The 72,089-nt window shown below is 36.7% G+C and overlaps 5 protein-coding genes, 1 long non-coding RNA gene and 1 other non-coding gene across 21 annotated transcripts in view; 2 read left to right on the top strand and 5 right to left on the bottom strand.

Annotated features, from left to right (window-relative positions):
- Positions 1-2,505, bottom strand: part of LOC141596271 (uncharacterized) — a 5,630-nt gene extending 3,125 nt beyond the window's left edge. For both annotated transcript variants that reach the window (XR_012522442.1, XR_012522441.1), the window contains exon 1: positions 1,096-2,505. This is a non-coding gene — a long non-coding RNA (uncharacterized LOC141596271). The remainder of the gene's footprint in view (positions 1-1,095) is intronic.
- A 17,692-nt stretch (positions 2,506-20,197) lies between these two features.
- LOC141594072 (major pollen allergen Ole e 10-like) lies at positions 20,198-21,296 on the bottom strand. The gene is made up of 3 exons (XM_074414271.1): positions 20,960-21,296; positions 20,771-20,801; positions 20,198-20,557 (listed from the first exon to the last, which is right to left on the bottom strand). Exons 1-3 carry the CDS (start codon positions 21,237-21,239, stop codon positions 20,470-20,472), a joined length of 399 nt encoding a protein of 132 aa, XP_074270372.1. The 5' UTR covers positions 21,240-21,296; the 3' UTR covers positions 20,198-20,469.
- Positions 21,297-24,651: 3,355 nt separating this feature from the next.
- On the top strand, positions 24,652-27,025 carry LOC141594602 (protein FAR1-RELATED SEQUENCE 8-like). The gene is made up of 2 exons (XM_074414609.1): positions 24,652-25,739; positions 26,707-27,025. The coding sequence occupies exons 1-2, from the start codon at positions 24,652-24,654 to the stop codon at positions 27,023-27,025; spliced, it is 1,407 nt and encodes a 468-aa protein (XP_074270710.1).
- A 2,905-nt stretch (positions 27,026-29,930) lies between these two features.
- LOC141596270 (uncharacterized) lies at positions 29,931-34,148 on the bottom strand. Of its 14 annotated transcripts, none has more exons than XR_012522437.1 (6): positions 33,913-34,147; positions 33,792-33,824; positions 31,739-31,885; positions 31,246-31,486; positions 30,914-31,030; positions 29,931-30,237 (listed from the first exon to the last, which is right to left on the bottom strand). XR_012522437.1 is itself a non-coding variant. In XM_074416373.1 (5 exons), exons 1-4 carry the CDS (start codon positions 34,108-34,110, stop codon positions 30,992-30,994), a joined length of 333 nt encoding a protein of 110 aa, XP_074272474.1. In that variant the 5' UTR covers positions 34,111-34,130; the 3' UTR covers positions 29,931-30,237; positions 30,914-30,991. The 14 variants fall into 14 exon arrangements, 1 of the variants encoding a protein (XP_074272474.1); XR_012522429.1 differs by having other exon boundaries at positions 31,739-31,965; positions 33,913-34,146; XR_012522430.1 differs by having other exon boundaries at positions 31,246-31,308; positions 31,426-31,486; positions 31,739-31,965; positions 33,792-34,144.
- A 1,517-nt stretch (positions 34,149-35,665) lies between these two features.
- Positions 35,666-36,718, bottom strand: LOC141594601 (cytosolic sulfotransferase 5-like). Its single transcript, XM_074414608.1, has one exon. The coding sequence runs from the start codon at positions 36,716-36,718 to the stop codon at positions 35,666-35,668; it is 1,053 nt and encodes a 350-aa protein (XP_074270709.1).
- Positions 36,719-38,953: 2,235 nt separating this feature from the next.
- Positions 38,954-40,043, bottom strand: LOC141594600 (cytosolic sulfotransferase 13-like). The gene has a single exon (XM_074414607.1). It carries the CDS (start codon positions 39,821-39,823, stop codon positions 38,954-38,956), a length of 870 nt encoding a protein of 289 aa, XP_074270708.1. The 5' UTR covers positions 39,824-40,043.
- A 19,375-nt stretch (positions 40,044-59,418) lies between these two features.
- On the top strand, positions 59,419-59,525 carry LOC141597857 (small nucleolar RNA R71). The gene has a single exon (XR_012523070.1). It is a non-coding gene; the product is annotated as a small nucleolar RNA R71 (small nucleolar RNA).
- The last annotated feature ends 12,564 nt before the right edge of the window (positions 59,526-72,089 follow it).

Raw genomic sequence — 72,089 nt, 5'->3', positions numbered from 1 at the left:
CTATTGCATAAAACTCAACTGAACTAAATGAACCATCTATAACTCTTTAAAACACATCCGATTTCTAAATCATATACAAGTATAACGCGATGTCCATCCAGTAAAAGATGAATTGCAACAATATCGGGTTTTTAAATAAGAACCGAAACAAGAACAACCATTGTAGTTGCTCCCTTGATAAGCTGAAACAGCTGAAGTCCAAAGATTCAACCAATTTTCAAACAAAACCAACGTGCCTAAACAATAGGATGAAACTCCAACTACTCCTATATAATCCTATGGAAATGTTCCGCGAAAAAGAACTGAACTTTATCAACCAGCAACTAAAAAGAATCAAACCCCAGAATATTTTCAACCTTTTTCCTCAATTACAAACTATACATCAACTCAAATTACCTCAAAAGCAACACTTCAACTCTTAAAATGTCACAAAACCGATGAAATATTTAAAAAAAAAAACGTATACAATCAAAAGAACCCGATAAACTTACAAACACTCAAATTATGACACAATCAATCAAGCAAACAAAAGCAAAACAAAAAACAACAATTCCTACTCGTGACGGTGACAAGTTATGATGACCCTCACAAGTGATTTATATAACATTAAAAAGGAAGGGGTTTATGAGACGTCACAAGCTTACGACCGTCACAAGCAAGACTTGCTGAGAGACAAAAGAGGAGAAAATAATTACAAAGGCTATAGCAGAAACAAGTGCATAAGCTCCAGAAAGAGAAAAAGATAACATCAATTGCCACTGAGTTGACTCATTGATCTCCCACCACACTGCCATTAACTCGGACCTTCTAATTCCACTTATCATTAGTGCTAATCTATCCATTTTACCTAGATAATTAGTAACTACTACTCTTAATTACTTAGTAAGAGTTAAAACTATGATTAGTGCCGCTAGTTCTTTGTTATAGCAGCATTTCAGGCACTATGATTCATGACAACATTCACCATACACAAAACAATTAAACACGGCAACCCATAACCCCGTATCTATTATATTCAACACACAAAGACATAGATAAAAAATGTAATTTAAAAATAATTATTTAAATAAATAAATAAAACACAAAGCTTGGTACCTGAGATCAGTTGCAGGCCGGATAATTTGAAGGAATCGAGCAAGCAACGTTAGAGACGTCTCCAATTGAGGCTTTGTCAGAGAAGAAGTGTTTCACCGTGGCTTCGTCTGACGTTTCCAATTACAAATGGGTGCTTCGCCGGCGAGACAACAATGGTCTGGTGTAAAGAGGAATTCGACGAAGGCCTCGACTGGTGTGAAGAGGAGGGCGGCTGGTGAGGATGAATTGATCGACGATAAGGACGATGAAGGAAGAGGGCGTGACGGTAAGGCAGTTGTTAGGGTTTTGCGGAAATTTTTAGTGGTTTAATTTTATTGATAAAAGATCATAGTACGTGTTTTTAATTTGTGGGGGAACTGAAGGGACGTGGTAATTTTTTGCTTATTAGACGAGAAATAGGGTATGTGATTGATAGTCGTGAACATTGTATAATTGTTACATCGGTTGATAAATGAGTAACTAACCGATGTATTGAATATATTATCTAAAAAGTTTAACATCAGTTATGTTGAAATCGATGTAACTCCAAAAAATTAACATCGGTTTTATAACAACCGATGTTAACTACCGATGTAAATAATAAATGTTAAAATAATTAACATCGTTTTTGTTTAAAACCGATGTAATTAAAAATAGTTAGATCGATAACATCGTTTTTAGTAAGAAATGATGTTATAGTGGCGATGTAAATAGGACTTTTTCTACTAGTGTTGTCTCGAAGTTAGGGGAAGACTGATTGATGAAGGACGCGACGATGTCATACTCCGATGGTAGGCCACGTACCAAATGGATAACTAGACGCAGGTCAGTAACAGGAGCGTCAACATCTTTTAGCATACCGGCTATCTCGCGGAGGCGTTGGTAGTAGGCCTCAAGCGAGGGCATATTGACCAATCGAAGAGCATTGAATTCAGATTCGAGGGTCGCGGCACGAGCACCCTTGTTGTTGTTGAAGATATTTTCGACCCGAACCCAAGCCGCACGGGCTGTGGATTCATCTTCAAGAACTCGGGGTAGGATCTCGTCGCTAAGAGTACCGTATATCCATTGGAGGACATGAGCATCGACTTCACACCATGCTTCATAAGAAGCATCCGTCTCCGTCGGGGCAGCCGTCCCATCGATGTGAGACAAAACTTTATACCCTCGAGCGTGAAGTTTGAATAAGCGAACCCACGATGCATACGTCACCTTCGTGCCGTCAAGAACACGAACTTTGTGCTGGATATTGGTCACGGTAAACACAGGATGCAAACCGGTTTTGGGTGGGGGAGTATCGTTTGTCATGGTGATGGAGGTTGTGCGTGAGGCAGATGAATGAAACTCTTTCGAAAAAAAGGAAGGCACATGGCAGGAAACGGAATAGATCGAAATCTATTCAGGCTGATGCCATGTCAACAGTTTATAATCCCTTGAGTTAGGGTTGTTGCTTCTCATTCATATTTATAGGCAGATGCATACAATTAGGGTATTATACAACTATACATAGAGATATTCTAGGAGACTAAATAGTAACAAATATGTACACAATATTTGACTATTGACTAGCATATATACGGTTATTATCTAACATTGACTACTCGCTTTTTTTTGGATACATCAGTTTTACGGTGAGATGAGATTTACTCCGTATTTCTAATAACACAAAGGGGTGAGACTACCGTGAGAGGTTAGAGTCTAGAGGTGGAAGAGGATAATAAATATACTGTACATTATCGTAATATGGTAATGATGTAGTGGGGTTAGATGGTAGTTTATTATTGAATTGGCAGTAATGTACATTTATACGCGTATAAAGACTATAAATTAACCACAGCATGACACGTATGAATTTTTATGTAGACTGGCTTTTGCTTTAATATATTAAACTAGTTTTGTGATCGTGGATCATATCTGTTTAATGTTGAAATCTTTTTACCTCATGTGAAAAAATGTTTAGTATTTTTATTCTCTTCAACTATGGTATACTAACAAATGAGTAGGCTAAAGTTGGCATGTCTATATGACTATATTATTCTAGTATATCCACACAAATGGTTAAGGTTGACGTGTCTTAGCTTGTAATTGTTATACTCCGTATCAATCTAGATGTATATTGTACTCGTATTTGATGAATAACGATTGAGGTCCTCCCTTATTTTTGGTAATTTTAAAAGTACACCCTCCATTTCATTTTATTGTGCTTATTTTTTCCATTTTAATTTTCCTCTTTTTATATTTACTGTGTGAAAAAACGGGAAGACTATCAGTATTACGCCTAATCTTTTAACTACCACATAATATTGTCTCTTATTCTTCATGGTTAAAGGGGTAGACTTGCGATCTTACCCACATTTCTTCAATTCTCCCAATATGAAAAGTGGAACAATAAAAGTGAAATTGCGGGCGTACGATATTTGATATACGCAAACAATTATGTATTAATTCTACCGGGCTCATTAAAAACACTTCACCAATTAGATATTAGATATTGGGTCCTTTATTTGTCGTTTACGAAATAAGTTGTACAATAGAAATGATAAATAATAATTAAAGTTTAAAAAAGAGTGAAGGATGACAAAATATGGCACTTGCTAGTTAGTAACTAAAATTAAAGTCTACAACAATAGATCTTGAATGGACTAGAGAGGAATTAGACTAATATGGAAGAAAGATTATAATTTAATTAATGAAAGATTGATAACATAAATAAATTAATTAGGGTTCTTACATATTTGAGGGAATAATAGAGAGACTAATTATCTAATCTAAAGTAGTGTCTAATATAAGATGGGATAATGTCTAGTGGAATGTAGTAGTTATATATAGCCCTCTAATTACAAGCATAATTGGACAAGTAATAATAATAACATTAATAATTCTAATACTAATATTAATAATAATGCTAATTACATTGATTAGTAATAATTATAATCTTATCTATATTAATGCAAAAGACAATGCTCAACACAGGATGCGCCACGTCATTCCCCCATTTTTTTTTTTTTGGGAAATTCAGGTAATGGTAGGTCCCGTTTACGTGGAAAGAGTTTATTTCTTTAAATCGTCTCTGACAAACATGCGACAAATTATGTCATAGAAAATATTTCATGAAATAAATAGATAATCGGCAGAAGTAAAAGTAATTGCATATAAACGGAATGAATTAAAAATCGAAATAAATGAAAATAATTACATATAATCGGACTGAATTACATAGTTAATGAAATAAATAGATAATCGGCAGAAGTAAAAGAAATTGCATATAAACGGAATGAATTACAAATCGGAATAAATGAAAGTAATTACATATAATCGGACTGAATTACATAGTTAATGAAATAAATAAATAATCGGCAGAAGTAAAAGAAATTGCATATAAACGGAATGAATTACAAATCGGAATAAATAAAAGTAATTACATATAATCGGACTGAATTACATAGTTACTAATAAAATTACATAATTACGTGAATAAATTACATTTACTCACGGGATTGAATAACAAATAATGTGAATATTTTATAGAAATTAATGAAATAATTCGTCTTTGCCTTTATGCTTGACGAATATAGGTGTTCATACCTCCAAGAAACTTGGTGATTACGGAAAATACGTAACAATCAATGTCAAATCCCGAGAACCACTATCATGAAAATTTTCAATTTTTAGAATAATTTGCCTATGTTAAAGTTGATTATTAAATTATATTTCTTTTTTCGGGATGTAAAGTTTGTTATGTATGCAAATTTTATTTACAATAGTATATTACGTTATTTCCTCTTAAACCATTGCATTTGAACACGTATTTGAAACAAGTGTGAACATTAATTATGTAGATCGCTGATTTAGCCCAACTAGATAATTACAATAGAAATGCAAAAAAAAAAAAAATACATCTAAAAACTTTAATACCGGCCCAAATACATACCCGTGCAATTTTGCACGAGTTTAAAACTAGTAATAACTAATACTAATAATACTAACTAAAGTCAACGTTAAAACAAAACATGAACATAGTCATTCAACGTGTTTGAAACAGGGCAAATTAGCAGCCAGGGACTTCTGCCGGTGGACCGGCGGCCGTCGAGGTCACCGGCAGAGAGCATCTTCAACCAAGGGCATAGAATGAGGAAGTGGTGGTGAGGGCCGGCATGCCGGCTGCCGGGGGCCGGTATAGGCAAGCAAATGTTGATGATTCGCGTGAAATTGCAGGGGAGCGAGTTGGTATGCCGGCTGCCGGTGAGTCGGACAGCTTCCGGTGAGTTGTGCCGGCTGCCGGTTAGCCGGCATAGACAACATGGAGGTAATGCGCGTGTTTGTCTAAGGAGGGAGTTGCGGGTCGTAGTTGCTGCTGTTGTGGCTGTCGGCGGTTGGGTGGTGATGGTGGTTGGCTGTGGTGGCCACGGAGGCTGTGGGTGGCTGTATGGCGGTCGAATTTGGGCAGCAAAGACGGTCACAAAACATGGTTATTGTTTGTTGATGTCGATGGACAGGGGTATAGGGGAGGTCGTGGTGACTTCCACGGTGGTCAATGGTGGTTATGTGAGGTTGGGTTGTGAAGTTGGAAGTGGGAGGATGTTAGTGGTTGTGATGGGTGGCTCCCACGGTGGCTGGAGATGACTATGGTGGTGGTTGAAACATGGTCGCATCAAATGGTTGTAATTGTATGTTTGTGGCTAGGGGGAAAAGGTGGGTTCGTGGTGGCTATTGCCGTGGTCCATGGTAGTCGTGGATGGTTGGGATGTGATGTTGGAAGTGGAGGGTGGTCAGTGGTGGATTACACGGTGGCCGGAGGTGGTAGTAAAAGCTCAGCAAAGATCGTCTGAAATTAGCAACTGCTCCTTTACTTAGTTTATTTTTCCATGACTTAGCCTATTTTCACCTCCGCCATTTCTTCTCATAATCCCGTCTTGCTTTTCCGCCTCACTTTTCCGTCTTGCCTGCACATTAATTTAATATAATAATAATAATAATAATAATAATATTATACATAAATACAATTAATTATTAATTATAAACTAATGCGACTAATTGTTATAAATTAGTAATTAAATGAGCTTATTAAACAATTAAGCATACAAAATGAGTCGGAATAAGGTCATTGGACGGGGCTAAACCGTCCTAAGTTAGGACGATATCAATGACTGTAATACTACGGTTTTATGAGTCTCTAGGTACTCTATCGAGTAGGCCTTACTCTGTCGAGTAAGAGTGTGTTGCGTTTTAAAAATAGTTTCTGACCTGTTGGGTACTCGATCGAGTAAGGGGGCACTCGATCGAGTACCTCAGCTACTCGAGTAGCCGGTTTACGGGGGATGATTTGTCGGGTTTTGTTAATAATGCGATTAAGTATATAATTACTTCCGCCACTTTTCTTTAAACACTTTTACAAACCTAATTGCTTCAAAAGAGAAAACAAACTACGTTCTTCGCATCAATCGCATTGTTGGCAAATCCCGGAGCTTGGACGGTCGGAATTTACCTTTCTTTATACCGTTGTGATCCTTGCGTCGAGGGTAAGATCTACCTACCGTTTATATAGTGTTTCGTTAAAGTTGGTTAAACTCTAATATTGGGATTTGGAGGTCTTGTTGTATTTCGTGATTGGTAGTGATTATATGTTTGTATGTTAGGAGGAGGATTCGTAGAAGAAGCCTTTTGATATCAGTTGTGAGACCGTCTGATTGTGTTGCTTTCCAGGTAGCGTTTCCCTACTCAGTATTAGTCCCATAATGCATTGTTGGTGTTTTGTGATGGTTGAATATTATCGTATTCGTATTGTGACGGTTGTTGGTTTGATTGCTGTTTAATGGTTGTGATTGTTTGTCTCTGGTTCTCGAGATGCGTTCTCGGCTGAGTGGAGTCACTTGCGGGAGTGGCTTCACGCCTTAGTTTCGCCCTCCGTGGAACCCGCCACGGGAGGGGATGTGCACATTAATGGGACAGGGTTATCGCTCGGTATGATGAGCGGGGATTTGGTGGGTACGGCTGCGGTCTCCCACTTTGGCGGGCGGTCCAAAGTGGACGATCGGTGACGGAGATTGATTGGAGTTGGTGTGATTGTGTGTGTGACCGTTTGAGCTGTTTGTTTACTGTGTTGTTGGTTTATATAGATTGTGTGATTAGTACTGACTCCGTTTAATGTTTTAAAAACTGTGGTGATCCATTCGGGGATGGTGAGCAGTTATTGAGCGGTATGAGTCGATTCTTTGGGATAGCTGGGATGTACCACCGTCTGATGATAGAAGTCTTCCGCTGTAGCTTTAGTAGTTTAATAAACATTTCAGTTAGCTGAGTAGACAGTTGGTTTTGAGAACTTGTATTCGTATTTTGGTATTTGGTTTGGATTGTAACCTTTCATTAAAGTTATACTATTTAAAGTTGTTTCGTTATTGTCTTATGATTATCATTGCCTCGGGTAACCGAGATGGTAGCATCCTTATACCTGAGTGGTCCTGGTAAGGCACTTGGAGTATGGGGGTGTTACAAAATGGTATCAGAGCGACGATCCTGAAACCTGTAACCAATGATTTTAATGAACATAGGGAGTCAATTAAAATGAACCCGGGGTAAAGGTTGTAGGAGCCAGTGCAAAGGCTTGGGAGACGTCCTAAAGTCGCGAACTCGCACTACAATTTTGAACCGGTCACATGGGGGGTATATGTCAAGGTCGTATGTGATGCTTGTTAGCTTGTATGTGGATGTGATGATGTATGTTGTAATTATTGGATGTTTGGAGTAGAAGGTTGAGATTGTGAATGAAAGGTTGGTGAAGTATATAGAACTGTTGTTTGAACAAGAAGCATGTTGGATGCTTACTATGTGGCGTTTGATAATATGATATAGTTGTTTTGTTGATCATATGAAGAGTTGGTAGAATTGCATCTTAACTATATTATAATGTTGAGTTTATAAAGTTGTATAATATTTTGGGATATGTGAGATAACATGCGGGTAGTGTATACGAGTCAGCATGACTCGATCGAGTAAGGGGGTACTCGATCGAGTAGGTGAGGTACTCGGTCGAGTGGGCCTGACTCGATCGAGTGGGTATTTGACGTTTTTACAACCAGAATCGTGTTTTTGGGCACTCGATCGAGTACATAGGGCACTCGATCGAGTAGGGGGTCACTCGATGTGCTACTCGGTCGAGTATGTTAGAGATCAGAAGGTCTGTTTTGGATATGATGTCGGGGCACTCGATCGAGTATGGTGGACACTCGATCGAGTAGCCTCTACTCGATCGAGTAGGTTTAGGCACTCGATCGAGTGTGTTCTGGGTAGTCCGCTTTCGTGTTTTGAGGTTTTAGTGCGTATGTTTATATCTACCCTTTCTTATATAGTTTCAAGATGCCGCCCAAGAGAAACGCTTTGTATGCGAGAGCTAAGAGCATGAACATAGATGATATCCTTAAGATGTTGGAGCATCAGGATGCTCTTACGGAGGCCTTAAAGAAAGTGGGAAAGGATAAAGAGGTTGATCACTCTAAGATCAGCCTTTATATAGCGAGGTTTAACCCAAAAGAGTACAAGGGAACCGGGGAACCAAACCTTCTTGACAACTGGCATCGTGAGATAAAGAACATACTAGACACAGTTCACTTTGTCACGATGAGATGAGAGTAGAACAAGCTGCGTTCTACCCGAGCGGAAGGCGAGTGGTGGGATAAGGTGAAGGTGAGTGCTAGGGAGATGTATGCGAACCAGGGCTTACCTGCTATACCTTGGGAAGAGTTTCGGAGGGCTATGAGGAAAGAGTTTGTACCGGAGCATGTGAGGAGTAAGCTGAAAGAGGAGTTTGATGGGTTTAAGATGACATCTGACATGTTTGTGGCCGAGTACTACAAGCCGTTTAATGAGAAGTCTAGGTATGCTGAGGATATGGGTTTGAGTGAGGAGAACCTGGCGCTGAGGTTTGAGAGGGGGTTGACCCCTAAGATCATGGATAAGCTACCCGTGGGAGTCCTTACTGATGTTAAAGAAGCTTATGAGAGGGCTGGGAGAGCTGAGAGGTTGGTGGAGATGGCTCAGGAGAGAGTGGGTGAGAAAAGAAAGGCTGAGAGTGTTGGTGGTGGCCAATCTAGTCACAAGAAAGGCAACCGCAATCAAGCTAGAGGGTTTTCCTCTAGGTCAGGGTTCAGTGCTGGGGCTTCCTTTGGGCGTGGCCGTACGAGTAGTAGTGGTAGTTGGGGGATGACCTGCTATGGCTGTGGCGGTGTAGGCCACAAGAGGCATGAGTGCACGAGTATGCCTGGAGCTTTTCATAGACCGGCTCAGGGGAGCTATTCTCAGGGACCGGCACAGAGTTATGCGAGCAATAGACCGTCTGGGTCATGGTCTAACCGGGGAAGTCAGAGCTATCAGGGTGGAGGTAACCGCAATGGCGGTAATTCTTATCAGAAACCAGCTACGAACAACAACAACAATCAGGGGTCGGGTGCTAAGCCGACCACATCAGCCAGTACTGTCCAGGGAGGTGGACAGAAGACCAGTGGAAAGTTGTTCATGATGGACAAGAAAGCAGCTGAGGATGATGCACATGTTATCACTGGTACTTTTCTTGTTAATGGTGTTCATACCTTTGTTTTGTTTGATTCGGGGTCGTCTCAGTCGTTTGTATCTTCGAATCATGTTAAACGGTTGGGTTTGAGGGTATACGAGTCTGTAAGTGAGAAAGTTTTTATACCTTCGGGTGAGTCTGTATCATGTGGGAGGTTGTATAGGGATGTACCTATGATAGTTGGGCAAGTTGATCTACCTGTAGACTTGATAGAGTTTCCTTTTGACAGTTTTGAGATGATAGTCGGGATGGATTGGTTGGGAAAGTATAAAGCTAAGATAGACTGTCATCAAAAGAAAGTGTCTTTGAGAGGTCCTAAGGGTGTTAGTGTGTCTTATCGTGGGTTTGTGGTCAAACCCAAAGTTAAGTTGATTGCATTGTGACCTTGAAGTCTTATCCGAGGAAGGATACCCTTTGATCTTGTACCATGTGAGAGATGACCGGATAGAGAGTCCGACATTGATCGGATACCGATGGTGGATGAGTTTGCGAGATGTCTTTCCGAGGAGATTCCGGGTTGCCACCGAAGAGGGAGATAGATTTCACAGTTGAGTTGAAACCGGGGACGGGGCCAATCTCTAAGGCACCGTACCGGATGGGTCCTAAAGAGATGGAGGAGCTCAGGAAACAGTTAGATGATCTGATAGAGAAGGGATTTATTAGACCTAGTGTATCGCCGTGGGGAGCACCAGTTCTTTTTGTGAAGAAGAAAGATGAGAGTTTAAGGTTGTGCATAGACTACAGAGAGCTGAACCGAGTGATGGTGAAGAACAAGTATCCTTTGCCAAGGATAGATGACCTGTTTGATCAGTTGGGTGGTGCATCAGTCTTTTCCAAGATTGATTTGAGGTCGGGGTACCATCAGGTGAAGATTAGAGAGGTGGACATACCAAAGACAGCTTTCACGTCGAGGTATGACCATTATGAGTATGTGATGATGCCGTTTGGGTTATCTAATGCACCGGCTGTGTTTATGGATTTGATGAACATAATCTTCAGACAGTTTTTGGACAAGTTTGTGGTGGTGTTTATCGATGACATCTTAGTCTACTCCAAAACTAAGGAGGAGCATGAGGAGCATCTGAGGATGGTGTTGCAGACTTTGAGGGAGCATGAGCTATATGCTAAGCTGTCCAAGTGTGAGTTCTGGTTAGAGAAAGTTGCTTTTCTGGGGCATGTGATCTCTAAGGAGGGAGTAGCTGTGGATCCGGCAAAGATTGAGGTAGTGACAAAGTGGAAAGCACCAAAGAATATTGCTGAGATCAGGAGTTTCTTGGGTTTAGCTGGATACTACAGACGTTTCATGAAAGATTTCTCCAAGATAGCTAGACCTATGACAGCTTTGATGAGGAAAGAGAACAGGTTTCGTTGGGATGAGAGTTGTGAGACGGCGTTCTAAACATTAAAGGAGCGTTTGACCACAGCTCCTATCTTAGCATTGCCTGAAGGGGTCGAGAACTTTGAGGTTTATACAGATGCCTCAAAGAATGGGTTGGGATGTGTGTTGATGCAGAATGGTAAAGTGATTTCCTATGCTTCTAGGCAGTTGAAGCATTATGAGGAGAACTACCCTACACATGATCTGGAGTTGGGTGCAGTGGTATTTGCTCTCAAGATTTGGAGACATTACCTTTATGGGGCGACCTTTAAGGTATTTTCGGATCACAAGAGTCTCAAGTACATCTTCACTCAAAAGGAGTTGAACATGAGACAGAGGAGGTGGATGGAGCTGATTGGCGATTATGACATGGATATTATCTACCATGAAGGAAAAGCCAATGTTGTTGCAGATGCTTTGAGTAGGAAGAGTGTACATTCTTTGTGTACAGCTTTATCTTTGATGAGGTTGAGAGATGAGGTGTGGAGGTTTGGGATACATATGATGCAGAGAGGGGATGTTGTGGGAGATTTGACAGTACATCCTGATCTTTATGATGAGATTCGAGGTAAACAGGCGTTGGATCCTAAGATGGTTGAGTGGAGAGCTGGAGTAGAGAAAGGGACAGTGTCTCGATTCTCTATTCATACATATGGTAGTTTGAGGTTTGATGGTAGGTGGTGTGTCCCTAATGATGAGGAGCTGAAAAAGACTATCATGACAGAGGCACATTGTACACCATATTCAGTACATCCAGGTGGTGACAAGCTGTACAAAGATTTAAAGAACACGTTTTGGTGGCCTGGGATGAAGAAAGAAACAGCTGAGTTTGTGGCCCGTTGTTTGACATGCCAGAGAGTTAAAGGGGAACAACGACGACCACAAGGTAAGATTCAGTCTTTAGAGGTACCTGAGTGGAAGTGGGAATCCATTTCTATGGATTTTATCGTGGGTTTGCCAAAGAGTCAACAGGGTAGCAACATGATATGGGTAATAGTGGATCGACTGACCAAGTCAGCTCATTTTGTGCCAATGAAAGATACATGGACTAAAGCACAATTAGCTATGGCTTATATGAAGAATGTGCTAAAGTTACATGGAGTCCCTAAGGACATAGTGTCTGACAGAGATGCGAGATTTATCTCAAGGTTTTGGAAAGAGTTGTAGGAATCTTTGGGAACAACTTTGAAGATGAGTACAACATTTCATCCTGCGACAGACGGTCAGACTGAGAGAAAGATTAAGACTCTTGAGGATATGTTACGAACTTGTGTGATGGACTTTGGTGGTAGCTGGGAACAGAGGTTGGATTTGATAGAGTTTTCTTACAACAACAGCTATCACACTAGTATTGGCATGGCACCGTTTGAGGCTTTATATGGGAGGAGATGTAGGACTCCGATTTGTTGGGACGATAGTGCTGAGGCAGTGGTTCTAGGACCAGAGATAGTGCATGAGATGGTCGAACAGATTAAGATGATCAAGGAACGGATGAGAGCAGTTCAGGATAGGCAAAAGAGTTATGCAAATCTACATCGCCGGGATATAGAGTTTCAGGTTGGGGATAAGGTTCTTCTAAAAGTGTCTCCTATATGAGATTTGGGAAGAAAGGCAAGCTGAGTCAGAAGTTCATCGGGCCTTATGAGATCTTAGAGCGGGTTGGAGAGGTTGCATATCGTCTGGCTTTACCAGCTGCGTTAGAGAGAGTGCATAATGTGTTTCATGTATCTCAGCTGCGGAAGTATGTGAGTGACCCGTCACATGTGTTAGAGACAGAGAGCTTAGAGGTAGATGAGTCCTTATCATATCTTGAGGTACCTAAGCAGATTCTTGACCGGAAGGTTAGGAAGACTAGGAGTGGTGAGACAGTGTTGCTTAAGATCCTTGGTCTAACCACAAGACTGAGGAAGCTACATGGGAGGCAGAGGAGGCCATGAGAGAGCGTTAACCTTTCCTTTGTGATCAGGTATGTATGGTTACAGGGACGTAACCTTGTTTCTTTTAGGAGGGTAGGAGATGATCGCGAAGAGTTTTTAAGAGTTTTATACCCTTTTTGTGTTGTGTCGGTATGTTTGTTGTGGTTGAGTCGGGTTGAGTTTGGGTTAGTAACATGTTTTATGTTGAGTTTTGTTTTGGTTGTTGAGTCGGGAGTGTTGTAGTGTGTGTCTTTGTTTTGTTGTGGTTTGAACTTCGGGGACGAAGTTCTTTTTAAGGAGGGAAGACTGTAATACTACGGTTTTATGAGTTTCTGGGTACTCTATCGAGTAGGCCTTACTCTGTCGAGTAAGGGTGTGTTGCGTTTTAAAAATAGTTTCTGACCTGTTGGGTACTCGATCGAGTAAGGGGGCACTCGATCGAGTACCTCAGCTACTCGATCGAGTAGCCGGTTTACGGGGGATGATTTGTCGGGTTTTGTTAATAATGCGATTAAGTATATAATTACTTCCGCCACTTTTCTTTAAACACTTTTACAAACCTAATTGCTTCAAAAGAGAAAACAAACTACGTTCTTCGCATCAATCGCATTGTTGGCAAATCCCGGAGCTTGAAAGGTCGGATTTTACCTTTCTTTATACCGTTGTGATCCTTGCGTCGAGGGTAAGATCTACGTACCGTTTTTATAGTGTTTCGTTAAAGTTGGTTAAACCCTAATATTGGGATTTGGGGGTCTTGTTGTACTTCGTGATTGGTAGTGATTATATGTTTGTATGTTAGGAGGAGGATTCGTAGAAGAAGCCTTTTGATATCAGCTGTGAGACCGTCTGATTGTGTTGCTTTCCGGTAGGGTTTCCTACTCGCATTAGTCCCATAATGCATTGTTGGTGTTTTGTGATGGTTGAATATTATCGTATTCGTATTGTGACGGTTGTTGGTTTGATTGCTGTTTAATGGTTGTGATTGTTTGTCTCTGGTTCTCGAGATGCGTTCTCGGCTGAGTGGAGTCACTTGCGGGAGTGGCTTCACGCCCTAGTTTCGCCCTCCGTGGAACCCGCCACGGGAGGGGATGTGCACATTAATGGGACAGGGTTATCGCTCGGTATGATGAGCGGGGATTTGGTGGGTACGGCTGCGGTCCCCCACTGGCAGGGCTGGTCCAGCGGACAGTCGGTGACGGAGATTGATTGGAGTGGGTGTGATTCTGTGTGTGACCGTTTAAGCTGTTTGTTTACTGTGTTGTTGGTTTATATAGATTGTGTGATTAGTACTGACTCCGTTTAATGTTTTAAAAACTGTGGTGATCCATTCGGGGATGGTGAACAGTTATTGAGCAGGTATGAGTCGAGTTACTGGGATAGCTGGGTTGTGCCACCGTCTGATGATAGAAGTCTTCCGCTGTAGCTTTAGTAGTTTAATAAACATTTCAGTTAGCTGAGTAGATAGTTGGTTTTGAGAACTTGTATTCGTATTTTGGTATTTGGTTTGGATTGTAACTTTTCATTAAAGTTATACTATTTAAATGTTGTTTCGTTATTGTCTTATGATTATCATTGCCTCGGGTAACCGAGATGGTAGCATCCTTATACCTGAGTGGTCCTGGTAAGGCACTTGGAGTATGGGGGTGTTACAATGACGATCATTCACAGCTGGCCAACCATAAAAGCCTCTAACTCTCCACCCCTTCCGTTCTCCTAACCGTGAAGTCCATGTGATAAACTGGAGCCGACATAAAAGTACAATCGATATCCTTCTTACAAAGAAAATTCAACCCGCCCAAACGGCCTACACTATCAACTTCGACACCAAAGTAACCATCCAAACTCTCCCTCACTCTCCTCATTGGTGTGGTATGGAGAGAGTATTATATGGAGTAGCTTATTTCATTTGTGAACGCAAAATATAGAATTTATATATTTAGAATAAGTAAATAGATTATGTCTCTCTGTTTATTATTATTTATCGTTTTATAGTAATTGAATTTAAAAAGTAAACCTGTGCATTTTTTTTTTGCACGGGTATAAAACTAGTACGTCCTCCATTTAACTTCACTCTACCATTTTCTATTTTTTACACTATTCATAATTGAACATTCAATTTCAATTTTCTGTCAATACATAACTGAAATATATTAACATGTGATCTAGTTTGATTTGTCTTTACGGGTAAATTAAAAATATCTAACTTTTATATTTTTTTGCAAATTCGTATCTAACTAAATTACCGCTTAAAACACGCGTTGACAAACATGAAAAAGCAAAATGATAGAGTAGAGTTGAATAAAGGCATAATATAAACACTAAAACTTTGAAGAGACGGTTTCTCATAAATTATTGAGAGACCACTTTTATCATACCGCTTTACAACCTTTTCGTACCCCTTTTATTATTGATCGTGGCTCAAAATGCCTCTTTTGTTTGGTACATGTTTTCATAACAATCGTACATATTTTATCATATATTGTAACCTTATTTATTATAGCATTCGTACCTATTTTATTACTTTTTGTATCACTTCCCCCGTGAAGTTGTAATAGGTATCTCAATCAGTTTAATGAGAAAGTGGAATTTAAGAAAGTGTAAAAACAAATTCATCAATCTTTCATGCTAATTATTACTCTCTTACCTCCCTCTTTTTTTTTGTAGAAAAAATTACAAATAAACAACATATATTTGCTTATTTTTACAAATTACCACCCCCGAACTACAATGTATATTTCTCATTCACCACCATATTTTATTCTGAGTATTATTTTTCTTATTTTACATCTTATTAAGTAACAATTAACGCTAAATACCAAAATTGCCCTCATTTAAGTATTAATCGAAGGAAAATGTGAATTAATTCCGTCTTAATTTTATTCCAATGGAAATTATCAATTCCGATTAGAAATTTCCCATCTCAATTTTATTTCCGTCTTAATTTTATTTCTTTCCCATAATTAAAACTCCCATCTGGATATTTCTTTCCCAAATGTTTTCCACCTAGAAAATTCCGTTGATCTCTCTCCCAATTTTTATTTCCCAACTAAATTTTTATTTCCCAACTTAATCGAATCATCCATGCTTATTTTTCATTTCCCTAACATCATCGAATCATCCATGTTTAATTTCCCACCGATCTTCATCATCTTTTCTATTTCTTGAACACCTTCGGTCCTCACATTTTCCATCGATCTTCATCATAAACTCATCACCGAGCATCTCCATCGAACTTCATCACGATCTCATCACCAAGCAACCTGACCATACCACCACTTCCGATCTTTTTCGTTCATCATTACTAAGCCCAACAGAATTTCAAATTTCGATTTTCTGCTTACAACTTTCACCCACACTATTTAATGAATTAAAGTGGAACAAAATATTTCAAAGTGGAGTTCATTTTGTAGAGAATTAAGAAATAGAACACTTTAATTATGCTCGTATTTTTATAAATTTCAATCGAGTCTTTTATTTTCAATTACTCAAATTGTAAAATCAGTTATGAAGTCCACTTAATTTCAGCAAAAATGGCAGAGAAAAATCAACTTTGCATAGGGCTGCGCTTTCATGTGTAAGGTCACCAACAATCTTGCTTTCCAACGTACGTGCAACAAGTAAATCAACAACAGAAGCAACTGAAGATAAACATGCAACAAGGGAGATAACATCCAACAAGAAAATTAAACATGTCTCGAAAACTAATCACAAAGCATTGCTCGAGATAACTAATAGCCCATAATCACTTCGCGAGCATTGCTCGAGATAACTTTCAGTATGAGGCATTGGTGCTCCACAGTTGGATCAACAACTGTAACCACAAGGACACAATTCTGCTTTGGGCAGATGTAGAGATCCTTCTCGTTAAAGGCATGAGACTGCAAAACAAGCAACTGTCAGAACAAGAAACAAGAGATATTTGTTATTATTAGAAGACCCTGAAATATACATTTCTAAACTCACCGTGAATGTTTTGGCAGGTGACTCTGCTCCATTATGAGTCTCAAAAGTCTTGGCTTGAGGAGTGCAGGCAAAGCAGAAAAACAGTTATGACAAAATACTAATAAATCGTGGCAAAGTTTTAGTAAATTGTGGTAAATGTATATATATTGTGGCAATATACATAAAATATTGCATTATACAACTACACAACAACTAATCAAGGAAGAGAGAAAAGGTCAAAAACAGCCGTTAACACGAATAACACTTGATCGTGAACATATATATACGAGTCAACCATGTATGTAATAATCTTATGATCGTAACTTTCACATAATCAGAAACTACGGAGTTAAAACTAATATGAAATTTAACTATTTAATCAAATAAGTTGAGATATTAGGGAAATCTAATCGAAATTCGGCAAAAGATGAAAATGATGATGTATTTTAGGGAAAGAAACCTAAAAAAAATCGAATTCAAACAATTGCATATGAATTACTTGATTGGAGAAACAAAAGAGTTAAAATTAACGTGAAATTTAAATACTTAATCAAAATAAGTTGAGATAAGGGAAACCTGATTGAAATTCAGCAAACTATGAAAACGATGATTATTTTTAGGGAAAGGATCTACAAAAAGAATCGAATTCTAAAATGATTATACAAATGTAAACAACAATTAAGATGGAGAGAAAGGGGAAGAAATAGGGAGAAACCTCAAATTGTTAGGGTTTATGAAAAAGGGGAAGGGGATTAGGTGTATATATAGATTTCAAAATATTTGCTAAGATTGTAGGGTAAATATTTGTTTTGACACGATTATTACAATTTTTATTTTCACTTTCACATGTACAAAAAAGTGAGGTGATACAAGAAATAGAAAAGGTAAAGTATACCATAGCTAGGGGTGTTTAACGGTCCAAAACCAGACCGGACCGGACCGGATGAACCCGCGAATCGGATAAGAACATACCCCAAGACCGCGGACCGGACGGGTTAGGAGGGGACCCGGACCACCGGGCCGAAACCCTTTAGGTTCGGTTTTTTTCGGATTTGGACCAGGCCGGTACTAGTTTACAATGTTAATTATATTTTATTTTTTAATGCGAACCGGACTGGAGACCGGTCACCTAATTTTTTTGGACCCGAAGGCCGGACCGATGTGTATCCGGTCTGGACCGGACCAGCCGGTCCGGGTCGGTCCAGTTTAGCGGTCCAGACCAAGTTTTGTTCACCCTAATTATAGCTTCTGGTGTGCTTTCTGGTACCATAGTTGAATAACTTATCAAGGAGGTGACTTAAAAATCCGATCTTTCCTCAATTTCAAAAAGATCAAAAATTGTTAACCAACCCCAAATATTCATAACAAATAATCATATTCTAGGTGTGGTAGAAGCATAATTCATAATCTTTGTTTTTGTTATAAATTAGATTAGATTTGGTTATAATTGTTAATATTAATATTATTATCATTTTATATCAAAAACAAAGGTAAGATGTATTTCTGTATATTTACTACTTTAATATTCTTTGTTAAGCAATAAAAATGATGATAATAATAATAATGATAATAAAAAGATTATGAATTATACTTTTGCCACACCTATAATATGATTATTTGTTAGGAAAATTTGGGGGTTATTTATTTATTTGAGTTGAGAAAACCACAATTACTTGGCCATTTAAGCATTTGAAGTCCAAAAAACAAGTCCAAGTCCAATAAACATGCAAACTAACGGAGGATTTTAACGAAATAAAAGTTGAGGGTCACGGAGATCTTTTTTTGATAAGTTCAGGATTACCATGTGGATAGTTGAAAAACGAAGAGTTACCAGTTAGAATTTTAAAAAACATAGGGTTACTACGTAGAATAACCCTAAATGAAAACTTATGGCTGACATGAATTCCGATAGTCATTAGTCAATAATATCAAAATTGAAGATAGTACATCGGATGTACTACATTCATCAACTGATTCAAGTACTTTTTACTCGTATATTTAACAAACGACTAACATTTATATACAACCACCAACATTATTTCGGTGGATTAGTGAACAACCTAGACCCACCATCTCCGATAATCGATCAGTCAACGACCATCACACATACTTTTTAATCTCTACCCCCAAACAGTGGCGAATCTAGGATTTATGAAATGGGTGTGTTTAGTAAAATTTATAACATAAAAAACGCCAAAATATAATTACTCGATCAAACCCGCCCCGACATTTAACAAATAATTTGAATGTCAATATGTTTATGGTTAGACTGTATTACAATAACTTATGGTATATTATTTTACAAACAAAAATGAAAAATACTCACATTTGTAAAGATTTCACTGCTCCCTGAATAAAAAAATTGCTTACACAATCATAATAATAAATAAAAGAATCATTTTAAACTAAGGAAAAAAATTTCAAGAACGAAATTATTGAGAAAAGGTTGAAATTTTAGAAAAAAAGAAAGTAATACCACCTTGCGAAATACACTATATGCTTCTCATTTAGAAATTTATTTAATTACCGTATATTCGGAACTTTTTTTAATTACTCTTTCCCGGGTCATGGTTCAGATCTTTTTTTTTAAAAGTAAAAAAAATTAAATGCAGTTGTAGGGGCTCAATCCCTGATTGTTTCGTTGGTGGATGAGAGTTTCTACCAGTGAGCCACTAAGGTTTTGTATAACATTAGCACACAAACAAATCTGTTATTTCTCAAATTAATGGGGGTGAGGGTTCACCCCCTATAAATCCGCGCATGCCCCCAAAAGGGTTTGCTAATTTCATGGTAGGGTATCTTTTGGTTCGGTCTAGCGAAGCCGCTGGAGCAACCTGGAAAAGGGTTTAGGGCACATTTTCTTGCGTCGCGTAAGGATAATTGTATCTTACCAAATGTTATCAGATGTATGGTCTAAGTATTGCCAATAATATCATGGCTTAAGCCCAACGTTGTTTTTGATTGAAATTGTCTAAATTGAACTAAATCTAAATAAAATTGAACATAGCTGAAATTAACTACCAAAAAAGGGCCTAGTAACTCCCAAGTTCTAAAGAAAAAACCAATATATCGAAAACCAATAAGTTTATTGAGAGACTATTTTACAATTTTAAGAAAAAGTGGTACTAAAGATAATAAAATAGGTATAAATCATGATTAGAGATTAAATGGGTACATTCATATTATGTCACGATCAACCTAAAAAAGTTCACGGAATACAAATAAAAGGGTATAAAAGACTGGTCTCTCAATAACTTTTTGAGAGACCGTCTCTCTCCCAAGTTTTAGGGGTAATGAAAATTATGAAATAAGGTAAATCCAAAATGAATATCGAAAATTTAACCTACTCCAAAAGTATTAACATTCATGCTAAAACAAGTGTGTTTCTTAGCCTAGGAGACAAAAAGTTCAATACCATGAACATGAGTATTCTTAATAAACCTACTCCAAAAGTAAGGTATATCGACTGACGAATAAACTTACAATCACAAAAATAATGTTTCTTAATTCACTAATTTAATAAAATAAAATAAAGCATTTTTCATGCATTCATTTTTCTACCTCAAAATCTTGCTTAATTCACTGTCAATTAATCACTAGAACAACCAACTTCCTAAGCATAATATTACCAAACTTCTGATGAAAAATTTTGCATCCAATTTCACAGATTCTGATTTTGTTGGCCTGAAAATCATACAACATAAAAATTAATAAATCGATAATTTCATAGATTATTAGATTTAGAAGTAATTCTTATGGTTGACGTAAATGCGTGTTTAATAATCATCTACTCTTTCATGTGTTTAATTAATTATCTGTTATATTCATTGTGAGAGTTATTTTAATAAGGTAAAGTAAGAATATTAATTTTCATATACAGTACATTATATTTTGTACCTTGATGCAGCGTAGACACACTTTCCGTAACCTGAAATGAATAATTAAATTGACTTAACGTTATTTTTGTTTTAAATACTACAAAATGTAGTACTATATTGAACAAACGTATAGAATATACAGTAATTAGTTAAAAAGAGTGCAATTCTTCTAATGACAGTTAATTTTAGAGACGAGATAAAGAATTACTTGGATCGTGCTGGGTTAAAGTGGCGGTCCCACCAAAATGACAAGCAACCTCATTGTTACCATTTTGTTGATAGTAACTATTGAAGGCATAGGATGCATGGGAAACCAATGTGTTAGGCTCAAAACACGGGCCTCCGGCTTGAATGGGTCCACAATCGGCATTTCCTGAGCCACAAGCCCAGTCAAGGGCGATTTGGAGATCGGTTTGAGAGGCGTCGGGAAGTGCAATGCACCAAGCTGTGCCACCCATGAAGGTGGTGTTACCTTCTGGTGGTGACATTGTTGTTAATGGAATTGTTGCTTCATTCTTTTCTTGTACGGGTGCTTCCTCATTTGCATAGGCTAAAACCAAATAAAGTAACAAAATTACAGTATATGTTAGGTAATTAATCCTCTTTTTTACGAGTATATACTAAAAGATTAAGGTTCCGTTTAGCAAAGACATTTTAGATACATGATTTGATCAAAGTAGCTTATTTGACCAAAATTCCAGGTAGTTTATTTTTTCGTAAGCGTTTGACAAATAGCTTATTTAAGCAAATCAATTAGCTTTTTAGGTACCTAGAGTAACATTTGAGATTTCAGGTACCTAATTCTGTTTGATTTTCCGTTTTTACCTCTTAAATTTATACTGTTAAATAATTATCATATCTTTTTAGCTCATTTCATCAAAATGAGTTACTTTTTCAGTTAGTTTGCCAAACACTTTTTTATATAATCAGCTACCTTATCAGTTCCTAATTTCCAGCTACCTAATCAGTTAGATTTCATCAAAATGAGTTACCTTTTCAATTAGTTTGCCAAACACTTTTTTATATAAATCAGCTACCTTATCAGTTCCTAATTTCCAGCTACCTAATCAGTTAACTTTTTAATTTTCAGCTACATTTTCAGGTTTAAGCTACATTTTCAGCTAATTTTAGCAAACACAGCCTAACACATCTCCAAATTCTCCCGCTTAAATTTTCCGCCTAAATGATATTCTAATTCTTTCCGATTATTTGTAATTAATTTCATTTATTCCGATTTTTAATGCATTCCGCTTATATGCAATTAATTTCATTTATTCCAGTTGTATAAAATTATTTCATAGAATTTTTTCTAAGACGGAAATTGTCGCATATTTGTATTGCCGGACAATTTAAAGAACTAATTTCTTTGCACACCAACGGGACCCACCATAACCTGAATTTCCAAAAAAAAAAAGAAAAAAAAGTTGTACAAATGACGTGGCGCAGCATCCTGCATTTAGTATTGTCTTCTGAATTAATGAAGATAAGATTAGGTTTTTGTTTAGTTTTTTTTTCTCCCTTTCTCTTTATATTGGTTCTGTTTTTTTTTTTTTTTTTTTTTTTCAATTTTTGTCGTTAATACTTACTTTTTCTTTAGTTAATTGTATATATTCACTTATCTTATTCTAGATTAAAGGTCTGGAATTCAGTCGATAATGAATTATGTGGTGGTGCCTCGATAATCTGAGTGACTTCTTAGGCTATGTTTGGAAAGGCATTTTAGGTACCTGATTTGACCAAGCAACCTGATTTGACTAATATTTCAGGTAGTTGTTTTATCTAGTGCTGTTTGGTAAAGTCATTTCAGGTACCTGAAATGACTTTTCAGGTACCTGAAATGAAAAACTACTCCAGGTAGCTTTTTAAAGTATTAGGTAGCTGAAATGTTCTACTTTACACATTTACCCTTTATTTAAATTAATTTATTATAATTATTAATGTCGTTTCATGTCATTTTACAAAAAATCAGTTATCTTTACAGATAGTTTTACCAAACATTATACAATTAATCAACTACCTTATCAGTTTCCAATTTTCAGCTAGCTTTTCAGGTACCTTTTTAATTTCAGTCACCTTATCAGGTTTCAGGTACCTTTTCAGTCAGTTTTACCAAACAGAACCTTAGTTTTTTTTTTCTTTCTCAATTGCTCATTTGTTAATTGTATATATTCACTGATTTTTTTTACATCCTCTGTAATATCGATGTTTTTTCATATAACCATATACGTGAGAATCTATAGATCTGATATAGTTATGAAAGAGATCAATCTTACCTTGTCTAACAAATTGTACGCAATGACCCAACATTTGCTGCACATTAATGAATGATATACTACCATATTACCATAATACCACCCGATGGTATTTACAAATTAAATAACAAGGAACAAGTTAAAATATAACATAAAAAGGTAGATTGCATTTACATCATTCAACACTTAATACATACTCTCGTAAAACGATAACCCATATATGCAACGCTAATTGACAAACATCGCCATAAAAACTGAAAAACACTTGATATGTATATAAACCGTAAATAGAATTATACCACCGATAATATCTAAACAGTAGAACTTAACCACATACTTTATTTATGGAAAGGAGCCATAAAATGAGGCTATCTCATTTTTCTTATGGAATTAATTTAAAGGTTAATCCCGTTCCTTCGGAAGATGATAGAGATACACATGGTGTATGGGATTTCCATACACAAACCAATAGGAAGATTACACGTGTCAAACCCAAGTAAAACTAGGTTAGTTAATTTAGGGTTAATTTTGTAATTTAACATGTTAGGTTAACTAGTTAACTACATGTAGTTAAGTTTATTTTTGTAATTTTTTTAATTTGTTCTGATTTTCGTTAATTTCATTAATTATTTTCATTAATATAATTAAATCTATTAACCCGGTTTTTTTAGCCTAATTGAATCAATCAAAATCGATGATAAATGAACCCTAATTATTTCGTGTAATTTTTTTCCCCTAATTAAATCGTCATAAACCCTAATTCGTGCAATTGTGTGAACCCTAATCCAAATAATCAAAATTGTTCAATCATGATAAACCGTAAGTGAAAATCAATCCCTAATTGAATTATTAATTCGTGCAATTATTTAACCCTAATCCAATTAATCGATTTTTTTCAATGATGCTAAACCCTAAGTCAAAATTGATCCCTAATTAAAATATTAATTCGGGATTTTGTATGAACCATAATCCAATTAATCTAAAATGTTCAATCATGATAAACCCTAAGTTTAAATCGATGATCCCTAATTCAGTTAAGTGATGAACCTTAATTGCTTGAATGATTATGAGTTTTAATTATTTTACGTATTATTATTATTATTATTATTATTATTATTATTATTATTATTATTATTATTATTATTATTATTATTATTATTATTATTATTATTATTATTATTATTATTATTATTATTATTATTATTATTATTATTATTATTATTATTATTATTATTATTATTATTATTATTATTATTATTATTTTTATTTTTATTATTATTATTATTATTATTATTATTATTATTATTATTATTATTATTATTATTATTATTATTATTATTATTATTTATGGATTAAGGGTATTTTGAGAAACTATTTTATAAAGTTTTGATCCTTCCTTTTTTGAGAAATTTCATTTCCTTAGTTGAAAAGATTGTTAGCTTCAATTTAGGTAGGATAATAATATTTAATTTTTAAATTGTACATTAGGTTTCAAATATAATATTTTAAAAGATTTTAGGCATGGTTTTAGGAAATATGATTTTCGAAAATCTTATCTTTTTGTTGAGAGTTTAGGTGGGGAAAAAAAAGATTTTAATTTTCAGAAAAACGGTTACAAAAAAAAAAAAAAAAAAAAAAAACCAAAAAGATGGATTTCGATCTTAATTTACCTTGGGAAGACGATGGTCTTGATGATATTAGGGTAGATGATGTTGATGGTAATATTGTACATGATGCTGATGGTAATATTATACAAGGGGAAGATGAAATTGTTAGCTTTAACAACTTTAGTTTAGACGATTACTTATATGACGATGGTTGCAATGACGATGTTGTTGGAGCTATCGGTGACGATGAGACTATTCACCATGAGGCTGTTGTCAATGACGATGTTAACATTGATCTCCATGAACCTCCCATTATTGAAGGGGGGTATGTGCAAAAGGTAGCTAATATGCTAAACATGGCGAACACTGACGTTGAGGTAGTTGATCCTCCGACAAAAGGAATGACCTTTGCTAATGGTGATGAGTATGGTGCATATTGTTACTTATATGCCTATCAACGTGGCTTTCAATTTTTTATTAGGACTAATAAAATTTTGGATTGCTATACGGAAAAAGGGGTAAAGCGCCATGGTAGTGGGGATAGCGAACCTCGTTTCTACATGATGAGCCGAATCAGACTATGTTGCACAAGGGGGGCGGATGCGAACAAAAAGAATGGGTATATAAACGATCCCACATATAAGAAATGCGAGTGTTTCGTAGACGCATCCTTAAAAGACGATTTTATTGTCATAAAAAAAACTAGTCTGGAGCACAATCATGATGATGTCGATCCCGCTAATAGTCGTCATATGGTAGGATACAGGTTATGGCATGAATATTTTAGAAGACGGTCTATAATGAATGATGAAGCCGGTATCTCAATTGCTAAAAATTTCAACACTTTGGTCAGAGAAGTTGGTGGCCATGCTAATTTACCCGTAAAAGAGCGGGATTTGAGGAACATGCTCAATCAAGAACGACGTCGTAGTAGAATTAACGGTGATGCAAATGCTCTTGAAGAAAGATTTATCAAGCTTAGAGAAATCGATCCTGGCTTTTATTATTCCATCGAAACAGATAAAGAAGGCAAGCTCCTTAATGTGTTTTGGGCTGATGGACGTTGCAGGGGTATGACCAAGGTATTTGCTGACGCGGTTTCTTATGACGCTACCTTCCTCTGTAACAGGTAACAAGAAAATTTTAAACTCGTATTTTCATTCAACATTTCAATCGGTTTTTAAATTAATTGTTGGTTAAATTAATCTGCCATGCGTTTTTCAGGAAACGCATTTGTTTACGTTTGATTGGAACGATTACTTATTAGTTAATTTTAATCAGTGCAAACTCTTCCTCTTACTACTCGTATAATCAAATCATTAGCTTAATCAGTTAATTTTTTTACCATTAATTAAGATCACATTAATCAAATTAGGGCAATGAAATTGATTAATTTGTGATGGTTATATTTTGTTGGAAGGATGACACATTATAGATCACATTAATCAAATTAGGGCAACGAGGTTATGCATGTTCATAAACTGATGGTTTCCGACACATTATAGCTATCTTCTGTGATTTGTTCGTAAATTGGTGCTTTGAACTGTTAAATGAGAGTATAAAGGCACAAACTTAGGTTAAATAGCATTACCAAATGCTTGCAGGAAGGTTTCAGTTTGTGATGAATGTCAATATTGACATTCATGTCTCACTTTAAGCTTATTAGGAATGAATGGATGGATTAGTATAAGAACAATTACAATAAATCTTATTTTTAAGTTTTTATTCAATTGGTTAAATTATTCTGCCGTAATTCGCTTAAAACCATCAAACAGACGGAGTAAACAGTCACGGACATTTGTTTACTCAATTTGTCTCGGTCTCAATTTGTTCTGTTTTACTCAATTTGTCTCGGTCTTATGCTAATTTACCCAAAATGTCGAGTGTAATTAATTATACTTGTATTTTGCTGTTAATAAGAAATTCTTATTAATAATATAACGAGAATTGATTTACGATTAATCTGTTTTATGGAAATTCAATTAGTATGTTATGCTCAATTTTATTTTGTAAGTTTTTATTCAATTGCCAGTAAAGATAACCGATAATTGATTTAGTTTACGATTAATTGTAGTTTACGACTCAACATTTTACAGGTACAAAATGCCGTTTACTCCATTTGTTGGTGTAAATCATCACGGTAGCACTATTGTACTAGCATCAACTTTGATTTCGCATGAGGATGCCATTAGCTTTACTTGGGTGTTTAAGAGATGGTTAGATTGTATGGGAAGAGCTTCGTCAGTTATAATCACGGATCAATGCAGGGGGATTGGAAAGGCTGTGAAGGACGTATTTCCTAATACGCCCCACCGCTTGTGTCTTTGGCACATGATGCATAATGGAGCAAAAAATTTGGGATCGAATCCGAGGTACAATGAAATTAAGGCTGACCTTAATGATAATTACCTATGATGGGTATACGCTTAGTACATTTTTTCATGAAATAGTTAAGCTAATGTACGATTATATAATCGGTATCGCTATGTACATTATTAACATTACGTAGTTATAATGATCGGAACTCCAAATCCTAAACCCTAGAAACCCTAACCCCTAAACCAGAACCCTAGAAACCCTAACCCCTAAAAATGAACCCTAAACCCTAATCCCTAAAAATCCAAACCCTATACACTCGTATCTTACGTTGTCGTGACATTTTTAAAAATTTGCGCACATTGTGTTAGACTAAGTACATTACAAAACCAATTACATAAAATGTCAAAAACATATATGATCGTTATCGGTAACTACATATTTAAATGAAATTGTTATACTAACAAAGTGATGATCACTATAGCTACGTAATTAGGTCTTAACATGAAATAGTTAAAATAATCTATGATCGGTATATTTTTATACTTTTTAACATGAAAAACATATATTAAGCTATAATCGGAACTAGTTAGTACCTAATTACATAAAATGTCGATAGTAAGCTACAATCGGAACTAGTTAGTTGCTAATTACATAAAATAGCGATAGTAAGCTACAATCGGAACTAGTTAGTTGCTAATTACATAAAATAGCGATAGTAAGCTATAATCAGAACTAGTTAGTACCTAATTACATAAAATGTCGATAGTAAGCTACAATCGGAACTAGTTAGTTGCTAATTACATAAAATAGCGATAGTAAGCTATAATCGGACCTAGTTAGTACCTAATTACATAAAATGTCGATAGTAAGCTACAATCGGAACTAGTTAGTTGCTAATTACATAAAATAACGATAGTAAGTTATAATCGGAACTAGTTAGTACCTAATTACATAAAATAGCGATAGTAAGCTACAATCGGAACTAGTTAGTTGCTAATTACATACAATCAAACTTAGAAACCCTAAACACTATAATCTAAACCCCAAACCCTATATTCTATACCCAAAACCCTATATTCTAAACCCTAAACCCTATATTCTAAACCCTAAACCCTATATTCTAAACCCAAACCAGTAAATTCAGTTTTGCGCCAATTCAAAATTTATAACTTAGTTTAAATTTAAATTATTCAAATTTGCGCCAATGGTGTCAAATTAGGTCAAAATAAAATCAAAACCAGTTTAATTTTATTGAATTAGCTATATATATTTCTTATATACAAATATTCAATTGTAATTATTTCTTATTTAAATACATTTTTACCTAAATATATTAACACTTAAAATCCCAATTATATACATAATTGACAATCGATAAGATATAAGATTAATAAACTTTAGAATTTAGGGTACTTGCACTTTCAATTAGGGTCAATTCAGTTTATGGCTTAAGAGTGTTTAAAATTTAGGTTACAATTTTCTTATTATGTTATATTTTTAAATTCACAATCAATTACGGAAACAATTAGGCCGAATATTTTGATGCATAAAATCAGTTACACATACAATATTTTAGGAAACAAAATAATAATCACATAAGGATTTACCATTAACACGATAATAATTCAGGCAATTTACAATTTGCCGTTTTTAAAACCCTAATTAGAACCAAACACTACTAATTTCCAATTTTACGCCATATATTAAAACCTAATTAAAACAACTGATAAAATGAAATGAAATGAAAACATAAACGTGCTGATACCCCTGCTTAATTGGTTACTTGTATAATTCGTCTAATCTGTCTAATCTAGTTACCCCGTGTTCGAACTTCACAAACAACAACTTTTACAACTTTTTTTTTTATGCTTCCCCTACTTCCGCTAACTACCCTTTCGTCATCAGGATTCAATAATTGAATTAGGGTATCTAATTATTCAATCTTGAATCAACAATTTTTTATCTTCTTGAATTAGGGTTCGTAATTCTTGAATTAGGGTTCATCATTAGGCTTCTACAATTCAATTAGGGCTCATCAATTATCACAAATTGAATTAGGGTTCATACTCTTAAACTTTGGTTAACTTTTTAAAATCCAACGAAACAAATAAACCAATTACGACAAAAATAATAAGAACTTTATTTTAATTAAATCAAACGATTACAACTTAAATTGTGACCAAAATAAAAACGTGGGAAAACGACTAAAGGACTAAACATGCTAAAACAAAATACTAAAATCAAACTAAAATTGGAGGCGTCTTGCAGGCAAACGATAGCGATATCGATCCCTAGTCCTCCATTCTGGATGCGTAGGTGGAGGAGGTGTAGGATGATCAAAGTTATTTCCAAATTCATCCCGAACAAGGCAATCGTCTGCCTTTGGCATTGGTAGATACTCCAAATCACCAACTTGACGCCATTTAAGATGGTCATCAGGTAGAATTGCTATATTCTTAGCATTATACTCCTCTTCATAAATATACTCTATATTTTGGCAAGGTACACCATATAGAGCTTTTTCGAAATCCTTCTTTGGAACAGCTTCCATCATTGCTTGCACGAACCTTCGTGTCTCCAGAAGCTCCCGTTCGCGTGCTTTCATCTCACGTTCTGAGCGACTCCTCATCTACTACAAAAACAAACAAAGAGGATGGTTAAAAACCGTCCTTAAATCCAAAAACAACCGTCTTTAATTGAGCCGTCCTCGTTGCCTAAGAGGACGGTTGACATAAAGTCAAACCGTCCTCTTTTGCTTTTCAAAAGAGGACGGTTGTGGTTTTGAACCGTCTTCTTTGCATTTACAAAGAGGACGGTTGTTTGTCTCAACCGTCTTCTTTTGGACACATGGCGGATATAATTTTTGCGCCAACTTCATCACGCTTGGTCAAGGAACCGTCTTCTATACATTTTTTTTTCAAATATCAATCTAGCGCGAAATTATCAATACAGCCCGCCCATTTTTTTTGGGCACAAATCCATGCTTTTTGACAAATAGATCTTTGAAATAAAAATCGTTTCATTCATAGCCTATACAACAATAGTCGTATAGCTTAAATTTAATCCAGGAAATCTTACATTTATACACTAAATCCAACCAAACAAAACCGAATCGATTTAATACAAGCACTAACACAAGTTTTTCCATCCACACACCATTACTTAAGCCATCTAGATAACATCCAAGCGTTCAGCCGCCTAAATACTTTAAGCGTTGTACTTGTGCCTTAAACTGCAATGCATATGTTGCCCAAATGTCCCGCACCTCATTGCTCAACTGAGTATATCTCTGGGGCTTTAATCATGAACTAAATACAAAGTAACCAAAAAACACAATTACAATTATTTACATATCAACAGGTGTAATTTATATAAATGAAGTAAATATTGAAACCAAAGAAACAAGTTAAAGGACGTAAACTTGGAACAATATTAGTATATCGTCCTCGGCAGACATAATATCTACATAAGACGCTCCCAAAGGGATGCGTAGGACACTAAAATTGAAATCATGTCAACTACAACTTATAAAAAACGAACCCACAACAATAAAACATAGACTATATAATTTAGGAGATGAAAATACTATTAGTTGAAGCGGTAACTTCATATTTTCCATTCAAGCTGTTCAACAAACTTTATTAGTTTGGTTTGATACAGGGGTGGTGGTGGGAGGGCAGCTTAAGTAGTTAGTACTGACCGTTTTACAAGAAGGGGCATAGCAACAGTTTAAGGCTTTAAGCAACATAAAAAAGATTTAAGTAGTTAAGCATGAAAAAAGTCATGAAACTTTGTGCAAGCACAAAAAACTACGATAACGAACGAAAACAAGTAAGGTTACTGCTTTCCACTTGAGGGAAATACGCTCACAAATTGAAACAATAGCATACATAAGAGGACACAACAACAGTCAAATTGAGCAATCATTGTAATGGAAGTACTAATAGATTAACTATGCTGGAGCAGGAAAAAAATGAATTATACCTCTGGTGCTGCTAAGAGCGAAGGAGCAGCACACGGTGGTTGCGGCAGCAATAGAGACAGTTTTGTGAATTCCATCGCCTATCGTGATCGATGGCTCTCACCCACAATCTGGGTCTCCTGCAATTTCCCAAAAAGATATCATCTCATTAACACAAATTGCAAAAGATAGCACAAAGTTAAATACCAAACATAAAAACTGATGACAATAATAACTTAAAGATAAAAGAGAACATTTAATCAATCTCAATTATATACAAATGAGACATATAAAAATCAAGGATACGCATTCTAACATGAATATTTTTCCTATGAACATTCAGTCATCGACATACCTTCAAGGTCAAAATTATATCTGCAAGACCATTTTGGGTAGAAGATTTCACAACAGCAACAACCTGGAAAACCAACTCACCGTGAAAACATTGTAGTCAAAGCAGTCAATAATCTACCACAACCATAATATAATTGATGATATCATCATCAGGTGAACAATAAATCTAGTTAAAACTCACCTGATATGGTATGGCATCATAGTATTTATCTCTTATCAGTGAGATTGTGAGAACATGGCACCTATTCAGCAAATTAATTCAACAAAATAGAAAAGCATAAGACAACTATCGCATTGTTGGTTAAAAATTAAGTACTTCTTGAGCAACATACGGTTTACTAGCTTAGGATCAGTGCAAAATTGCACGGGCATGCATAATGGATATATAGATAATCTTTTACAATTCTCTAGCTACAACATTATATTAATTTGAATGAATAACATCTAACGGGCCGTTTAGAGTACATATGCTATAACAATTAACACTCACCAACCTTGCAGGATCAAATAGAAACTTTCATGGGCAATTAACACTTTCATGGACTATTTCCATAACTTTTAACAACATCATGGCAGTACCCGACCCCTATTTACTCTTGGTCAAGTTTGTTCCTCGATTCCTCGCCTTCATAGATCATTCTCTACATTGGCATCGAGTAAAAACTTTTCACTTGTAATGCCTTCCCAATTTCCATTAATAAAGACTTCCACAGTTCTATTGCTACAAATAACCAAACTTATCAAAATAAAAAGAAAATGAGTTGGTATGTGCCAAAGACAATTCAAAACCAAAGGTATTTGACAATACAATCGTAAAGGAAATATATTACTTATAGAGTTACAATAAACTTATACTCCGTAGTACATGATTTATACGCAATACTTTCAGGTAGGACACATAATCAAATAAACATTTAACAATATCAAGGATAAAAGTTTGCGGGCATGGCGTTATTTACTCGAAATTCTGAGTACACAGCAATTGGTACAAACACTGTTACAATTGTCTAATAGAAAAAAAAAGGAAATGAAGAGCATTTATACTCTTCACACATTGATTGGAGCTCGTCTAGTAATAGATAGCTTTTAACTCCCTTCATTTCCACTACTTTAATATGGACCTCACAGCCTATAATAATCATATATATTTCGTACAAATCATACGTAAATAATGATGTATTTAAATCACATTCAAATGGGATAAATATAGCATAATGCCAACTTCATTCTATGCATAAATTTTCAGTAGAAAACCCAATGGAGACACTAAAAGAAAACTTTGTATATTCACCATTATTTGAAAATGTTACATAGAAAGTAAGGAGTAACTTTTTAGTGTGATGAAAATGAAATATTTTAATTAAATTAGCAAAAAGTTCACACTACTTGGTGCCTGTACCATCACACAACATTTGGAGTAAAATCTAATCAATTAATCTCTCTTAAGATGGGTAAATATGTCTTTAAGAATAAAATAGGTTAAATACTAACATTTGCAACTCCATTGATAAGATGATAATTAAAAAACTCAGTAAATAATACTAAAACCATTAAAATTACATAAAACTATTATCTGCAGGGAACTGAAAAAAATGTATAAACATGGCAAAGGTCAATACTTGTAAAACATTATTTGCAATCTGTAACTTTACTTGGTGGAGTATAATGCCATCACTTTATTTACATGTATAGTGATAGGAAATTCTGCCCAAAGCCTCTAATCGTGTGATGAATTATAGATAAAAGGCACACGTTTAAAACCAGCCGCGCAATCACACCTTAATAATATTAAAATTTTGAGAATTTTGAGAGATTAGAGGGAGAAGAAAGGCATGGAATACGAATAAAAATTTCAAACAATTAATGGATCTTAATAAGAAAATAGAAATTTGACAATTTTGATTGAGTCTTAAATGACGATTTAACATATGTAATGTAGTAAGTCAACTAAGTAGTCCAAAATCATCAAGAAACCTTGCAGAAGATTATAATGAATATCATCCTAACCTCAACAACTCAATGCTTAACTGTAAAAAAATCAAAGACTGAATTAGGTCATCATTCTCCACTTATATAGAGTTGTGACTAATCCCTTAAAATGGCTCAAGACCATCATCAAAGTAAAGAAATAATGTTCACAAAAAAGGGTGATTTATCATCGGCAATTTATTTATTCACAAACAACATACTCCTAGACAAAATCACCTCAAAATGTCTATATCCAGAAAATCATCCATTGACAAACTAATCAACTACTTATCTCTAAATTGCAACTTCCATTGTAATTGTTGAAAGCTAGACATTATTCTAAAACTGATTGTGCATGCAATAAAAGAACAAAGGGCCAAAGTTAATTGTTAGCGTACATTATGTAAAAGAAATCAGGGATATTAAAAAAAAATCAGGAATAACATGGATTGAAGTGAATAATGAATTGATTGCGATTAGGGGCAAATGTCATAGATCAATGATAAACATACTTGATTTATGAAAAAACTAATTGAAGAAATTATGCAATTAGGGATTGAGAAAAGGGGAAAAACTTACAGTTTCGTCGCGATCGATATCTAAAGTGACGATCTGTTCACATGCAGAATTGATTTGATTGTTCAATTAAGGTGTTCACGAAATCAATTTGAACTAAACAATATATGGGCGCGCACAATACCTCAGTAAGTAGATGAAAGAAGGCGATCGTTGGTGTTGCGTTAGAGCAACGATGAAGGAGAACGACAGAACGTGGTGGTGGTGGTTTGCGAGGTGCGGTGGTGGTGGTAACGAAAGGTGGTGATGGTGTTTGAATAAGAGGGGAAGGCAAACGGAGTAAGGAATACTGGAGTAGTGGGAATATGAGAGTTTTTATCATCGCTATTAAAAATTAAGAGGACGGTTCTAGTAAAAAACCGCCTTGTACATTAATAAGAGGACGGTTTTATTGACTAACCGTCCTTGTTACTTTTGCAAAGAGGACGGGTTTCTTTCTTAACCGTCCTGTTTATATGATCAATTGTGCCGCCAAAATTATTAGGCTGGTAGAAGACGGTCATGTCTCCAACCGTACTCTAAGGGGCGTCCTCTTAGCCTAAAATTGTAGTAGTGCACCCAATTGTAGTTTTAGAGCAATCATTTTTGAATCGTGACTAGCCATTTTTTTTATCGAAATTGATTTTCTTATGAATGAATTGTGTATTGTGTGAGTTAATTTCTAAAATGATCAATGAGGGGATACTTATATACACAATCCCTTTACAAATTTCCCTCCCTTTTTTCCCTCCAATTTTTCCCTCCAAAAACAAATATGCAAAAGACTTTCAACTACTCTACACCTCTAAAAAAACGGCAACAATATATACAAAATCTTTAAATTAGGAATAATTAAATAAATTAAAGATATGACAAAATATTCTACAAACAACTTTGTTTTATATTTCCTTGAATTAAGCACATTTACATAAATATGAAAATAAAATCTTCATCCATTAAGGAAATAATAATGACCGTAAATAACCTTTGACTGATTAATAAGAATGACTTATATTTGCGTGAGCTATATTATGAAATGAATATGAATAATGTTCGTGCTGATACCCCTTGCTCAATTGGTCACTAGACTAGCTGCAAAAACTAACCCCCCTTCTAATGCTTCGCGGGTTCGACCCTTACTAACAACATTTTTTTTGCTTTCCTTTTTGCCTTTTTCCCCTTTTTGTTACCTTTTCCCCTAATTCTACACTAAATATGCAGATTACAACAAAATAATCCACAGTGATCATCATTTTCAATCATATAATTGAATTAAGTTTTAAACAATCTAATTAATTTTGGGGTTATTGAATTTTGACAAGAACAATTAGGGTTCAGCATATTAATTGATTCATTTTAATTAATTTCATTACGATTCCTAAACTTGATTTCTTTGTAATATTTACGTTTTCAAATTAGGGTTCATCCATGATTGATCGATTTTGACATGGGGATTATCATGATTGAACAATTTTGATTAATTGGATTAGGGTTCAGACAATTGCGGAATTAGGGTTTATGATGCAAAATCGATTTTGAATTAGGGTTCAACCATGATTCAGCAATTACTTAATCAATTTTGCTTAATTCGATTCATGCATTTGAATAAGGATAAGGAAACTATATTTAAATTTGGGGGAAAAAAATACACGAATTAATTAGGGTTCATTAGTCATCAATTTTGATTGATTCAATTAGGCTAAAAAACCGGGTTTTGTTTAACTAAATTAATATAATTCATTTAACTATATTAATGAAAATAATTACAGAAATTAATGAAAATCAATGCAAATTAAAAAACTTCCAAAATTAAAGTTAACTACATGTAGTTAACTAGTTAACCTAATAAGTTAAATTACAGAATTAACCCTAAACTAACTCATCTAACTACACTTAGGTTAGACACGTGGCAGCATATCATTGGTTGTGTATGAATTTCCCATACACATAGTGTATCCGTAGCCTTTTCCCGTTCCTTCGAGTTTTTCTTCCATAAGTTTAGTCATTTTCGCAACCATGAGTGGTGTGAAATAATTTCTCCACTCTCCTACCTCTCCTTTCCTAAAATAACTTTTCTTCTCAAAAAACTTATTGATGACTCCACTCTTGTTAACTTCCAACTCCTCCAAAATTCCAAAGCTACAAAACTCTACTATTTGGTCAATAACACTTTGACTTTCCTCAAATGGAGTAAAAGGCATACCTATAAATTTGGCCACTCTTTTCAAATGGTGTTTCGGGTCATCCTTAAGATCCTCGTACTTAAGAAACAACACTTTTCCGAGTTGTTCTAAGCTCATTTTCCAATACGTAGTCATGTGCTCGAAAAATGGGCCGAAAATAGACTTGCCTGCACAAAAATCATCAAAAAGATCCTCGAAACGAAATATCACTTTGCTATTTATATTTTTATGGAAGCTCATTCCAAAGTGAAAAAGCGAGGTGGACGTGTCTAAGGGATTCCGACAAATATATAAAAGTCGACAATTGGATGTCCTGATCGATTCAGGGAGGGAGGCATAGGGCAAGTGGGTGCTGAGAAGTCTAGGAGAGGGAAGCTCAACAAGATGTTGAGGCCGCGGATACGCAAAAGCCTCTCCGTAAATATCACTCTCTAGGTTGTATACAAGCTCTTGTGGGTGGTTTTTTAGTAGCGGGTTTTGATTAATGGGGTAAATTGCACGGTTGACAATTGTGAAAAGTAAAGATTTTAACCATGTAGTGCCTGTTTTTGGTAGACCGGTAATAATGAGATCACTATCTCGAGATAGGAAATCTCTTTGAATCAAGAGAATTCGAGTTAGAAACGATTCAGGAATCCAAAAACCTTGGTAGTTTATTAATTCAAATTTGTTGTTGCTCGAAGGAACTTGTGGAAGGCCTTGTTTGAGGCCTTCAAGTTCTTTTTGGGAGGTTATTGGTATCTCTTTTTGTGTTTCCTTCTTATTCATTGTGAATATGGAGATGATATACACTTGTGACTTCTTGGTGTGTCATACGAGTTATATAGTTGATCACTATTACCGACTGACGAAAATATCGGTCGGTAATTTACCTGGAGTCGGTCGAGTAGCGATTGAGTTTTACATATTACCGATTCAAAATGACCCGTTATTTTAAGGTCTATAACCGACCCGAATTGGTCAACCCGTTGGGTCAAAGGTAAATCAAGGATTTTATTAAAATATTAATATTTTTATATTATATTTGAAAAAATAGTTAAAAAAATTATTTTTTTATTACTTAAAATATAAACACAATTAATAAGTCAATTTTATAAATATTTTATAATATTTAATATTAAAATAACTATTAAAAAAACTTTAATCCAATAATTTTGTCAATGACTCAATATAATCAATGTAAATTAAACATTGAATATGATTAAATATTGATTTTAAATATGTTTTACATTTTTAAAAGAATATTTTTCTGATCAAAAAAATCGTTAAAAAAAGGCGTTGTAAATTATTTCTTGACTCGTATTCTGACCCTAACCCGACCCGTGACGCGTATAACCCGATCTGTATTTTGACTCGACCCGCCCAACCTATTTGACAGGTCTAGCTTGTAAAGAATATTACTTCTATATTCTAGATATTTCTATTATTCTCTTGGAACCTTAATATATATTGTATTTATATCTTTTGCCATAAATCTTGTAAAGTTGTAATCGTACTGTATATTTTTAGTTTAGGAAAATTGTTATCATTGCCTTGCTTATCAAGGTATTACACGGCTGTACCCTAGCTTAAGTATCTCTTATTTATTTGTGTATAAATACCTTTTAACACTTGTAATTATAATTTATACAATTCTTAATATAATTCAATCTTTTCCATAATTCTCTCTGTTATAACATAGCTCACACCCACCTGTTTTGGATTTGGCGACACGGCAATGGAAATACTACTTACCATTTTGATGAGTTGAAGGGACACTGAACATCTGTTGGGTAACACCCAATTAATAATCCAACACAAGTTACACAAGGTTTTAATTAGAAATGTTATATGCGTTCAAAATGCACAATTAACATTTTGGAGTTAAATGAATATGAATTCATTTGTTTTTTACAATTACGTAAAAACATATGAATGTGATTAATTTATTCATGGGTAACGTGAGAAGTGATTTTATTATTATAAAATCTAACGTCTTTTCACATGCTATATAAAGGATGGGAAATCCTTTGGAAAAGCATCTCACAAATTATAATCAAACAAGGTGACTAGTAAATAAAATTACAGTCGGGGTTTGAGGGTGAGAGACAGTATAACGGGTGTTATAATACAATAATTTAGGAGGTTACTCTAGGGGTGATATTAGTGGCATTGACTAATATTACTGGAGGGTTAGAGGTTGTTATCTTATTTTATTGTGGGTTTCGAATTGGTATTAATTCGGAACGGTTACGTTGTACTGGTACTATATTATTATAGTGGATTCTAGTCGATTTGGCTAGTGGGTTTTACTTCCGGTTTGGAAGGTTTTGCCCTGGGTTTGACCCTAAAATATTGTCTCATCTTAATATTGCTTACATTTATTTACTTTTACGGTTTACTTGTTGATTGGTTGCTTCCGTTGCGCGTGGGAGATTGGCGTTAATTTCCCATGTACACCATTTTACGCTTTGGTACTACATACAACCAAAGTTCACGGATTACGTGTTCATATATGTTCCGACAAACGCCAACATTTAGATTACATTTTTGTTGTACATTGTGACTAATGAAAACGGTTCGAAAGCGAAATCAATTGAATACAAGTCTTAAAAGATCAAACGAAATGCAATTTTTTAAAACAAAGATCACCACTCCGTATTAGATAAAATCGTTTCTGTAATATCAATGTTTCTTCATATAACCATCTACGTGGAAATCTATTAATCTGGTATAGTTAGTTATGAAAGAGATAAACCTTGTCTGGTCTAACAAATTGTACAAATTGTACACAATGACGCAATATTCGCTGCACTTCAATGAATGATATAGTACCATATTACCATCCGATGGTATTTACAAATTAAATCACAAAGAACAAGTTAAAATATAACATAAAAAAGAAGTAGATTACATTTATATCATTCAACACTTCATACATACTTAATACCTGAACCGCAGAACTTAACCACTTACTTTATTTATAGAATGGAGCCATAAAATAATGACGCTAACTCATTTTTCTTATGAAATTAATTTAACACCATTCTTGTTAACTTCTAATTCCTTCATATTTCCAATGCTACAAAACTCTATTATTTGGTCAATAAAATTTTGACTTTCCTCAAATGGAGTAAAAGGCATACCTATAAATTCCGCCACCCTTTTCAAATGGTGTTTTGGGTCATCCTTAAGATCCTCGTACTTAAGAAACAACACCTTTTCAGGTTGTTCTAAGCTCATTTTCCAATATGTAACCACGTGCTCAAAAAATGGTCCGAAAATGGACCTGCTTGCACAAAAATCATCAAATAGATCCTCGACACGAAATACCTCTTTGCTATTTGCATACTTAAGGTAGCTCATTCCAAAGTGAAAAAGCGAGGTGAGTGCGTCTAAGGGATTCCGACATATATATAAAAGTCGACAATTAGATGTCCTCATCGATTCAGGGAGCGACGTGTAGGGCAAGTGGGTGCTAAGAAGTCTTGGAGAGGGAAGCTCAACAAGATGCTGAGGCCGGGGGTATTCAAAAGCCTCTCCGTAAATGTCACTCTCTAGGTTGTATACAAGCTCTTGCGGGTGATTTTTTAGTAAAGGGTTTTGATTAACGGGGTATATTGCACGGTTGACAATTGTGAAAAGTAAAGATTTTAACCATGTGGTGCCGGTTTTTGGTAGGCCGGTAATAATGAGATCGCTATCTCGAGCTAGGAAATGTCTTTGAAGCTGGAGAATCCGAGCCAAAAGTGATTCAGGGATCCAGAAGCCTTGGTAGTTTATTAGTTCCATTTTATTGTTGGTGGAAGAAACATGTGGAAGGCTTTGTTTGAGGCTTTCAAGTTCTTCTTGGGAGATTATTGGTATCTCGTTTTGTGTTTCGTTCTTATTCATTGTGAATATGAAGATGGCATACACATGTTAGTGTCAAGTATACCATTATATAGTCGACAAAATTTATGTACTCGGAGTATGGCCTGCGCATAGTCCCATAATATATAAATACGTTTGGGCGGTTTGCAAGTGTGTACTATGGGCGGTTTGCGAGTAGATCTGCCGAATAAGTTAATCGGGTCGGGTCAGTTTTGGTGGAGTCATTTCGAATTCGAGTCATTTCGAATTTACTTGTAGGATAAATTGATAAACACTACCAACTTAAGTCTTCTTTTTCACAATTACTACCAAAATAAAAAAAAAATCATAATTACTACCAACTAGGTAGTATCCCGCGCTTCGCGCGGCCTGTTTTAAAATTTTATTATTATAATTGTAGGAAAATAAAATAATTCATGTATGACCTTAATATATTTACTTATAAATAAAAATAAATTAATTTTTCTCAAATTAAATTTTTTAGGTTTAATTTCAATGTTTTAAAATAAAATATATACAATTTTAATTCAAACTAATAAGTGATAATTAATTATGTATGATCAACATTTTATAAATAAATTTTTGACTTATCAAATATTATATTAATTAAAATAAAATTTATTCGAATAATGCAACAATCAACATTATATTCTCAAATTATATCATTTCATGATATGTTATATTCCAAATCAATTAATATTTGTTCAAAATTATGTGAATATAATTTTATGTAATTATTAATTTTTTATATTTATGTATCAAACATACAGGGGCCAAACTCAACTTATTCAAATGTTTTGATTGTGTGTTTCATGTGCTATGTATCAAACATATCTATAAGAAATTTGTGTCATTTGTACTTTTAAATAACTATATATAATGGTGTTTTCTCAAATATTATTTTTTGAGGTTTAACTTCAAAATATTTATAAGGTAAAATATAAAATATTTAACTAAAAGTAATATTTAGTTGGTCATAATCAATATTTTATACTTAACGTATACATATTTAATTGAGGATATTAAAAAAATTTTAACGTATTTTCTACTTTTACATGTCGTTTATAATATTATATTACTTAATAATCATTTCTTTTGTTTTGATTATTCAAATGCACTCGCAATCATTGTGTACATACATACTATTTAAACCTATCAAAATCTCATATGTATTCAATATCTTGCAATATATTTTTTTTTCATTCTCCCACTATAAAAACTTATCTCTTAGTAGTTTTCTTTAAGTTCTATTTTAATAAATACAATGACTCTTCCAAATATATTTTTCTTAATGGATTTAATGGTCTAAGTTTTTTGTTCACGGAAATGTAAATCATTAGGAGACACTCACTTTAATCATCTCTACCTATCAAAATATTTCAATAAACATAATGAAAATTATACTCAATGTAAAGCATTTTTCGCAATGAACATAATTATTTACATTTTAGAATTTTTATCAAATTTTTTTTTTAATAAATTTACAATCAAATCACTGTAGTTATTTAATATAATTTTATAATAAAATTTATTGAACTATAATTAATATTTTGCTGAGATATATACAACATTTATTATGTTCATATTAAATGATTAGCTGTAATTAATACTTGTCATTAAGGCTGTATGGACACGTGGCGCATCCACAGCGTTTCAACCCAGTTTTATATATATATAAGATAAGATATAGTGACTCTGACCTCATCAGCAAATTCCATTTTCCGTCCAAATTATGAATTATATGACCAGAATACCCCTACCACCTCAAACATCTTATCCCACCATCTTCCTCCACCACCCAATTCAACCAAAAACAACCCCAAAAAAGGACCCATCACTGCCACCTCGACGCCGGCCATTTGCCACTCCCCTCAAACACCGAAGCAGCTACAGGAAAGGAGAAAGGAGGAGGTCGACAGGTAAGGAGAGACAAAGGAGGAGGACGTGGTGAGTGTGGTGCGTTAGTTGTGGTTGTCGAGGTAAGAGGTTGTACATCAGCGGTGGAATTTGTTTCGGCGGTAGGTGGTGTTCCAGATCTGGACGAAGATGGTCGTGGTGAGTATGGTGTTAGTCGTAGTTGATGTGGTAGTGGTGGTGGTGGTGGTGGTGAAAGGAGAGAGAGAGAGAGAGAGTGTGTGTGTGTGAGAAAGAGAGAGTAAAAGGAGAAGGGTGGCTGGTGGTGGTGAGTGGTGACGTTGTGTGGATGGCAACGAGGTTGGTGGTGGTTAGTTGAGGTGGTTGGAGGAGATGGTGGTTATGCGTGAGGGTTGGTGGTTATTGATGGGAATCGTAGTTTGAGGATGAAAAAGAAGATTTTTGTAGGGCAGTTTGAATTTGCGGACTTTATTGAGGTTTTTCGGGCAAATAGTAGTGTTTTTCATGTTGGAATTACTTTTGTGGTAGTAATTTTGAAAATTTGTTTATGTAGGTAGTGATTGTGTTAAAGAGGACTTATGTTGGGAGTGTTTATCAATTACCTCTTACTTTTATCTAGTTTTTTGTGGATAATAATCAGTGTGTAGTGATAAATATTATTGTCGGGTTATATTGGGTCGAGTTAATTCAGGTTCAGTTAAAGCTCAGGTCTTGAGTTCGGGTGTCGCCGTGTCGAGTACAGATGCAGAACGGGTTGATCGGGTAATACCATTCGGGCGAGGTTAGTTTTAGCAGGTCTATTTGGATACAACTTTTCATCATATATAGATGGGATAAATGTATGTAGATTTGGCAAGTCTGACCCGATCCCGATAGAACTCGAAATATTCCAACTCGAAATCAACCTGACTCGACCCGATGACGCCCCGTAATTCGCCATGACCAAATGATTAGTGACCCGAACCCGACCCGAAAGAGACTCGATTAAATTGATGATCCCATAATTATTAAGCTTAATATTGATCAAAATGAAAGTAATTTTGTGTTTAGGCGTGGCAGCTGATTACTAACATAGAGTGCCTTATGGCACGAATGTTACTGGGCAAATATTGTGGGAATGGGTCTTTTATTACGCACCGATTGTGTTTAGTTGCATTTTAGTCTGAAATAAACATCATACTATTCTCTGATCAAAGCGTCTTGCTTATGACGGGATTTGTGACGGGTTAATCCCGTTACAAGCTGAAGACCTCTCACAAAAAGGGAGAGGGGACAAGGTGGGGCATTCCTCATGTGCTCCCCACTCACCTCTTATGGGTATTTTGTGAGAGGAAATGGTATCCGTCACAAGCTTGTGACGGATATCGCCGTCTTCAATGAGATTTTGTGTTCTCTGATAAAGCAGGCAGCAAGTAGGAAATTGAATAGTGGCGTGTTTCTTACATCGAAGAATACTTTCAAAGTGGTGTCTATCTACCTTGCTCCAAGATTCCGAGTATAATAAGGGTGTATATCAGTACTGCATAATATCTCTTTGGTAAAGAAACTGTGTCTATATATTACGCGCTTCTACGTCATCTAAGGCGTTTGTTTCCTATTACGACTCGGTGCACTAGCAGTTTCAAACTCTTTATGTCACTAAATTTGAACCAGTCACAAATGTACACAAAGAAGACAAAGAATCGTAACTAAAATATTTAAGGTATCGCGCGCAGCGCGCGATACAACAACTAATAATAAACAAACATTGCTTATCAAAAAGCATACTTCGTTAAAATATATCACCTCAGTTAACAAACAAAATTCAGAGACCGAAACACACAATCAGCAATCAACAATATTATACAACTACACAATTATTTTAAGGTCTCGACCCGACCCGACCGAAATGACCCGTTAGTTTAAGGTCTAGACCCGAACCGAACGGATTGACCCGCTAGGTCAAAGGTAAATCAAGAATTTTATTAAAATATTAATATTTTTATATTATAATTGAAAAAATAGTTAAATTATTTTTTTTATTACTTAAAATATAAACACAATTAAAAAGTCAATTTTGTAAAACTTTTATACTCCCTCTTATTCATTTTAACTCTCCCCTTTTAAAAGGGCACGTAAATTAAGGGGGAAGATTATTTTATTGTAAAGTATTGTGGTGGTGTAAGGTAATTAGAGAGAGGAAATGTATTATTGTGGGGGTAAGATGATTAAAATAAGTATTGTTGTGAGGTATGATGATTAAAATAAGATAAAATATGAGTATTGTGGGGTATTGTTGTGGGGTAAGGTGATTAAAATAAGTATAAAACTTTACTAAATAAGGAAAGATGGAGAGTTATATGAATAGATGAAAAGGGAAAGAAGGAGAGTTAAAATGAATAGGAAGGAATAATATTTAATATTAAAATAACTATTAAAATAACTTTAATCTAATAATTTTGTCAATGACTCAATATGATCAATGTAAACATTGAATATGATTAAATATTGACTTTAAATATGTTACATTTTAAAAAAAAAATTGATAAAAAAAGGTGTTATAAATTATTTCTTGACCCTTATTCTGACCTTAATCCGACCCGTGACGCGTATGACCCGATTTGTATTTTGACTTGACCTGAGACCCGACCCGCCCAACCCGTTTGACAGGTCTAGTTCACACCCACCCGTTTGGGATTTGGATTGATGTTCGAAAGTGCGACACGGTAATGGAGATACTACTTCTTACCATTTTGATGAGTTGAAGGGACACTGAATATCTTAGATGTACACCGTTTTACGCTTTGGTACTACCATACTACATGTTGTAATGGAGGCGTTCCGTTACTCAATAGTTTATCGATTAGGGTGATAAGAATAAATATAGCGAATAACAAATAAAATGACACACAGATATACGTGGTTCACCAGTAAAATAACTGGCTACGTCCACCCTGAAGGAGAGCAAATTCACTATTGTGGAGATAATAGTACAATGGTAGAGACAAACGATCTTGTGGCCACCAAGATCCGAACGGACTCCTTCGATCTCCAAATTCAGACGAACGCCAATCTACTCGAGCCCGGAACAAACTGAAGCTTCCTCCTGGAGGGAACCTCACAAATCGACTCTCATTAGACTGTGATCACAAATACTATCTCCACCTCCTTAATTAACCTAGACTAATACAAGGGTCTTTATATAGATTTATTCCACCCTAAATAAAAGATCTAGTCTAATTAGGAAACAAAGACAATTAGGAAATTAATTAATTAATTTCCTAAACAACCCGTATTAGGAAACTAGCTCAAAGACTAAACAAACTAGAAAAGTGCATGGGACCCACCCACTTTCCACAAGCTCACGTATAGCAAAGTGAGCCATAGTATACTCACTCACGAAAGTCGGTCATGGGCAACATATAGCCATGCGACTCGCGAGACTTACGGATCATTGCTTCGTCTTTTAATCCTTAGCTTATTTCCTGCTTCTTGTCTTTACTTAATTCGTATTCGACACTAATTCAAGGCACAAATTCCTAACAATCTCCACCTTGACTTGAATTATACAAACACGAACTAAACCAAGAAGAATACGAACCCAAATCAGCTTCACCAGGATCGCTTCTAAAGTCACTTCCTGCCTCGGTAGTCTCCACTCTGACTTGAACACAACCCACAAAATGGACAAACGAACCAAGTGTGCAACAAACGTGACCAAATATACAAAGTACCCAATGTAGTAAGCTGCGACTACCAAATGTAGTAAGTACCCAATATATCTTCATACCAACAGGAAGGCCTGATGGTATCAAGTTATACCTCGCAAGTGAACGATGCGTTGCACTAGTAAGGGTCGAACACGAGGAGTTTGGGAGACTACTAATTGTTGTTATTCTTAGTTTAGCTAAGTCAAAGGAAAAGGATAGATTGGTGAAATAACTATGTAAGCTACACTAAATGACTAACAATTTAAACTAAATAAGCAACAACTAAATTCAAAGAGAAAATTAAAAGGAAAGATGTGTTACTCAAGATATAAAAAGACTAGGGCACGATTAGGCTACAAACATTCATGATTATCATGCTAATTCCGGCAATAAGTCATCTTGGGTACACAAGGCGGGGGAAAACGCCTCTAACTCGCCTATTGACTCCCTCCCGGGCTCACAATAGGACACTAGACCTACCGACTCAACTCCCTCCCGGGCTCATGACTCGGAATCTCCTATACAACATTCTAGGACCCTAGGAACGCGCGCCATTCCCAAGGTTGTAATACTACGGATTTTATTAGGCTAAGTACTCGACCGAGTAGAGCCTACTCGGCCGAGTAGTGCTAAGTGCATGTTATGTTTGGCTTCTGCCGAGGAATACTCGGCCGAGTATGATGAATACTCGACCGAGTAGAGGATACTCGGCCGAGTATGCTCTATACTCGACCGAGTATCCGGTTCGTCGAGTGTTATTTCAGCGGTTTGATGCGGGAGTAGTTAGGGGTTATTTATTCGATAAACAGTTTCTAAAACATCATTTTACAAAATCTAATCAAACGTACGACGCTCTAATCACTCCCAATCTCTCCTTTGTGTATGTATGGACAATCTTAGCAATCGCATTCAATCATTCATCCTTTCGTTGGTGACGATGTGGTATTTGTTATGCATTTGTATGGTTGATTGCAGCGTAAGCGGATTGCGAAAAGGTAGGGTTTCCCTACTCAGTTTACTGTTCTTTGTAAGACATGTTTGTTGTGATTATTGTTATCTGTTGATCATCGGAGTATGGAGATTTTTGTGACGATGTTGGTGTGAGGGGATTGAGATGGCTGTGATGTCATGTGATTGTGATTGTGGTGGAGTCACTTGCGGGAGTGGCTTCACACCCTAGTTCGCCCTCCGTGGAACCCGCCACGGGAGGGGATGTGCACATTAAGGGACAGGGATTGTTAGTCGCTCGTTGATGAGCTGGACTAGGTGGGGATGGGCTGCGGTCACCCACTGGCGGCGAGGATTACCTGTTGCGATGGGTAATCTGGCAGGGCTACACACTTCGGTGTGTAGTCGGTTACTGTGTGAGATCGATGGTCAGCTGGTTGTCTTGTTGTTGTCTTATATTGATTGAGTAGAACTGACCCCGTGTTGTTGTTTTGTAAAACCTGCGGTGATCCATTCGGGGATGGTGAGCAGATTGTGACAGGTAATGCAGATGTTTAGCTATGGGACAGTCATGGGGAGTCATCACGTCAAGTCTAGCTTCCGTTGTTATGAGTTTAGATGTCTTGGATTTCATTTGTATTGAGACATTGTACGTTTATTTTGAGTTGGTCTGAGATAATGTAATCTTTAACTTTTATACTTTAATAAATGTTGTTTGGAATTTGTAACTTTGATATACTAACCTCGGGAAACCGAGATGGTAACAGCCTTTCATGCTAGGGTAGTCCTTGGCAAGGTACCTTGGTATGAGGGGGTGTTACAAAGTGGTATCAGAGCCGACGATTCCGGCACCTAAAACTAATGAACTCAATGAACTTAGAGAGTCAAAATAAAATGAACCCGGGGAGAGTTGTTTGGAGCTACCGCAAAGACTTGGGAGACGTCCCGAAGTCGCACTATGGCCCTCACAATCTCAAGCCGGTCACCAGGGGGAATTTGTTGCGAGTCTTTTCGATGCGTGTGTGTGGCATGTGGAACTTGAATGGTTGAATCATGTGAAAGGAAGTGAGATGTGTGGAAACATGTGTAAGACATGGTGAAACGGATTTGGTATGAAATATGTTGGCATGTTAAATGTTTATTATGTGGCTTTCAAAAGGGTAGTGATACATGCGTATATAATCATGATGATGTTAATGTTGGTTGTTGGTAGTAGCATGTGATTAAGGTCTTCCGTCTATGCATATGAATATTGTGTTTAATTTTGATGTGAGTATGGTAAACGTTCACCTATGTACTGGTTTTTAGAAGTATTTGGTCGTTATTATTTGTTTTATGCATGTTCAAGTTGTTTTGTTAAGGAATTTTAAGTTGTATACAAACCGATGTTTGGAAGGGTTGTCTTAAAACTGTCATAAGTCGAGTTCTAGAAATGATATTGCTGTGATTCTAAGTTGAGGTGATAGCTTGTCCACTTACGATTCTAACGATAGGTCACACGCCCAGATTGACCAAGTAACGAGTGAGATATGACTGTTTTACGAAAACTGGACGGTGCTGAGAACTGCGCCGATACTCGACCGAGTAGTCCCTACTCGGCCGAGTATCTTTTATACTCGACCGAGTGTTCCATATTCGGCCGAGTAATCTCTCTGTGATAATACTGTTTAGCGTCTGGAGTCGTGAACTCGGCCGAGTAGTCTCATACTCGACCGAGTAAGGTCTACTCGGCCGAGTATTCCCAATACTCGACCGAGTAATCCTTCTGCGACAATTGAGTTTGCTTCTGGAGTCGAAACTCGACCGAGTAATATAGTTACTCGACCGAGTACCTTGTACTCGACCTAGTATGTTATGTACTCGACCGAGTACCTCTTTGGGCGGCCATTTTGAGTCGGTGGCTATATTCTTACTTTTGTTTTGAGTCGGTGGCTATGTTCTTACTTTTGTTTTGAGCCGGTGGCTATGTTTTTACATTGTTTTGAGTCGTAGGGTATATACACATGTATGTTTTGAGCCTTCACGCCTTCTTTTATATGTGAGACGGTCTTGATACGTAAGTTACCTAAGTTATGACATGGAGAATGACGGCTTATGAGGGACATGTGTTGGGTAAGGAAGACATATGTTAATGTGGTTGTGAAGGATAGTGGAAAAAGAAAAGGGAAGAATGATGAGCTAGTCGAGGTAAAGAGCATGTTTTGTGAGATATGATGAGTGATATAGTCGTGTGTTGAGTAGTATAAAAGTAAGTGTATATGGGCAAGGGTGATGTAAGTGTAAAGAAGCATGAGAATGATAGATTGAGATAAGGGATACGAATAGTGGCATATTTGGATGTGTAAGGATTTATGGAGGAAGACAGTTAGGATAGAGTTGCTTAAGGATATATGTAATGGAAGGTTGTTGTAAGAAGATAGGAAAGAGAGGTATATAGTGAACTTAAAGGAAGTTATGTCGCGATGTAGATTTGTAGATAGTGGCTAATTTGGGAAGTTGGAATATCAAGGGGTGAGCCTAGTGTGTAATTCTTTAGACAAACGGTATGAAGTGAATTTTGGTTTCTAGAAATGCGAAAAGGAGATACGACTAATTGAAGAGTAACTGTTAGTGCGTGGACTTGATGGTGACAAGGGTGAGTGTGAAGCAAGATGAGGGATGATAAATGCTAAGAAGAATGATAGGATATTGATATGAATTAATGGAATTAGAGTTGTGGAGCTATGGAAAATAAACAAATTACTACAGAGATAGGTAGAAAAAGAAAGGAGAAGAATTATTAACTGGTATTATTGAGTAAAAAGGTAGAAAGAAGGATGGAAGTAAGTTGAGAGAACGTTGACCGAAGCTAATGAGCATGAAAGTAGGAAATTATGAAATGTACGATATCCCCACTAGAGGGTGTGAGTTAATGGTTATATAGGAGAGCAGGACGACGTGTTAGCCGTGAGTTTCGAGGTATTAAGGGAAATAGGAAGCTTGTGAAGTGTTGCAAGATCTGAGATTTTGGTGGAGAGTTAGGTAGCGATATGATAAAGGATGGAATTGGAAATAGTGTTGGGGTGATTTTGTTGATATATTTGATGTTCGTTGTTTGGGATGATAACTAAAGGGAGGAAACGGATTGTTATATTAAGAAGTGATAGTAAGAGAGTAGTCACATGAAAGATGTTGGTGTCATAGTATTGTCACTAGTGGTTGAGGACGATGTTATTTTAGGGAAGTTAGTTGTTCTAATGAGGTTGATTTTGTGGAGGTGATTAATGTTTGGTTGTGAGGGAGTTTAAGGTATGGATATGTGAGGTGTTCGCTGATAGTTGGGTACATATGATATGGCTACGTTCGCCGGGTGGTGATAATTGTGTGTAAGAGAAGATATGTTATGAAGGGCACCTGAGTTAAGTCTGGAAAAGAGATATTCATTGTCAATTGGTAACTTACGTGATCAGGATTAACTAGTTGGATGTGATTATGGGTCTAAGATGTATATAAATGTTTGTGTGAGGTTGTGATCTCACGAGAAGCGGTATGGTGTGATAGTTATAATGTTGTTATCTGAATGTTCGGTAATATATGTTGGATATGGTAACTTAATGGAATGATGATCAAAAGTGATAGTTTGGGTGGTCTGACATAACTGGTTATACTTGCATGTGTATTCATAATATATGTTTATTCCATGAAAAAGTATGGATGGTATGCATGAGATTCTTGTCTATTTATTTCGTATGATATATGGTGTTGTGATCTAGTAAAGCAGTCTTGAGTAAGTTTTTCTTGTCCGAGATGTTATATTGAGTCAGTGTTTATGGGATTGTGTATGTTGTGATGTCTATCGGTGTAGTTGTGGTGCCTCGGGTGGTGATCCGGGCACGGTACTTAATGTTGTGATGCGGGTATTTTCGCACTGCGGTGCGGCTGTTGGTGGCGGTGTTGTGATGCCGTCACCGGTTGTGGTGGAGTAGGTGAGATGATTATGATACGAGTTTTCGAAAGTGCATAGCAGTTAAACATAGATTGTTGTTTTGTTTGCTGTTGTTCCTTGTGAGTTTTGGTTGAACATAAAGACTGTTGTTTTGTTCGTTGATGTTTCTTACCAGTTTCAGTTTGGGAATGAGGGTAGAGTATGATATGAAAGAGAGTTGTATATGTTTTCGTTGTTGTCATGGTATAGTGATATTCTGTTGATGGGACACTGTTGTGAGAAGTTGTTACAGTAATGTTGATCTTGTTTTAAGATGAGGCATCGGTAGTCATAGTCATGGCAAGTGATTCGTGGAATATGTGTTGTAATGATCTGAAAGCGGCAGGTGGTTCATAACCTTTTGTTGAGATAGTGAGTGTAGGATATTGGGAATTGATGTCATGTTAAGTTATGTATGAGTTTTGCGGTAATGAAAGAAAAGAACTTGAGGATCTAGTGTGAGTGTACGTAACAAGTGTGGAGTGTGAGTTATGCTTTTGGTGATATGAGTTTTATATAGTTTATATAGAGAGGTGTGTCATGTTGCGGTAATGTGGAAGATTTGAAGTTTTGGGTTAAATTAAAGATTTTGAGGTATAGGTTAGGGAGTGTGACGAGTGAATTGAAGGATGAGAGTTGTTTAAGTAAGAGAGCCTAAGATATATGCATGGCGACTGTTCAGATTATAAGTGGTCATCTTTGACATGCGGTGGTGATGGGGATAATGAGAATATATAGCTAGGATTTAGTATTAGCGAGTTACGAGGACGTAACATTTTTCTTAAGAGGAGTAGGATGCGATAAAAGAGATTTTGATTGTTGTGCATATGGTAGTATAATTGGAAGTAGAGTGTTGGTGTAGCATAAAGGACGGATATTTGTTTTGATTTTATTAAAGGTCATGACCGTGCTTGTAGTAGTTCGATGTTTAGGAATGAGAGAATATTTCAATAGTGTTGACAGTTGAATGATGATGATTATGAGTCCGATAGTTTTGACAGTTGGAAGATGATGTTTATGGGTTTGAGTAAACTTCGAGGACGAAGTTCGTTTTAAGGATGGTAGAATGTAACATTCCGTTTTGACGGTTGATCTTCTTTTGTGGATTGAGTGCTATTGAGTGTTATGGAAGTGAGACAAGGTTGGCAACATTATATTGTGGTTATTTGGTAATGTTATGGAGTCAGTATTGGGAGCCTATGCTATAGTTGAGACGATATCCTGAGCCATGTTGTGGAAGGAAGAGTGGTTTGTGGAGTTAGTGTTAAATGTCCACGTTTTATAGGTTGGGTTGGAACTTCGGGGACGAAGTTCTTTTAAGGGGGGAAGATTGTAATACTACGGATTTTATTAGGCTAAGTACTCGACCGAGTAGAGCCTACTCGGCCGAGTAGTGCTAAGTGCATGTTATGTTTGGCTTCTGCCGAGGAATACTCGGCCGAGTATGATGAATACTCGACCGAGTAGAGGATACTCGGCCGAGTATGCTCTATACTCGACCGAGTATCCGGTTCGTCGAGTGTTATTTCAGCGGTTTGATGCGGGAGTAGTTAGGGGTTATTTATTCGATAAACAGTTTCTAAAACATCATTTTACAAAATCTAATCAAACGTACGACGCTCTAATCACTCCCAATCTCTCCTTTGTGTATGTATGGACAATCTTAGCAATCGCATTCAATCATTCATCCTTTCGTTGGTGACGATGTGGTATTTGTTATGCATTTGTATGGTTGATTGCAGCGTAAGCGGATTGCGAAAAGGTAGGGTTTCCCTACTCAGTTTACTGTTCTTTGTAAGACATGTTTGTTGTGATTATTGTTATCTGTTGATCATCGGAGTATGGAGATTTTTGTGACGATGTTGGTGTGAGGGGATTGAGATGGCTGTGATGTCATGTGATTGTGATTGTGGTGGAGTCACTTGCGGGAGTGGCTTCACACCCTAGTTCGCCCTCCGTGGAACCCGCCACGGGAGGGGATGTGCACATTAAGGGACAGGGATTGTTAGTCGCTCGTTGATGAGTTGGACTAGGTGGGGATGGGCTGCGGTCACCCATTGGCGGCGAGGATTACCTGTTGCGATGGGTAATCTGGCGGGCTACACACTTCGGTGTGTAGTCGGTTCTTGTGTGAGATCGATGGTCACCGGTTGTCTTGTTGTTGTCTTATATTGATTGAGTAGAACTGACCCCGTGTTGTTGTTTTGTAAACCTGCGGTGATCCATTCGGGATGGTGAGCGATTGTGACAGATGTAATGCGATGTTTAGCTATGGGACAGTCATGGGGAGTCATCACGTCAAGTCTAGCTTCCGTTGTTATGAGTTTAGATGTCTTGGATTTCATTTGTATTGAGACATTGTACGTTTATTTTGAGTTGGTCTGAGATAATGTAATCTTTAACTTTTATACTTTAATAAATGTTGTTTGGAATTTGTAACTTTGATATACTAACCTCGGGAAACCGAGATGGTAACAGCCTTTCATGCTAGGGTAGTCCTTGGCAAGGTACCTTGGTATGAGGGGTGTTACAAAGGTAGTCTATTTATGCTAGGAGTCACTAAGTATACGATAAATTCCCGGCCTTCCCAACCCTTTTCCCAAAGGTGATGGTCAAACCGGTCCCCAAAGGCACCCTCTTTAGGCTCTCCCTCCCGGGTTCAACCCAAATAGGCAAAGGATGTAAAAAGGTGGGTCAACTTAGGACCTAACCAATTCCCATTGGTGGACAAGGGTCATCAATCAACCAAAATCCCAAATCACAACATTAACAAAATAAATCCTAAGGTAAACCCCACCAATTTCCCCTTAATGACTATTTAAATGGAATCAAGCATTTTAATCACTCATGTAAGTGCCCAATCGCACCCTAGTAAGGGTACTACTCACTAATCATGGTCACTTTAGCAAGACAAGCAATAAAGGAGGATACTTTAACAACAAACATGGTGATATTATGAATTTTATGATAGAGTATGTAATGGTGATAAGAGATGATGGAAATCAACTAATAAGGCTAAGAGTAAATGAATCAACTCAAAAAGACCCAAGCTTTATCAAGTCTATCAAAGTCTCAAGCTTTATATGAACAATTCCAATCAAAAGCATGAACAACAAACAAGAGAGGGAGAGATTTTGACTAAACTATCAACAAACAACAAGTCTCAACAAATTCCAACAAAAAGAAATCTAACAACAACAAACAACAATGGAAAACAATTGAAGAACAAGGGAGAAAAGAGAAAAAGGAAAGAAGCAATACCAACTATTGAAAGGATGAACAATAAGGAAGAACAAGGTAAGAACAATAATAATAATAATCTTTGATTGATGAAGAATAATTGCCAAGTTACAAAGGATTTGAGTTTCTCCTCTCTAAACCTCACAAATTTCCTCCCCAAACTAGGATTAGATCCCTAATTTTCTGAGAAATCAAGTATTTATATCCCTTACAAAAAGTTAGGTGAGAATACAAGAGAAGACAAAAACAAGTGCAACCGAGGGAGTAAATTGTACCCGGGAGGGTACAATTGTGCCCGGGAGGGTACAATTGTGCCCGGGAGGGTACAATTATGCCCGGGCGGGTATAATTGTACCCTCCCGGGTAAAATGTCAAAATGGGCTAAAAAACGCTAAAAACGCCAAACGGGTGAGAGATACCCGGTCGGGTAAAGTTGTGCCCGGTCGGGTAAAGTTGTGCCCGGCCGGGTGTAGTTTACTCCCTCGATTGCGATTCTTCATTATTGCTTCCTTTCTTCAAGTAAATTCCGCTCCAAGTCCCGTTCTTATATTTTCGAGCACGGTACCTACAAAAGGGTTCATAAGTACGGGAAAAAATGCTCAAAACATGTCCTACGCTAAGAGTGAAGGGAAAGAACTCGGGCAAAGCTAATACTAACTTAAATGAGTTCATAATGCTTGATTTATTATGACAAAAATGGGTCCGGGACATCAAATATGGGGGTTAAAATGGTGTTATCAAATCTCCCAACACTTGACCCTTACTCGTCCCCGAGTAAGCAAAATCATAATTTATGCAAGGTAAAAGATGGACCCATAATTTAAAAGTGTATGCACAATATAAGCATCACTTAGTTATTCTACTAATAATAGCCGAACGAGTATTAGCGCACTCAACGCCCCTTCAACTCACAATTTAACACTCATGAGGGAAAAGTGCCCTATTGCATGGCAAGTTGGGTCTTGCTACAAAATTGCGATGCATTCATCTAGAAAGCACAAAATAAAGCAATAGAATGCATCTAACAAAAAGTCAAACCGCTTTCCTCATCTAAGCGGCCGTTTTGCTTTGAATAATTAAAGGTTTTGGTCGGGAGATACCGTCTCATAGTCTTGGCGGGGTGTCAATGCCCTAGTTGTGGCTCAAGCAACCTCAATATGACAACCAAATGCCTAGGAAACAAATTCAAAGGCGGGAAAAGGGGGAAATCAAGCCTAACTTTCAAGATTTACACAACACACACAAGATTCAACCATACCGACCCATGACTAAGGGGACCTAGACTACCGACTTCCTCACGGTTTTCACTAATCTCTCATTTTGTTTTTAGAACGGGTGATTTTTGTGCAAAAAGTAACCAAAATCACTCTACTACTCGACTCGTGAGACATGCCCGCAATCTAACATGGAATCCTCTCCTACAAGACCATTTATGAGATGCAAAAAAAAAAAGAAAATATGCATAAAGAGAAACAAGGTTGTAATGGGGCTAGGTGACGGGACGAAACGGGGTTGGTGCAAGCACCATTTTGGGAAAAATGTGGAGGTACATATCAAGAAGTTGCCAAAATTCCATTTCTTCCACTTTTATTTCAACAAATGAGTAACGTCTACACACTTTTACAAAAATTGGTTTCCCGAATTAATGCAAACATTGTGCAAACCCGACTCACTTTGGAAAAACACAAAAATTATCACCTTATTGCAACCAATGAATAACGTTTACACCCTAACAAGAGATTTGATTGCCAAAATCAAGCAAAAATTGTGTAAACCCGATTCACTTAGGAAAAACATCAAGTGCCCCTTTATTCTTGCAACGCCTTTTTCTACTCCAATGATGAAAGGAGTGTTGTTTGGCTTTTTCTCATCAAACAAATTATAAATGAATTTTTTTTCTTTCTCTATTTTTTTTTTCTTCTTACACATTTTTTTTTCTTTTCTATTTTTTTTTCTTTTCTTTTTCAAAACCTCTTTATTCAAACCAACCAAATGAAGGTAATTATTCCGACTCAAATCATCAACTAGGACTCAAAACTCCCTTCTTCATACAACCAACAACATGTAAGCAACTTTCTTGATAAGGGAAGGTTGTTTATGGTATGTAGCTAGTTTTGTAGGTGTCAAGAAAAAGGTTCAAGCTCAAAAGGGGTTATCAAAATAAAACCTAGTCTAATGGGTCGAAAAATTAGGCTTATTTGGCAATGTGAGGCTTATCAATGAAATGCAACTAGTTGTTTCAAAATATGCATATAAATGAACATCTCATGGTCTAAAAGGAAAGGACGCCATGCCTGTGCGTCGTGATGTGACATGCCACGCAAGGAGCCTACTCACAGCTATGGGAGACCGGGTATGGATGTACCGGTCCCAAGGAGGCTCTAAATCTCACATGTAAGTGGCTATGTCGAAATCTAGGCCTAGTCTACGGTCTATGGTCTCACAAGGTGGTCGACACTCTCCGGTCTAGCCTCATTTCCCCGGGTATTTGCAAGCAAACACCCTAACAAGGAAGTCTCTAAGGTACAAGCCACTAAGAGGGGAAAGACACGACCTAGACAATATCATCATAGAGGGTATCATACTCCCTTCCTAGACCAAATTTTGTTCAAAAATTTTATATACAAACTCGATGCAATGAGAAGGAAACACAACACATATATACATGTGACAAAATGTAAGCGGAAATCAAAAGAACATGAAAATAAACATGCAACCAATATCTAATCCTAGCAGCACGCATCAACACCAACAATCCATATGGTCTCCCAAGGAGACACACAAGGCAACAAAATTCTCATTCTCCTTCAAAATATCCAAGATACCAAAAAGAAAGAATAGTAAAAAGGAGTAAGAGATAGGAAGGATTATACCAAGCGGTCTTCTAGCTCCTTTTTGCCTCAAATGTTCAATGCGCTATGCCAAAGGTTAGATAAGACATATATATATACAATGCAAATGATTTTGTAAATTTTTCTAATTTTTCAATTTTTATGGATTTTTTTGAAATTTTATCAAATTTAAAAGTATTTACAAATATAAACAAATATTCACAAGAGTGGATATTTCCCTCCTCACACTTGAAATATACATTGTCCTCAATGGACAAAAGCATAGGGAGTGAATAAGAAAAAGAAAAGAACATATTTTTGTATTTTTATTTTTTGAAAATAAAAAGAACATATTTTTGGTATTTTTCTCAATATTTGAATTTCCTCCCCACACTTATTTATTTACATTACTTCCAAATGGAAATAAATGTGTGGAGGAAAATAAAAATGAAAATGCATGTTTTTGGTGTTTTTTTTAGACCCTCCCCACACTTATTTATAGACATGGGAGGGCATTTAGAGAAATAAAAGAACATGTTTTTGTTGGTTTTTGTCATTTTTCAATTTTTTTGTGATTTTAAAAATAAGAATGAAATGCATGCTCTATACTATATGCAATAATTGAAAGGACAATACAAACTATACTACATGAATGCATAGAGAGCTAATTTAGATTAACTCCTATTTGGGTCATGTCACTAAATGCAAAATGCGATAAAAACTTAATTAAAGAGAAGGAGAATATATACATTGTGGTGGTTGTTAAGTAACTCCACCAAACCTCTTCATCAAAGAGTCTTCAATCAACCGGGATCCCCCTCTTGGAATCCCGCTATCCCTTTAACAACTTCAAATTTTCCCATGGAGTAAGAGCTTCCAAGTTTTGACAACATTTAATGTACACCGCTTATGGCGTGGTGCACTTCCGACCATTTCCGGGCAATTTCTTCTTCAAGCTTCTTCTTGTCATGGACAAGAACTTCTTCATTTTCGAGGCTTGGTTCACATTTCCCTTTTCTTTTCACTTTCTTTCTCCGTTTTTTTGGTTTCTTCTTCTCAACCCTTGGCTTCATTTTTGAAGGGGTATTAGTGCTAGAATCAAATTTGGGAGGGATCACATTGGGGTGATCCCCTCCACACTCAAGCTTCAACTCTTCTTTTCCTTTTTCATTTTTTGGGAAAGCTTCTAATGGATCCAAAAATGAAGGCCCTAAATTAGGTTCATCCAAGTTATCTTCCACCATATACACCCTACAACAAGAGTTGCTTAGAGATGGAGCTTCCATAGACTTGGCAAGTTCAAATTCAACTTTGTCTTCACCCACTTGCAAAGATAACTTCCCACTCTTCACATCAATCATTGCTCCACCGGTGGCTAGATAAGGTCGCCCCAAGATAATAGGCACATTGTAGTACTCGGGCATATCCATGACAAAGAAATCACATGGTATGATTAGCTTCCCAACAACCAAGGGTACATCTTCAATCACACCAATGGGAAATTTAACCGACCGATCGGCTAGTTGAAGTGAAACTCTAGTTGGCTTCAAATCTCCCAAATCAAGCCTCTTGAAGATTGAAAGTGGCATGAGGCTCACACTAGCCCCCAAGTCACACAATGCTCTTTTAATAGCCACTCCTTGGATAGAACACGGAATTGAGAAGCTACCCGGGTCTTCTAGCTTATTTGGAAGCTTGTTGGTGTGAGTAAGAATAGCACTACACTCCTTAGAGAGGTTGATGGTTTGCACCTCTCCATTCTTATTTTTCAAAGTGACAAGATCCTTAAGAAACTTACCATATGATGGAATTTCGGTAATCATATCAAGGAAAGGAATCGTGACATTCATTCCCTTCAAGATCTCAACAAACTTCTCATATTTCTTTTCAAGCCTAGGCCTTGCAAGCCTTTGGGGGAAGGGTACCGGTACAACATACTCCCTTGGTGGTGGAGTACATTCTTTGGTTTTAGTTGCAATAGGTTCATCTTGCTTTGGAGGATCAACCATCTCCACCTCCTTTGACTTCTCCACCCCAATTTCACCTTCTTCCACAACTTCAACCGGGTGCTCTTTCACTACTTCACTAGACACCCTTTTCCTCTTCCACTTAGGAGATTTCTCAACCTCCTCCAATTGCCTTCCATTTCTCAAAAATACCGCATTCATCTCCCTTGGGTTAACCGTATTACCCGGAAACTTCCCCGGATTTTGAGCCAATTGACTCAATTGTTGTGAAATTTGGGCTACATGAGTTTCCGTTGCTTTTTGGGATGCTCTTATTTCATCATTAACCCGGCTTTGTGAGGCAATGTGGTTGTCAAGCTTTGAGTCAACTTTTTGGTTGGCAATCACTAATTGCTCAAAGGCTTGCTCCCAAGAAGGTTTTTGAGGAGTTTGAAAGTTTTGGTTTTGAGGTTGGTTGAAATTTTGTCCCTTGAAACCCCCAAATGGTTGTTGGTTTTGAGTGACAAATTGTTTTCTTTGGAAACCGGGTGGGATTTGTCTTTGGAATTGAGAGTTTTGATTGAAACTTTGTTGTTGTGGTGAGGAAGTGGTTGGGTTTTGAATGTTTTGTGAAGCATAAGACAAGAAAGGATGAGTTATTTTTCCATTACCAAATTTGTGGTTGTTATTATTGAACCCTTGCCTTGCACTTGTGGATTCCCAAACTCCATTTGCTTGCTCATATCACACCTCTTGGAGGGGTGAAATCAAGGGACACCCAATTGTAGTGTGCCCTTGTTCCCCACACAACTCACAAGACAAGACTTGCCTCATATCGGAGCTTGAAGGTTTTGAATTTAGCAAAGCAACTTGTTGGGTGAGTTCATCTAGCATTCCCTTAACCTCCACATTCAAAACCGCATTAGAATCCTTGTTCTTGCCCTTTCTTGATTGCCTATCACTTCCCCATTCCATAGTTCGTGAGGCCATCTCCTCAATTAGCTCCTTTGCCGCTTTATGCCCCAAAATGTCTAAGGCACCTTTTCCCGACCCCGCATCTAATGAAAGCCGAAGGTCTTGGGTCAACCCTTTGTAGAAATTGTTCACTAGCTCGGCCTCGGAGATGCCATGGTGGGGGCATAACCGTTAGAGTCTCTTATACCGCTCCCATGCCTCATATAAGGTCTCATCCTCTTCTTGAGTAAAGCTTTGTAGTTCACTCTTTACTTTGGCCGTTCTTGAGGGTGGGAAATACTTGTTCAAAAATGCCGAAGCCAACTCATCCCATGTCTTGAAGGAATCCGGGTCACAGTTCTTTAACCAATCCTTGGCCGAACCCTTAAGTGAACGGGGGAACAACCAAAGGCGTACCGCATCATCGGAGACCCCATTCGACTTGTACATATCACAATTTTCAAGGAACTCATTTAGATGATCATTCGGGTTCTCCAAGGGACTTCCTCCAAATTGGTTGTCTTGAACAAGGTTGAGCAAGACATTTTTGATTTCAAAGTTATTAGCTTGAATCCTTGGCCTTTGGATGCTTGGATTGACTATGTGCTTAGGAGCCATAGTCTCTCTTATCGGAACCGGATCACCCATGATGTTAGGTTCTTCTTCTAAAACCCCAAAAGGATTTTCAAACACTTCGGTAGCTTCTTGGTGATTACCTTCTTCTATTGGTGGTGTATCAAGTAAACCCCTTCTTCTTAGAGAATTAAGTCTTCTTGCCGTGGCTTCAATTTCGCGATCAAGTGGATATGTTGGTTGACCTCTTCTTCGTCGCCTACTCATGCAAAAGAGCTAAGCACTTGAAAGAAAGGATTAGTAACAAGGGACTTAGTCTAAACTAGAACAAAAACGATTAATATCTAGCCGTAACTCCCCGGCAACGTCGCCAAAAACTTGATGGTATCAAGTTATACCTCGCAAGTGAACGATGCGTTGCACTAGTAAGGGTCGAACACGAGGAGTTTGGGAGACTACTAATTGTTGTTATTCTTAAGTTTAGCTCACTACAAGAAAAACGCGGCTTACTGACGGCCCTACCGACGGAAAAAAGAGGCCGTCAGAAAACACGGGTTACTGACGGATGTGTGACGGAAATTCCGTCAGTAAAGTTTCCTGACGGATATACCGTCAGTATCTATTGGCGCGTTGACCAAGTCAAAGGCGCCAAAACAACTGTGACGGAAAATCCGTCAGTAATCTCTTAATACTGACGGAAAATCCGTCAGTGAGCTTTACACGTTAAATTGGAGTACAGCTGGAAATCACTTTAGCATTCTGACGGAATATCCGTCAGTGTTTTCAAAATACTGACGGAATATCCGTCAGTGGGTCAATTATTAGTTGATATTAGTGTGTGACAGGGTGTCACAATAAGTGTAGCACTGACGGATATTCCGTCAGAATTTTCAAAATACTGACGGATATTCCGTCAGGATTTCTACTTTAACTGACGTGTACAGTCACTTGCATTATTTTCTGATAAAGTGAACGTATGACGGAATTTCCGTCAGTATTTTGAAAATTCTGACGGAATGTCCGTCAGAGGTTTCTATTAACTGAAACACGCGAAGAGTTTCTCCTTCACTTTACTAAAATTCCCCCAAATCAATTAAAATCGCCTTAACCCTTACCTCCTTAAAACCCGACACCACCACCCCCCTCCTCCACTTCCGGCGCCACCACCACCACCACCAACACCACCACGCCGTCGCCATCACTATAAGGTAATTAAATTTATCTTTTTTTTCTATTTTCTTTATCTTTTTCCTTCTCCTTCATCCTTTTCCTTCTCCTTTTCTTATTTATCTTTTTTTTTTTTGTTAATAGTAGAGGCCGCCGCCTCCGCAAGCCGCCGCCAGCCGCCGCCGCCAGCCGCCGCCTCCGCCAGCCGCAGCCGCCACTGCCCTTTCTTTTTCATTTTTTTTTGTCAAGTTAATTAGGTATTACTCCTTTTAATTTTTTTAATTAGTTTAATTAATTTAGATTATTAGTTATTGTTTTAATCCGTCAGAGGTTTCTACTGACGGATATTCCGTCAGAATTGTGAAAAAACTGACGGATATTACTCTTTTTAATTTTTTTAATTAGTTTAATTAATTTAGATTATTAGTTATTGTTTTAATTGTTGTTGAAAAAGGGTTGGTGTTGATGCATGTTGACTTAGGATAGAAGCCAATGTTGTGACGGATGTATGTTGTTAATTTAGATTATTAGTTATGATTTATTTATTTTTTAATGTATGCATGTTGACTAAGATAGATATTTAATTTTATTGTTAAAAATTAGATTATTGTTAAATGTTAATTAGAATAGATATGAATTAGACTAGATATGTAAAATGAAAAGTAAATCATGTTAGTTTATGTTAATTGAAAAAGTAGTCATTGTTGTATGTTTTGTTTTTAATATTGTTAAAATTATTGTTCATATTGACCTAGTACCCGTTCAAAAATTACTCACTAGGAGTAATTTTTGAATAGTCCCCGTTTTGGGACTGTCTTTGTACGTTTTAAGTCACTTAGGTAGTAAACATGTGCTTGTGATTTGTTAATGAGAAAAGAGTTTGGTGACAATTCCTTTAATGTTCTCTAAATGCATATGTAGAGTAATTATTTATTCTATATTGTGTATTTGGAGAACGGATGGGAATTGCTGCCGAATTTTTTTTCTCATTAATAAATCACAAGTACATGTTTGCTAGTGACTTAAAACGTACATTGATGGGTTTAGGTTGGAGTGATAAGGACCCAATTCAAAGAAATACAATATTTATATTGGTTAAAATGTTAAATTATTGTTTATTATGCTTGATTTTGATTGTTGTTAGGTTATTATCTTTTTTAATGACATATATAAATGTGTAGATATATAATAACATGAAAAGATTAGAACGGCAGTGGATGTATGAAAGATTAGACGAAAAAAAGAAACCCAAGAAAGCATATGCAGAGGGGGTGAAAGAGTTTATTAAATTCGCGGAAGGAAGTAGTGAGTACAAGAATTTAGGTGAAATGAGGTGTCCGTGTAAGAAATGCAAAAACCTAGGTTTTAAAAGGAAAGCAGATGTTCAAATTCATCTTTGGTCGTATGGTTTCGCCGATAATTATTATGTATGGACGTATCACGGTGAGAAACTACCTAGTACAAATGCTAGTGAGAATCCTTACCGTGAGTTCGTGGAAAATGCATTGCGTGATACTGTTGACCAAATTTTGGAGGATCGAATTAATCCTGATGACCTTAACGATGAAGAAGTGCGTTATGAAACCCCGAACCCCCAAGTTTCTTCGTTCTTTAAAATGTTAGAGCAAGTTGAACAACCGGTGTTTGAGGGAAGTGATATGAGTTTGTTGCAAGCAACTGCTAGGTTGTTATCAATCAAATGTGAGAACAACATATCTCTTAGATGCGCTAATAGTTTTGTGTCGTTCGTTGGTGACATAATTCCAAAGGAAAATCAAATGGCGCGCAATTTTAATGAGATTAAAAAAGTTCTAAAGGGACTCCAACTTCCCCATGAAAAGATTGATGCATGTATCAATGGATGCATGCTTTTCCGGGAGGAAAATTCTAATCTTGAAGAATGTACAAAGTGTCGTGCATCTCGGTATAAAGGTAAAAATAATTCAAGTGGGAGGCGAATTCCATGTAAACCAATAACTTATTTCCTGCTTGCGCCAAGGTTACAACGACTATATGCAACCAAGCACATAGCAGGTGAGATGAGTTGGCACTACAAAAACTCTCGATTAAGAGAAAGGGGGACAATGGCACATCCAAGTGATGGAGAAGCGTGGAAGCATTTCGATAGAGAGCATCCAGATTTTGCAAGTGAACCCCGGAATGTTAGGCTAGGTTTGTGTACGGATGGATTTCAACCTTTTGGGCTGTTTGGGACGAAATACTCTTGTTGGCCCGTGATTGTGACTCCGTACAACTTACCTCCTTGGTTATGCATGAAGAGACAATTTCTGTTCTTGTCTGTGCTAGTTCCCGGTCCTAAGAATCCGAAAACAAATTTAGATGTTTTCCTCCAACCGTTGATCAAAGAGTTGAAACAACTTTGGGAAACCGGCGTGGACACCTATGATGTCTCTAAGAAACAAAATTTTCAATTAAAGGCTGCATTAATGTGGACGATCAACGATTTCCCGGCATATGGCATGCTTTCTGGTTGGTCCACAAGTGGATATCGTGCCTGTCCTTATTGTCCTGAAAATGATCATAGATCTTTTTGGCTTAAAAATATCAAAAAGGTTTGTTGGTTTGATTGTCACCGTGAGTTCTTAACACCGATCATCCTTTCCGCGACAATTGTAAGCATTTTCTAAAAAACAGAAAAACCGAGAATCGCATAGCCGCATCGAAACTAACGGGTGATGAAGTGTGGGAATCCGTAAAAGACTTGCCTAAAATAGTTGATGCTTCGATAAAGAATTGAAAAGATTGAAAGATCAGAATGAAGGTTGGTGGAAACAAAGCATATTCTGGGAACTTCCCTATTGGAAAACGTTGCTGATTCGACACAACTTGGATGTTATGCACATTGAGAAAAAATTTTTTGAACAACTTATCAACACCATCATGGATGTACCAGGTAAAACTAAATTTGACACTAAGGGTAAAGAAGACTTTAATGAACTTTGCTATAAACGGACCACATCATCTAGGTTTGTTTTATCAAACGCGAGAAAAAAGGCTCTATGTGACTGTGTTGCTAACTTAAAATTCCCGGATGGTTATGCTTCACATTTGAGTCGGTGTGTTGACCATAAAAAGATGGTGTTACATTCCATGAAAAGTCATGATTGTCATGTCTTTATGGAACGACTACTCCCGTTGCCTTGAAAGAGTTGCTCCCGACAGTCCTTGGAATGCAATAACCGAGATAAGCCAATTTTTTAGAGACCTGTGTACTTCTACGATTAGAGTTGATTCTATGGAACGTCTAGAGTCAAACATTGCGGAGATAATATGCAAGTTAGAGAAGATATTTCCCCCGTCTTTTTTCAATTCCATGGAGCATTTGCCTCTTCACCTACCTTATGAAGCAAAAGTTGGAGGACCTGTTCAATATCGATGGATGTATCCATTTGAGAGATTTCTTAATCATATAAAAAAAAAGATTGGCAACAAAGCTCGGGTGGAGGGTTCAATATGCAACGCTTTTTTGTTAGAGGAAATTTCAAATTTCTGTTCTTTTTATTTCGAAGATCACATTGACACAAAAGCAAAAGACTTAGATTTTGGTGTAAATTCCGATGACCAGTTGAAATCTAAGTTACCTGAGTTATTCAATGATGACATGGGAACTACAACCGGAAAATGTATACAGAGGTACTTAACTGAGAAAGAGTATGAAGAAGCTCATTTTTATGTGCTAAGGAACTGTGGAGATTTTTTAGATACTTATGAAAAGTAAGTTAATACTTCATCATTACTCAATTGTTTTTTAATTATCAAATTAGATCGAATTTATAGGTAATTAATACATAACTAAAACATGCTTTCCCTACTTATAGGGAATTTGAGGCACATATAAAATCAATTTTCCTGATGTCACATCCTCTGATGATGTTTGGGCATCACATGAGAAAAGTTTTCCGAAATGGTTCCGAAATCAAGTAAGTGATGATACATTTTCTTTGAAATTGAACTATACATTTAGATTTCTTATTAGATATTGAAAAAAATATAACAACTTAATTAACATTTTTTATTCATAGGTTCATAGATTGAAGGATCATCTAATAATAGCTTTAGCATTGGGTCCTAGTAACATGGTGAAGTCTTGGAGACGGTATTCCATCAACGGCTATAAGTTTCGAGCTTATAAGGAGGGAGTTGATGTTTCGAAGTCTACGTTAAGCAATGGGGTTTCTGTGAATTCAACTGAAGGGTTGGACTACTATGGAACCCTAAATGAAGTAATTGAGCTTTCTTATTATGCCGGGCAAAGGGTTTATAGGGTTATATTGTTTAAATGTGATTGGCTTGATAATTCCCCACAAGGACTTAGTATCCATAAGGTTTATGGACTTGTAGATGTAAACGAAAAAAAGAAACTTCGTGGACATAACCCATTTGTGGCAGCTTTTCAAGTCGATCAAGTTTGTTATGCTCCTTATCCAACCATTAAGAAAGGTAATCAAGGTATTCAGTGGTCCGCGGTTTTTAAAACCAAGGCAAGATCACAAGTTGATGCTCCTATTGAAGAAAGTGTCTTTCAAGAAGATGTGGTTGTGAATGATCACTCAATTTCACCGATTTTGTTGGAAGATACAGATGATGAAGATGTATACGAAGTGACAGTGGAAAGAGGTCAAGGGGAATATGACAGAGACGTCGAAGAAGAATGGGATGAAGATGAAGTTGAAGAACTTATTAGATACGAAAATGAGGAATCGAGAGAAGAAGTGGGAGTGCTTTTTTCAGAAGATGAACCTGTTTTGATTTGTAGTGATAGTGATAGTGAGGAGGACTAGTTGTAATTATACAATTATTAAACATTCAATAAAATATGCCCTCCGTTTTTTATTACTTGTCGTTCTAAGCTATTTGGTTTTTTGTTTTATACATGTCGTTTTAGCTTAACATCAATAGTGTGTTTCAATTTTCAAGATTTGGTTATAAGAAACCTCTCAATTCACCCAATAAAATGCATTAAAGAAGAGGCAAGTGGTAATTAGTTCACGCTTTTCCATAGTGTTTTTTTCAATTGTTTATATATACCCTGCAGAAATGGTTGTTTTGAACTAACGATTTGAATTGTTAACATGCAATGATTATGCCGAACATTTTTCGCCGTATGATTGGGAGCAATAGTAAGGCAAATGCATCTCAACGGAATCGGGAGGACGACGAGGTTGAGGATGAGGAAAATCCTGAATTTCCAACAGATAGACAGGAGAACATGCAGGTGATTCTCTCAGAGGCCCGTGCTCGGCCAGATCATTTTTGGTAAGTTTATGTTAATTTTTCTTAAGTTTAAAAAAACTTAACATTTACAGTTTTAATTTCAAATATTTATGTGTTTTTCATGTGGGATGACGAACCAATCAAGAAATATGTTACTTGGTCATTCACCTTAACACGAGAGATGAGTACTTCACTAGGTGGGGTGAAGCGAGTAACGCACATCGTCGGAAGATGTGGAATTACTTTGCGGTAATTATGTTTTTCAATAATAATTTTCTTAAGTTTATAATAATTTTCTTAAGTTTATAATAATTTTCTTAAGTTTATAAGAATTTTCCAAAGTTTTATATAACTAATTTCACACTTGTTTTTTGAAACAGACTCATGTAAGATCCATCGATCCTGGGTATGATCCTATTCCTGAGTGGCAGGCGAAGGTAACGAGGCGGATTACCACTCTTATCAATGGAATAAAATATAACAAGAAACCGCCAAAGTGGGTGCCTGTTTCTTGGTTGGAGAACCTTAGGAATAGGCCAAATGATGCTACTTTTGCCAAACATTCGAAAATCAACACGGCAAATAGGAAGTCGGGTGGGAAAGATGGGAAAGCATTGGGCACCCACACTCTTGGTCGGAAGAGTTGCTCCGATGCTTTCAAGGAATTGGTAAGTATTTTTTATATTGCTTTTAAAAAGTGGTTAATATATATGATTGACAAAAATATACTTGATTTTACTTGTTTCCATAATAATTTCAGGGTCAAGAGGCCACCCCCCACAAGATGTTCATGAAGACGAAGAAAAATAAGAAGGGCGAGTGGGTTAACCCTCGAGCGGCTGATGTTGAGGTAAATTCTTGAATTTAATTTAATATTTATTTTTATTACAAAGAACGATAATCTCTTTCTTATAAAGATAGGTATATATATATATCATTTCGACGATTTTCTATTTTTTTCAAGCGTGATTTCCAAGAGGAGATGAGCCAGCCATTGCCACCTGGACAGTCTCCCGACGAGATTCAGGCCTACTACAAGGCTGTAGGAGGATTTGACGAGAAGAACCGGATGTTTGGGACAGGACCTACAGGGGCCCAAATATGGTATGATCTTCCTCCTAACAAAGCTGGCCGACGGTCTTTGTCTTATGCTCCTAGCATGATTTCACAGCTTTCCACCCAAATGAATGATGAGCGAGCCGCTCGAGTTGCTCTTGAAAGACAGATTCGTGAACAGGCTGAAGAAATGGCGGCAATGAGAAAGGCTTGGGCTGATTTGCAAGCATCTCAACCCCCAAACACGTGTTCACAATTTACTCCACATAGACGGGATGACTTTGGGGGTGGTGATGACGGGTTTGGAGGTATTGGTGGTAGTTTTATTGACCCTATAAACACTTAGAGCTTTTAAGTTAGAGCCTTTAAGTTAGAGCCTTTAGGTTAGAGCCTTTAGGTTAGAACTTTAGTTTAGTTAGTATTGTCGTCTAGTAAGTATGAAAGACATGGTAAAACAATTCTCTGTTTAATTTGTCAGACAATGTACAAATTTGACTATGTTTTTATGTAAAACAATTTGCGTCCCCTTCTCTTTTGTTGTCTATTGATTCCCGCATTAGCGGTCGACGTGAAAATGGATTCCCGCTTGGCGGTCGACGATTGGATGTGTTTTGCAGGTTTTGTTTATATTGGAAACGATGCAAATAGGCATCGTGGTCGGCAAAGAAGTCAGATTTGAAACGATGCAAAAAACGCATCGTGGCTGGGCAGCAAGCTGCTGTTTCCAGGCCTGTTATTTAATATATCTGACGGAAATTCCGTCAGTAATTTCAAAATACCGACGGAATTTCCGTCACTGCTTTCCCTCCATCATTTTCCCTGAATCAAAAGAAATGTGCCACGTGTCTAGCCACTGACGGAAATTCCGTCAGTAAAATTAAAAAACTGACGGAAATTCCGTCACTACCCTCTGTTAATTTGATTTCAGAAATATACGTGGAATGCCACGTGTCAGACACAACTGATGGAAATTCCGTCAGTAAAATTAAAAAACTGACGGAAATTCCGTCACTATTGACCTATAAATAAAGACGGATTTTCCGTCAAAGATCCGTCAGTTTTTTGGAAGACTGACGGAAATTCCGTCAAGATGTATTTTTATCGACGAAATAAGTGACCACGATTCTGACGGAATTTCCGTCAGTAAATTGAAATACCGACGGAAAGGCCGTCAGTATGGGCTTTATTTTTCCGTCAGTTTCCCGTGTTTTTCCTGTAGTGGCTAAGTCAAAGGAAAAGGATAGATTGGTGAAATAACTATGTAAGCTACACTAAATGACTAACAATTTAAACTAAATAAGCAACAACTAAATTCAAAGAGAAAATTAAAAGGAAAGATGTGTTACTCAAGATATAAAAAAACTAGGGCACGATTAGGCTACAAACATTCATGATTATCATGCTAATTCCGGCAATAAGTCATCTTGGGTACACGAGGCGGGGGAAAACGCCTCTAACTCACCTATTGACTCCCTCCCGGGCTCACAATAAAACACTAGACCTACCGACTCAACTCCCTCCCGGGCTCATGACTCGGAATCTCCTATACAACATTCTAGGACCCTAGGAACGCGCGTCATCCCCAAGGTAGTCGATTTATGCTAGGAGTCACTAAGTATACGATAAATTCCCGGCCTTCCCAACCCTTTTCCCAAAGGTGATTGTCAAACCGGTCCCCAAAGGCACCCTCTTTAGGCTCTCCCTCCCGGGTTCAACCCAAATAGGCAAAGGATGTAAAAAGGTGGGTCAACTTAGGACCTAACCAATTCCCATTGGTGGACAAGGGTCATCAATCAACCAAAATCCCAAATCACAACATTAACAAAATAAATCCTAAGGTAAACCCCACCAATTTCCCCTTAATGACTATTTAAATGGAATCAAGCATTTTAATCACTCATGTAAGTGCCCAATCGCACCCTAGTAAGGGTACTACTCGCTAATCATGGTCACTTTAGCAAGACAAGCAATAAAGGAGGATACTTTAACAACAAACATGGTGATATTATGAATTTTATGATAGAGTATGTAATGGTGATAAGAGATGATGGAAATCAACTAATAAGGCTAAGAGTAAATGAATCAACTCAAAAAGACCCAAGCTTTATCAAGTCTATCAAAGTCTCAAGCTTTATATGAACAATTCCAATCAAAAGCATGAACAACAAACAAGAGAGAGAGAGAGAGAGATTTTGACTAAACTATCAACAAACAACAAGTCTCAACAAATTCCAACAAAAAGAAATCTAACAACAACAAACAACAATGGAAAACAATTGAAGAACAAGGGAGAAAAGAGAAAAAGGAAAGAAGCAATACCAACTATTGAAAGGATGAACAATAAGGAAGAACAAGGTAAGAACAATAATAATAATCTTTGATTGATGAAGAATAATTGCCAAGTTACAAAGGATTTGAGTTTCTCCTCTCTAAACCTCACAAATTTCCTCCCCAAACTAGGATTAGATCCCTAATTTTCTGGGAAATCAAGTATTTATATCCCTTACAAAAAGTTAGGTGAGAATACAAGAGAAGACAAAAACAAGTGCAGCCGAGGGAGTAAATTGTACCCGGGAGGGTACAATTATGCCCGGGCGGGTACAATTATGCCCGGGCGGGTATAATTGTACCATCCCGGGTAAAATGTCAAAATGGGCTAAAAAACGCTAAAAACGCCAAACGGGTGAGAGATACCCGGCCGGGTAAAGTTGTGCCCGGTCGGGTAAAGTTGTGCCCGGCCGGGTGTAGTTTACTCCCTCGGTTGCGATTCTTCATTATTGTTTCCTTTCTTCAAGTAAATTCCGCTCCAAGTCCCGTTCTTATATTTTCGAGCACGGTACCTACAAAAGGGTTCATAAGTACGGGAAAAAATGCTCAAAACATGTCCTACGCTAAGAGTGAAGGGAAAGAACTCGGGCAAAGCTAATACTAACTTAAATGAGTTCATAATGCTTGATTTATTATGACAAAAATGGGTCCGGAACATCAAATATGGGGGTTAAAATGGTGTTATCAAGGCCAAACGTAGCAAATTAAACCCCGTAGAGGACAAAAGCTACCAAACGCCAACACAAATATATGAGATACCCAATGTCACTAATGATGGAACGGTGTACCAAAAAAACACACACTAGATTCCAAAACAAAATCTCCTCCAAACTTCATGGCCAAATGTACCGTCGTACCAAATTACCCCATAGAAGGACACAAACGCCATGAACAAAACAGATGTTTCACTTGGTACAAAAGAGAGTGTCGCGAACACTACCAACATGCCTACACCAAGGCAACAAATACCCAAGTCGAAACCAAAAACACCATTCTATGCGAGCACAAATCACCTCCATCAAAGATGCAAATTGTTAGACTAACAAGTCCAACCCAAAAGCTCCACAGAACAAACTCCCGTCGAAGTTTCAGATGACCTCTTATGAGATCCCAACAGCTCTTTTTCAAGAACCCAAATAGCTCCATCTGGAACTCAAATTGCCTCACTGAGACGCAAAAACAGCTGTAAGTTTGTCTTGAAGGATCCATTAGCTTGACCTGTATAGTAGCAAACTCCACCTTACCGCCAACACTACCATCCTTACACAAACTCACCAAACCCAAAGGTATGTCAACTTTCAAAATATTCGCTCCCAAAATCTTTCCACCCATATGTCAACAAACCCAAAATTAACGCCTAAAAGACAATTACAGCGGAAGCAGATCCCAAATCAGAACTCTAGCTCTGGTGCCAATTGTTGTAACGGAAGCGTCCCGTTACCCAATAGTTTATCGATTAGGGTGATAAGAATAAATATAGCGAATAACAAATAAAATGACACACAGATATACGTGGTTCACCAGTAAAATAACTGGCTACGTCCACCCTGAAGGAGAGCAAATTCACTATTGTGGAGATAATAGTACAATGGTAGAGACAAACGATCTTGTGGCCACCAAGATCCGAACGGACTCATTCGATCTCCAAATTCAGACGAACGCCAATCTACTCGAGCCCGGAACAAACTGAAGCTTCCTCCTGGAGGGAACCTCACAAATCGACTCTCATTAGACTGTGATCACAAATACTATCTCCACCTCCTTAATTAACCTAGACTAATACAAGGGTCTTTATATAGATTTATTCCACCCTAAATAAAAGATCTAGTCTAATTAGGAAACAAAGACAATTAGGAAATTAATTAATTAATTTCCTAAACAACCCGTATTAGGAAACTAGCTCAAAGACTAAACAAACTAGAAAAGTGCATGGAACCCACCCACTTTCCACAAACTCACGTATAGCAAAGTGAGCCATAGTATACTCACTCACGAAAGTCGGTCATGGGCAACATATAGCCATGCGACTCGCGAGACTTACGGATCATTGCTTCGTCTTTTAATCCTTAGCTTATTTCCTGCTTCTTGTCTTTACTTAATTCGTATTCGACACTAATTTAAGGCACAAATTTATTAGCAAATGATTCAATGGTTGTCTTCATACTTGCACGACAATTCCTCAGCATTGGTTGTGGTCGTTGTTGTTGTCGTTGTAGGATTGACGGTTCCCTTTTACTTTTCTTATTATAACCAAGGACAGAATAACAAACATATTATGGCGAAGTATGTGAATATCATCACAAATACAACTGAACATGCGAATAAACAAAAAACTCGTCTTTGGCAGTCCAGCAGTCTTCTATCCAGTAGTACTCTTTATTAAGAGGGCATCTATCTACTTTCGACTTTCTCTTCAACGTTCTCCCTTTCTCCTCTAACAACCGATTAAATTAGTATATGTCGTGTGGGGTCGGAAGGAAA

This window comes from Silene latifolia, chromosome 8 (assembly GCF_048544455.1).
Source record: "Silene latifolia isolate original U9 population chromosome 8, ASM4854445v1, whole genome shotgun sequence".
Lineage (NCBI taxonomy): Eukaryota > Viridiplantae > Streptophyta > Magnoliopsida > Caryophyllales > Caryophyllaceae > Silene > Silene latifolia.
Note: the sequence above shows the minus strand (reverse complement) of the source record. Positions and strands in the feature narration are given on the sequence as shown.

Bases quoted from the DNA above. Each gene is read 5' to 3' on its own strand.
- LOC141594072 (XM_074414271.1), bottom strand. From the start codon at position 21,239: ATGTCACCACCAGAAGGTAACACCACCTTCATGGGTGGCACAGCTTGG. The intron at 20,802-20,959 runs GTAATTCTTTAT...TATTCATTTCAG, and splicing joins TTTAACCCAGCACGATCCAA to GTTACGGAAAGTGTGTCTAC. The intron at 20,558-20,770 runs GTACAAAATATA...TATGATTTTCAG, and splicing joins TGTGTCTACGCTGCATCAAG to GCCAACAAAATCAGAATCTG.
- LOC141594602 (XM_074414609.1), top strand. From the start codon at position 24,652: ATGGATTTCGATCTTAATTTACCTTGGGAAGACGATGGTCTTGATGAT. The intron at 25,740-26,706 runs GTAACAAGAAAA...AACATTTTACAG, and splicing joins GCTACCTTCCTCTGTAACAG to GTACAAAATGCCGTTTACTC.
- LOC141596270 (XM_074416373.1), bottom strand. From the start codon at position 34,110: ATGATAAAAACTCTCATATTCCCACTACTCCAGTATTCCTTACTCCGT. The intron at 31,309-33,791 runs GTAAGTTTTTCC...TTGGTTTTCCAG, and splicing joins ATATCGATCGCGACGAAACT to GTTGTTGCTGTTGTGAAATC. The intron at 31,031-31,245 runs GTATGTCGATGA...GGGAAATTGCAG, and splicing joins ATATAATTTTGACCTTGAAG to GAGACCCAGATTGTGGGTGA.
- LOC141594601 (XM_074414608.1), bottom strand. From the start codon at position 36,718: ATGAATAAGAAGGAAACACAAAAAGAGATACCAATAACCTCCCAAAAA.
- LOC141594600 (XM_074414607.1), bottom strand. From the start codon at position 39,823: ATGAATAAGAACGAAACACAAAACGAGATACCAATAATCTCCCAAGAA.